This window comes from Schistocerca gregaria, chromosome 4 (assembly GCF_023897955.1).
Source record: "Schistocerca gregaria isolate iqSchGreg1 chromosome 4, iqSchGreg1.2, whole genome shotgun sequence".
Classification (NCBI taxonomy): domain Eukaryota; kingdom Metazoa; phylum Arthropoda; class Insecta; order Orthoptera; family Acrididae; genus Schistocerca; species Schistocerca gregaria.
The window spans coordinates 245,600,923-245,673,011 of record NC_064923.1 but is presented as its reverse complement, the minus strand read 5'-3'; positions in this window follow the sequence as shown (position 1 = coordinate 245,673,011).

The window sequence follows — 72,089 nt, the reverse complement described above, 5'->3', positions numbered from 1 at the left end:
ATTAAAAAAGGCGGGACATGATCCTTAATAGGGTGCTTGACTGTGAGATCTCTATCAACAAGCCCCCACTGTCATTCACTTCCACCGAGTAGTTAATATCTTCTATTCTTTGTTAAGGTTTGCACAGTAAGGATAATAGCATTAGGTGTATTTAGTGGTTTGACTCATACGAAAGCGGTTTTGGTAATACCGGCTCCTCGGTGAGCCGAACTGAGTAGATGTACAGCCACCGTAGGCTATAAGTTACTTCAGCTTAAGGTACACCGATGTTTTAGACCTTCTACAGAAAATGTAATGACGATACACTGGCAAAAATACGATTTCCCAGAGTCATAGAGGAGTCTGAAGATAGTGTACAGTAACAACGAAATCGGTTGCGCATGAATAAAATAAGTTTATGCAACTGTTGTTGGTTACATTACTACATACACGGAAGCACCAAAGAAACTGGTATAGGCATGCGTATTCCAATACAGAGATATGTAATCAGGCAGAATACGGCGCTGCAGTCGGCAACGCCTATATAATACAAGTGGCTGGCGCACTTGTTAGATCTGTTACTGCTGCTACAGGGACAGGTTATGAAGATTTAAGTGAATATGTACGTGGTGCTACAGTAAACGCACGAGCGATGGGACGCAGCATCTCCGAGGTGGCGATGAAGTGAGGGTTTTCCCGTGCGACCATTTCACAAGTGTACTGTGAATATCAGGAATCCGGTGAAACATCAAAGCCCCGACAACGCTGCAGCTGGAAGAAGATCCTTCAAGAACGGGACCAGCGGCAACTGAAGAGAGTCATTCAAAGTGAAAGAGGTGCAATACGTCCGAAAATTGCTGCAGGTTGCAATACTTGGCTATCAACAAGTTTGAGCGTGCTAAGTATTCAACGAAACATCGTCGATATGAGCTATCACAGCCGAAGGTCCACTTGTGTACCCTTGATGACTGCACGACTCAAAGCTTTACGTCTCGCCTGGGCCCGTCAGCACCGACATTGGGCTATTGATGACTGGAAACAAGTTGCCTGGTCGGACGAGTCTCGTTTCAGATTGTATCGAGCATATGGACGCGTACGGGCACGGAGACAATCTTATGAATCCATGGATCCTGCATGTCAGCAGGGACTCTGTAACCATGAGGAGCGTGCGTTGTTGAAGTGATATGGGACCCCTGATACGTCTAGATGCGACTCTGACAGGTGACACGTACGGAAGCATCCTGTCGGATCGCCTGAATCCATTCATGTCCATTGTGCGTTCCGACGGACATGCACAATTCCAGCAGGGCAATGCGAGACCTCACATGTCCATAACTGCTACAGAGTGGCTCCAGGAACACTCTTCTGAGTTTAAACACTTCATCTGGCCGCCAAACTTCCCAGACATGAACATTATTGAGCATATCTGGGATGCATTGCAACGTCCTGTTTAGAAGAGATCTCTAGCCCTCTCGTACTCTTACGGATGTATTGACAGCTCTGCAGGATTCACGGCATCAGTTCCCTCCAGCACTACTTCAGACATTAGTTGAGTCCATGCCACGTCGTGTTGCGGCACTTCTGCGTGCCCTGCTCTGTATTAGGCTGGTGTACCAGTGTCTTTGGCTCTTCAGTGTACAAGATGAGAAAAGAAGAGGACTTCAAAACATCTTATAGCATACAATGACTGCTGTTCTCCAAGTATCAATTCAGACGGTAGGCCTACGGAGATCTTAACCTTCTAGGCGTCATTCCAACATTCCTGCCATGAAGAAATGATCTGATTCCTCTGTTTTTGTGCTGTGTCGAACACCCCTTCAGGCAGGACACAGCTGTTTCATCCCTTATTTCTACATGAAATGTCCTAAGAACTACAGAAATATTCCTCGCTGGACTCCATTTATTGTTTGTGAAGGTGTTACCAGTGTGATTCGATAGTGAATGATAATATTTACAAACAGATCGGATGAGCACCATTGCACTGATGGAGCTCCGCACCACAACGCAATTTCGGGGCGCCTATGCAGTCCAACGCATTGAGCCGTGCTGCCCCACGCACAGTAGGCGCAACGCCGCATTGAGCGACAAGTGGGCCGTGGTGGCCGGCCATTGAGCACGTATGGGTGGCGGCGGGGGGCCGCCGGGCTATCAGTCCTCGCTACGCGACGTACCCAGCCAGGCGCAAGCGATAGCCACCACGTACGTCACCTCACACTATCGATACATCCGTTCCTGATTCCGAACTACACTTCTAAATCATGTAAAAGCACACGTGGTACTTAATTTTATTTCTGGTCTCTATTATACCAAATGTGCACCTGCGAGGCCTCAACGTGTTTGTTCTGGTAGTTTACAAGCTCAGAATTACACTGTAGGTGTAATACGTCAAAGCTCCGATCAATACATTTTAGCCTCAATAGTGTCCGCGTACTTAGGCTGATTCTGTCCGTGACCCTGGCAATATATAGCAGAAAGGCCGTAACAGACATTTCTTCTTCTGACCTGTCACTTCTCGAGTGTTAGGATGCAACCATCCCTTTTTTTATGCCCGGCGTTTTGAAACAAATTAGTTGTCGCATACTTATCGATTTATATTCGCATCGTTGCTATTGAGATGTCTCAGGAAGTTGCTGAACTATTCCTCACCACGGCTCCAAACGTCGGTGAGGTATCCGGACCATTCCTAAGGTGTACAAGGTGCCAGATCCAGCTCCTGTCTTTCGAAATGCTCCATGAAGAAATTGGCATTAAGGTTAGAGGAAAGTACATAGCAATTATTCAAGGAAAATGAAATTGATCGTAACATTATAAAAACGAAAAAAGAACTAAATAACGATGAGATGAGAGACACTGCTTTAAGATATTGACGTAGTGCTGAAGCACATAGGCCGACTCAAGGCATTTGGAGTGGACGACTGTCCCGTAAAATTATTAAGATCCTTGTGAGAAAAGCCATAACAGAACTACCGAATCTGATATGCAGGATCTATACTCCAGACGTCAAGAAAAACGCTCTAATGGCAATTCCTAAAGTGTCAGTGGTTCACACATGTTAATATTACAGAACTCTTGGTCTAATAAATCATGATTTATGGGGAAGTACAGGAACACGCGAGGCAGTATCGATCCTGTATTAAAAGAAAGATAAACTTAATATTCATATCGTTTGTCGATTTCGGAAAAACATTTTACAATGTTGGTTGAAAGACACACTGAAAATCTCAAGGCAGCAGGGGTAAAATACACGGACCGCATGCTTATTAAGAACTTGTACAGAAACGAGACTGTAGTCTAAATACATGCAAGGGTAACAGTAGTGGAGAGGGGAGTGAGTATTGTAGTACATCCCCGATGTTAATTAACTGTGTATTGTAAAGGATATCGAGGAGATATTTTGAAGGAAATAAAAGTTCAGAGGAAAGAGGCTTGCCGAAGATATTGTATGTTTGCAAACCGGGGCAACAGACTTTGAAAAGCAGTTGAACCGAATGGATATGAGATTATGAGAAGAACATCAACAAAATTAGATCAAGGGTAGTGGAAAATTAAACTATTTGATGCAGTGGGATTTAGATTAGGAAATAAGTAAAGGCAATGTATTAGTTTCGCTAGTTGAGCAGCAAAATAACTGATGATGCCAAAATTGAAGATGACATAAAATGCAAAATTTATACAGCAAGGAAAACGTTTCTATTTTAACATCTGTACGTAGTATGATAATCGATGTACTTATATCTACAGGGTGTTTGGGGCACAAGTGTAGATACTTCTGTTGGTTACTCACGATGGTGCACTGAACAACATTACATTGGTATTTGCGTTACTTCCTCGCAGATTAAATCTGTGTGCCGGACCGAGACTCGAACTCGGGACCTTTGCCTTTCGCGGGCAAGTGCTCTACCATCTGAGCTACCCCAGCACGACTCACGCCCCCGTCCTCACAGCTTTACTTCCGCCAATACCTCGTCTCCTACTTTCCAAACTTTACAGAAGCTCTCCTGCGAACCCGAGGTCGAGTCTCGGTCGCCACACAGTTTTAATCTGCCAGGAAGTTTCATGTCAGCGCACACTCCGCTGCAGAGAGAAAATCTCATTCTGGAAGTATCTACGTTATCTGCACGCTAATAATGACAGCTATTACAAGTCATACTTTTTTAAGTTGGGTAGTACCTCCGAGTACATCGTAAGAGCAAGCCATTAATGCGTATTTTCTCCTGATCGGCAGGTCAGGTCTCGAAGTATGCATGTGTGGCTGAAAATGATTAGTCTGTACTGCCAGGCGTCTCGCACATCGTAGCCCAGATATGGTCACTCATAAAACAACAGGCATAAGCCTGTAACGTATTTCTGGGAAGACTTTTCGATGCAGACATAAAACAACAAACACACTCTTGTATGAACATAGTGAGGCACCACATATCAAAATATCTACACTTATACCGTTACATCCTTTATTTCATCCTGCTGTGGAATGGACCCAAATGAAAAAAATGCGTGTGTTGGTAATATGATAGATACGGAAATATCTAAGGAACAGAAAAAATCTGGTCTGTTTGTTCCAACAGAATATGGAAGTTTTTTAATATTCATATGGTGACTGAATAGTACTGATGTAAGCTTTTCTGGCATGCTATGTGAGACAGGGTTGTAGCCTCTCCCCGATGTTATTCAATATGTATATTGAGCAAGCAGTAAAGGAAACAAAAGAAAAATTCGGAGTAGGTATTAAAATCCATGGAGAAGAAATAAAAACTTTGAGGTTCGCCGATGACATTGTAATTCTGTCAGAGATAGCAAATGACTTGGAAGAGCAGTTGAACGGAATGGATAGCGTCTTGAAAGGAGGATATAAGATGAACATCAACAAAAGGAAAACTAGGATAATGGAATGTAGTCGAATTAAGTCGGGAGATGCTGAGGGAATTAGATTAGGAAATGAGACACTTAAAGTAGTAGCAAAAGAACTGATAATGGTAGAAGTAGGGAGGATATAAAATGTAGACTGGCAATGGGAAGGACAGTGTTTCTGAAGAAGAGAAATTTGTTAACATCGAGTATAGATTTAAGTGTAAGGAAGTCATTTCATGGACGATAAATAGTTTGGACAAGAAGAAAATAGAAGCTTTCGAAATGTGGTGCTATAGAAGAATGCTGAAGATTAGATGGGTAGATCACATTACTAATGAGGAGGTATTGAATAGGTTTGGGGAGAAGAGAAGTTTGAGGCACAACTTGATTAGAAGAAAGGATCGATTGGTAGGACATGTTCTGAGGCATCAAGGGATCACCAATTTAGCATTGGAGTGCAGCGTGGAAGGTAAATATCGTAGAGGGAGACCAAGAGATGAATACACCCAGCAGATTCAGAAGGATGTAGGTTGCAGTATTTACTGGGAGATGAAGAAGCTTGCACAGGATAGAGTAACATGGAAAACTGCATCAAACCAGTTTCAGGACTGAAGACCACAACAACAACAACATGAGAATTACATTCAAACCACAGTAACATGGATTAATTTGAAGCACATTCCCAAAGTCGCCTTGATATGAGTACTTCTTTTCATCCCCTTTCACGATAAGATTTCAGGGATTGTTAATATCATATGTTTTTGTTTCCTCTGCTGTCTAGTTGAGGTTGTACAGATATTTGGAAACTAGAGGAAAGAGGTTCTGTTTTATGTCATCAGAGACCCGCAACACCTTTCCCTATCTCTTTCAACGCCTGGAATGTGTGTCTGTGTGATATGGATGGGTGGGTGAGTGTTTTTGAAATGTAGCCTGCAGTTCAGGAAAGTTTCCTTGGTAAAGAGCGTAGAAGTACAATCTTAAATATGCCTGTTTCATAGATGGCCTCTTACACAGCATGCTACAAATCCGGTCTCATCTCAGTTCTTCGTGTCTACTCTATTGGATAGCCGAACGGTACCATACACCTTCTTGTAAAAACAACGCTTCGTGTCCAGTGGTTACTTAGAAGTTTTTTACTCTTCCTGGATTGAGTAAAATGATTGCTCTGGAAAGTAAGCAAGTCAGGTAGCATTTTACAGGATCGGATAACGTCATTTGTGAGTTAATCAATGCTTGCCTGTCTATCTAGTAATTATTAATTATTCTAGTGAGGCTCGCGCTTTCAATTTAGATAAGTTCCCATATTATTACGTGTGGCCTTGCAGATATGCTTTGTTCTTAGTTCGTTACCGACCAAGTGGGCTTAGTAGCTTATTGATTGCTAAGTAAAATATCTAATGTTTCGATACGACTGATCAATGCCAGTGTTTTCGCGGAATGTTAATTTGTCATGGAGTGCTATAAGAAATGAATTTGTTGTGGTGGAGTGGATTTTTCTTTTTTGTGTACATCGTGAGAGATGATTACCATACTGCCCCCTTTCAGTTCAAATTTCCACTTATTATTCTTTCATCTAATCGCCTTCAGCGAATTTCTCTCGTTATATTTGAGTGGAGTCCTCTTTGTTTCTTGATTCCATATTATACGTCCTGTAGCCGGAGTTCATCATTTATGTGCCGTTGTCCACAATGTATTTTCGAATCTGGGTTTTACAGTTAAAGACCCTCCTATTACTGACCGGCACAACTCACTGAGTGTAACGCATACTTACATGCATGCACACAATTGTAGGAAACCGATTGTACTCACATTAATGTGTTTTGCTTTGCAGCATGGCTGTATCCTGCCCTTGTGTATCCGCAGGCTCTCTATTTAAATGCATGGTACTAATTTAACCAAGAATAACGAAACCTTACATGCATGATAATAATTCCATGTCTCACATTTTATACAAAAAATGACGTTTTGTTAGGTCTCCTCCATTTGTGCAATTGATTATTCGGGATGAATCGACCCTCCTCCTTTTATTAACTTCCAGGACGTCAAGTCCCACAATTCTTGCTGATTATTTAATTTATTACATAAGTACGTCCTTGTGTAAGTTATCTTAAAAATGGTTCAAATGGCTCTAAGCACTATGGGACTTAACATCTGAGGTCATCAGTCCCCTAGACTTAGAACTACTTAAACCTAACTAAGGACATCACACTGTTGTAACCGCAGAAAAGCCAAGTCTAAATGCAGTTGTTCTCAGACGATACACCAGAAATCATACGGGGAGATAGAGTTAACAGGGGACGCCAGGCGTGTCAGAGGGGTCACAAAAGATAACGACGCAGCCAAATAGCCGAGGCGGCGGTCCAAGCGGCCAGGCAGCTGCGCGTGATAAGCAAGGAAGCAGACTCAGCTATTAAGATAAACAGGGCGCTCTGGGCAGGTCCCTTAATAAACAATAACTTGCAGTATCAACACTCTTGGCTAGAGGGAGAAGTCTGGGAGCGGAGAGAGAAAGAAAGAGGGCCCTAGGTGGGGACCGCACTACGTCATGAGGAGCCAATGAAGGGCTCAGGACGCAGTGCGTGACCATATAGGGAGAGGCCCCTCTACCCCTCCACCCAGCTTCTGAAGAAAAGTACTGAAGTTAATACTAAAACAATCCCTAATAAGGAAAAGTTGCACTCGACGCTACGTCATGCCAAGCGCTGGCGGGGTCGAAGGGGAAGAGCTAACAAAACTCGGAGGCACGCCGCTCCGGGGATCTCTCTCTCTCTCGGGTTTAGGCAGCGACAGTAGTCAGCGTGAGTAGCAGCCGACTTGGGCTGAGGGCGGGCTGCAGGCAGACAGTTGGAGATAGTCGCCGATGAGCGTTTAGGCAGCGACCGCGGGACTCTGACGTAGGGTGCTAGTGTGGGCAGCAAAGTGCTGGAAAGTTCTATCAGGCAGCCAGAACGGTGGAAGTCAGTCACCGTCTCTGTAATGGGCTTGGCTATTCTGTAGGTACAATCACTACGCAGTTAGGGTGATCTGTATTCTTTATGAATAAATTAGAACTTTTATAACGTCCATACGAGTTTACTTCTACCAACATCCTAGCCTTGTACCTTCACACCAGGGAATTTAACATCTTAGCCAGATCAAAAGTCTCCCTCTCAGTTAGGTCAACCGGCTAATTCCCGTTTACGAACCGTGTCGCTCAATCCCTCGCAAAACCCACGCTTGGGACGCGACAACACGCATTCATACCCGAGGCAGGATTCGAACCTGGGACCATAGCAGCAGCACGGTTCTGGATTGAAGAGCCTAGAACCGCTTGTCCACAGCGGTCGGCTAAGCTGTTTTAGTGAATTTATGTTTGTTGGTGCTGTGATGCACCTTTTCGATGTGGAGAGGGAATTCTCTGTGATAAATTTTCGATAGCTGCAGTCGATTCTTAATTGAATCACCTCTTTCAAGCTCTCTATTCTTATTAATAATACCGTATGTGTTAAGTGGTGGTGGTGGTTAATGTTTAACGTCCCGTCGACAACGAGGTCATTAGAGACGGAGAACAAGCTCGGGTTAGGGAAGGATTGGGAAGGAAATCGGCCGTGCCCTTTCAGAGGAACCATCCCGGCATTTGCCTGAAACGATTTAGGGAAATCACGGAAAACCTAAATCAGGATGGCTGGAGACGGGATTGAACCGTCGTCCTCCCGAATGCGAGTCCAGTGTGTATGTGTTAAGTGATTGAGAAATTATATTCCCCAAGAACGTCTCTGACAGTATGAGTATCCGACTAGAATAATGCCTCTTAGTATGAGAAATGAATTCGTAAAGAAGTTGTTGCTACTGAATGGCCGACCTAGGTGGCCACGCGGTTCTAGGCGCTGCAGTCCGGAACCGCGCGACTGCTACGGTCGCAGGTTCGAAACCTGCCTCGTTCATGGATGTGTGTGATGTCCTTAGGTTAGTTAGGTTTAAGTAGTTCTAAGTTCTATGGGACTGATGACCTGATATGTTAAGTCCCATAGTGCTCAGCGCCATTTGAAGCTACTGTATGGTCGTGCAGAATCCCAATCATTCTGCCAATTGCAGACTTAATGTCTTTATTACCAAATTAACTGTGGCTGTATATTTCATTTAAAGTTGAGGAGTAAACCATTTTATCGTGGTTTTCTGAGTAAGCTCGTTAATCAAACAAAATCCGTTACATACGGAGAAAGGAGTAGTTCCCTCCGTATGGTTGTTATACGTTATGAAGCGCAGCAGCCCATCGCTTGAGAACTCCAGATTACGATGAAACAAGTACTATGAAACAGGTTACTTTTTCTCATTAATGATATCGGCTCATTAATGATATCGTCTCTGGGAACTAATGGACCTCTTTTAGTCTGTCACTGAATTTTCGTCCGCATCTCGTGGTCGTGCGGTGGCGTTTATAACATTTCAGCTTCCTCAACCAAATTATAACGTCCCAGGACTTTCTGCACCAAATTATAACATTTCAGCTCCTCAACACCAAATTAAAACGTTGCATTAGGAGGTGTCTGCTTCGTGCAAAAGGTCTTGAGTTCATATTGACGACAACAAGTAATTCTTCATTACAGACGTTTATTTACAAACAGAACTGACAGACTTCACAGACTCAACAACTGACTCTCCGAGCTAACCGCACTGCATATCCGAACTTCCGAACTGGCAACTGACAACTCCTAGGTGTATTAATATCTTTCCAAACAATGAGAGTCTTTGACAATGTTTTCTTTACAATACGATAGCAATTCACGACTTAAAACTAAATTAGACATTACAGAATTTTAGTACAGATTAAAGTAAGTAAAAGGATCAGTACATATAAATTCTTACAAGCATAATTTCCAAATAGATTTTATAACATTTTTCTACCAGCTTCTGGATAACCTTCACCAGATTTGTACCGATGTTTCCAGTAATATCTTGACATTTGATTCTGGATATTTCTTGAGTGATTTAGAACAACTATTTATATGCAAAATGATTTAAATCGTGTTTCAAAACGTAAATAAATCTTTTTAGCAATATTTCTTGATACAAATCGTCTTTCGAAAGTAGGTTATGAAACAGTTTTCACAAGTTTTCGTATTTTTGCGATCATAATATAGAATTTCTCCATAGAAAGTTCCAGAAGTGTGCATTAAACGTTCATTTTCAGACTTTCTCTTTAGCTGGTGAGTTTTTAAAAGTATCTTGTCCATATTATACGAAATAATTTAGCTCAAAACTGATAATTTATACAATTAATCAGAGCTACAGCAAATAGTGAGTCTTTCTTTTACAAAATGAAATATAATTACAAAATTGAATGAAAATAGGTTACTAACACTAATATATATTTACATTAATTCTATTTTTGTTCTTTCTGTGCAAAATGTCCTAATATTGACACAGTACAATATTTAAACATCACCAAAGTTTCCCTTTACATTTTGCATATCTGTATCGACATACCGTAAAAGTCTACAGTATCGAATACTTCAATATGTCCCAATATGTCCTGTAATGTTACACGTTCTCGCTTCCCACGCCCGGGTTCCCGGGTTCGATTCCCGGCGGGGTCAGGGGTTTTCCCTGCCTCGTGATGGCTGTGTGTTGTGTGATGTCCTTAGGTTACTTAGGTTTAAGTAGTTCTAAGTTCTAGGGGACTGATGACCATATATGTTAAGTCCAATAGTGCTCAGAACCATTTGAACTGAATTTTCTCTTACAGGAAGTTTTTTACGAGAACGCCAATAAACAAATACAAAAGGTGAACCGAGCCCGGCTCATGTTCATGCCGTTTATTACTTGTCATCTTGTCTTCACGGTATCGCTGCCTGGTTTCTTATTCTATTTACTGGCGTCACTAAGTTGCAGGCTTGCCTGCCCGTGAGTGGCAGCAACAGCTCTTATCGATAGGAGCACTGCCATATTATCTTTGGAGCGACCGCTAGTATTTGCGGGTCATCGTGTGTCGGGAGTTGAGTCGGGATGGGGTTCCGGACAGACGTGACTCGCCCGATCGTTGCCGACGCACATGACTTCAGTGGGGACGACCTTGGTTGGTCCTCGGTCGGTCGTCTCATCGGACAACGTGTATTTGGTCGCCGACCGCTTCTAGGTTCTCTGGGTGCGTCAACTTATGATTCGTCCTTTTTGTTCCTCACTGACTGGTTTTGGTATCGTTCGAGTTGTTTCCGCGGAACCGTGTGTAGCTTGTGATTTTGACTGGCCAGTTATTGTAACGCTGTGTGCATGCTGGATACAGTCGGACGGTTGGGACAGAGCAGCGAGGAAGTTTCCGCAGCGTCAGGTCAGGCCGGGACCACTGGCGGCGTGCACGCACAGCGGGATTGCGAGGCGCTAGCTGAGAGAGGTACAAAGTTCGTTGTCCGCCAAACCTGTACACTGAAGTTGAGTGATCAGTTAACTTGTTATGAAACCTCAACTGCTGTGACATATCTTCATTCATTGTTGGTTGTTGCTTCCTGGGCCATCTGGCTGGTGTTGGAGTCGGCGAAATTTTGCAGCCATCATCCTGTGTGGTCTTTAACTATTAATTTGGTTGTTACTCATCAGTGAAGTGCACCATCGGTATCTTCTGCCTTGTGGCCGTTAATGCCCCAGTTACCTGCCCTGGTCGTTAACGTAGTTTTCTGGCAGTGTGTTTTTCCTCGCCATGTTGATGCTGTCCGGCATGGCATGAAGGTCAACAGTCTTTTAGTTGTTTGTTCATATTTTTTTCTTAAGAGTGGTTATTGTGCCTTGGCTGTTCTTAGACCCCAATTTGGAAGACGTAGTGCTGCTCGTATCTTCGTTCTCAGCTCATATTTTCCGTTGTCGTTATGTTGGTCAGGCGAAAAGGAATTGATTAGGTTGTTGGTCAATCCTTCAGCCGTCTCTGGGGTCGGGTTGCCATCCTATTACTTAAGCTTACCCTTGGCTGCCTGTGTCACCTCACCTTACGTTAGAGTTGCCTCCTCAGGCCGACCCTCGGAACACTTCTGAGCACCATCGTTCTGGTGATTTTAGATTGTGTTTTTTATTTTAGTCTGATATACCGTGCCAGGCCTTCAGCCGTGTATTAATTTAGTTTGTTTTAATTTGGAGATTGTTTTGTTTAATAATTAAAATTTCGAAAGTTTGTTCTATCTGAAATTCTTGTTATCCAGATCGTAACTCCTGAGTTGTTCAGTATCCAGTGTGTGGCCTTCAGCCGAGTATTTACGAGAAATATTTTTTTTTTTTAAAATAAGGCCTTCAGCTGCATGTATTGTTTAAAGCAGTTTTTTTATAACTTGTGTTCTGGCCTTCAGCCGTTCTTGTTTTTGTTGTGGCTTTGGGCCTTCAGCCCAGGAGGTATCGCAAGTTTTCTTAACTGGGCCTCCAGCCGTATTGTTTTAATTTGATCCTTTTAAGGCAATGTGTAATTAAGTGGTTCTTACGAAAATAAAAGTTTGTGTGTTTTGTGCAACTAACAGTAACTGATTACGCCCCCCCCCCTCCCACAACCATAACCTGACCTGCTCTATACTTCGAAACCATGTTTCAAATGGAATACACACTTACACAAATAATGGCAGTAAAAGACGAAAATATAATTTTTATGGCACCAAGGTATATTCTTCCTCAAGTGCACAACGTTTTGTATATACTCGCAAAACGTTGTTCTCGTCACTCAGTTACGTTTCATCGGATGAGCTTGCTGCCGATGGGGATTGTCTGCCAATCACTGCAAAAATTCTGGTAATTTAGATCCCCTCTTCCGTTTTGAATTTATTTCCTACTAGTGACACTGCACTGTGTACTACTACGTCGACCACGATCATGCTAACAGAATCTTTACAGTACACTGTTCTATAAAGATAGCAATTTTAACTGCATTAGTTACTAGTTTTTGCTACTTCCATCTTCAGATTTTGGCAAAACGTAGAGTGAATCGGAAAATTAAAAACAAAATGCACTACGTATGCAATAGAAGAGACCGAATGTATGTGTGCAACACTTTCTTTTGACATACGTCACAATGCTAATTTTTAATATTCACTGTTTTGTATTGTAATGGTGTTACAAAAATCACACACTTGTTCTTAACCATCTGCTAAGGAAAATCATGTGACCTCTTCACCAACGCCACCTATCTGTGGTAGCTACATTGGTCAACAGAAGTAAAGGATCACTTTTTCGAAACCTAGTATTTGTCTTCGGTAGCAACGCCGAAGTCGCAAATTTTTCTCAAAGGTGCCTACAACCTCGCTCTGTAAAGGAGCAAAAGTTTTTTTAAAAAAATGGTTCAAATGGCTCTGAGCACTATGGGACTCAACATCTTAGGTCATAAGTCCCCTAGAACTTAGAACTACTTAAACCTAACTAACCTGAGGACATCACACACACCCATTCCCGAGGCAGGATTCGAAGCTGCTACCGTAGCAGCCCCGCGATCCCGGACTGCAGCGCCAGAACCGCACGGCCACCGTGGCCGGCAAAAGTTTTTCCCAAAGGACTCCTATTCCTTCAGCTGCCATTTCAACAGCTGCTAAAATATCCGCCCCTGTAACAGTGTCCTTCAACGAAATCACATCCAAGTGCTCTTCCGTCACATGTAGGTCGTCGTCCACGCCACGCAAAAATATTGTTAACTGAGCCTTGTTGTTAATATCCATGGACTCATCAAGTGCAATGGAGTACGCTAGGAAGTTTTCAATTTTGGCTGCTAGTTGTTCATGCAAATTCTCAGCAATGTCGTTGATTCTCCGATGTATTGTCATTCTGGAAAGTGGTATTCTGCTGTACGCGGGAGCTAATGTCGGATTCATCGTCTCTACTACGTCCAACATAATGTTTTTTATTAATGGCACGTCCATAAATGGCCTCCCAGCTCTTGATAAACGTAGAGCAACTTTGTAACTAGCTCTGAGAGTCCTTTCGCAATACCCCTCATCTTCTACACCCTAAAGTAGAGAAAAAAATATATGTTAGAAGTAATTTATGCGAAAACGTATACTAAGAAATCTAAACAAGTGTTATTTCCTTTCGCATGACCTTTAACCAAAATGTACATGCTAAAGTACTTGCAACACACCTCGTTTGTAGATACAGAATTCTCTTCTGCAAGAGTTTGCAACTTCCGTAATTCTTCCTCTCTGGCATCCCCTGTTATATCACTATACTTTTCTAAATGCAATTTGTTGTAGTGCCTTTCAATAGACGATTTTCTGACACACGTAGTTAGTGTACCGCAGATTAGGCATTTGGCTTTATCGTCATAACGCACAAAAAAGTAGGAGAGTTCCCATTCCGGTTTAAATAGACTTTCGGCGATTTTTCCCTTTTTTTGAGCAGATGGTTCCATTATTCCGATAATTGTCTTGCGCTTACGTATTCTAATGTTGACTAAGCCGTCTGGCAGCGCATTCGGCAGCGCACAGCGTCGACCTCACCTAACAAGCCGAGTTGAGGCGAAGTATGCCGAGTTGAACCGATGCACTGTGCAGGGACTCGCTGCACCTCGCTTTGCACGCGTGCGGTTTTCCGTGTTTGTGTGGCCCTCCTCTAAACCTTTGACACTGCTGATACCTCTCGGGTGACAGTCCTTCTCTATGGACATCGTGGGTAGCAATCTCATTGATATGATGTTACCCATTTGGAGTGTAGCGTGACATCAAGATTTACTTTGACATGCACGGTGGAATCACTACGAACCGTTCACATCCTTTGGACGAAATTTGAACATGATCCGAAACAGCAAAGAGTACTAACGTTTTTTCAACCCTCCTGTTTGCCGCCCTTCTGTGGTGTGTGCACGAGGTGGAGGGGTGGGGAGGAGGTGTCGTGCCCTCCTGTGACGTGGATATGGGAGCGGCGAAGAGTGGGAGAGGGTCTGGCGTTGAAATACGTGTGAATGAAGCGACAGAGAGCCCCTATAAGAGTTTTCAGTTCGACAACGGCATTGGTGCCACCTGTGGACCCTTGCTAATCAATTTAACCGTCCAGTGACATCTGTCTCCCGATCTCTGCTCGCCAGCAGTGTAGACAACCCTCTGGTCGCCCCGCATTGGCTGCTCCTTTCACTCTGACAGAACACGGTCAAGATAACTTTCATTGCATTTCAACGGACGAGACTAAAACTTACAAATGGAGCACAGCAATCAGTCGTCCTTTTCTTTCCGGTTTTATTAGGCAAATCTAGATTTCGGCTTCTGCCTAGCCATTGCCAATACACTATTTCGTGGAATCAATGCATGTCCTAGTACGTCAGTCTCTTAGTGTTCGGCCTTTTGTCTTGAACGAACTGTGACAAAAGCCCGAGCAACAAGAGACTGAGGTAGTAGGACATGCATTGATTCGAAGAAATAGTGCATTAGTAATGGCTAGGCACTAGCCGAAATCTCGTTTTCCCTAGTAAAACCTGAAAGAAAAGGACGACTGGGAACGTGCTCTATCATTTGAAGGTCATATCACAGCCGTTGAGTGCACTCACATTCCTAATGTAAGGTAGCTTGCTGAACACTACAGCTGGTAAAAGCAACTGAAAGAATTAAATTTAACCGTTGTATTCCTTTGGGATTGATTCGGTTGACTCCAAAGTATTCTCGTGTGTATACCAGGCCAAACTCGCATATAGCGAAGTATGTTAGGATGAGTAATGTTTGTTTTGTGTAATTGCAGGCAACATGAAGATGTTCTGAGAAAGAAGGTAGTCCTAGCACAAAAACTGTGTAATAATACATTAAGGTAGTTTTCACAAGTCATTAAAATAAGTGGCAGCTTTGGTGCTCGACAGGGCCAGTATGTTTGGATTTCATTGTATTTGGCGTAGGACTTGGCCAACCACGACGTGCAAGGCGACACAGGAGCTGGATGTGCAGGAAAAGTGCGGCTGGGGACCGCGCCTGTCGCACCTTTGTTTGGTCCGTCTCGAAAGTTAAGTACGACATTTCATTTACTATCGCAGTGTGGCATTTTTCTTTTGGCACAACTCACGTGATTTCGGCAGAATCGTGGTGTCAGCGCTGTTTACTCTTCGCTGTTTTCTCATGTCATGGAGGACATTCACAGGTTCAGAGGCTATCTATGCAAAAAGAGGCAGTCTATTGAAAATGAATGGGAATGACAGAAGAGACGGATCCGAATTCTCAGTATTTATTATGCAGTTGCATAATCGAGGGGTAGTAGGAATTTGTTACAAAAGGAAATTACAGTACCACGGAGAAAGGATTTAATGATTTAGTTGACAGTGAAAGAGCAAAAAATTACGATGATCGGTAGTCGGAATTCACTGTTCTGTAGGTCTTAAGCTAAATCTGCTGGCATGGTACGACCGAAAATTTTCTGAAGTCACACTACTGTCAGCTGCAACAGTTTTCGAAGCAACTGAACGATGGGTATGGTGCATTTATACATTACTACAAAGTAAGTTTGTTAAGTCAAATAACATGCCTGGAAAGGTTTTCGATTACAAACCCGCTATTGTAGAATTTCTGGAGGACAAAGGAAAGTATGAACTAAAATTAGAACATCTGGAATGGACTGCAGACCTCTCGTTTTAAGTGTACTCGTACTTCATTGCACACTGCTCACAGTAAAACATTGCAAAGTGAGAAATAACTTATTCCTTTTGATGGGCACGCGTTTAAATAGAAACCTGTATTGTGAAATGGACAAATTCTGAAAAACATAGTCCACTTCCACAGGCTCACTGTCATTGAAGAATACGTGAGGCTTTAAGAATTCAGTGCGGTGCTGAAAGTCTTACAAGGATAGTTTTCTAAACGTTTTAAGGACACGGTGAGTATTACATTTGTTTTCAGCGCTGTTCTCGAGACCGTTTGCTGTTTGAATTGAATCCGCGCCTTTGCATGTGCAGATATAACTGATTAATCTCCAACGTAGTTCCTGTTCTAAAGACAGTTACCCAGGACATCTAAATTGTTGAACTCAGGTAGAGTTTCCAGTTCGCCATAATGAGGTTACAGATGTGATACAATATTTCGATTAACATGCGTGTGTGAAAGATCTTATTTCGATTATGAAACTAAACAAGTGACGATTACGAGGCCGCCTGAGAGCGTAAAGCTTTGAAACTGGCTTCCCCTGTCAATATACAGACAGTTAGCACAAGTTAAAAATTATATTAGGTCTTTAGAGCTCCAAAAATAACTGAATAATACTGAAAATTTATTTCGTTTGCGATATAAGTTGATGAGAAATATGAAATATAAAACCAAGTCGTATGCAGTACGACTGTATCGCCATCTAAATACACTCCTGGAAATTGAAATAAGAACACCGTGAATTCATTGTCCCAGGAAGGGGAAACTTTATTGACACACTCCTGGGGTCAGATACATCACATGATCACACTGACAGAACCACAGGCACATAGACACAGGCAACAGAGCATGCACAATGTCGGCACTAGTACAGTTTATATCCACCTTTCGCAGCAATGCAGGCTGCTATTCTCCCATGGAGACGATCGTAGAGATGCTGGATGTAGTCCTGTGGAACGGCTTGCCATGCCATTTCCACCTGGCGCCTCAGTTGGACCAGCGTTCGTGCTGGACGTGCACACCGCGTGAGACGACGCTTCATCCAGTCCCAAACATGCTCAATGGGGGACAGATCCGGAGATCTTGCTGGCCAGGGTAGTTGACTTACACCTTCTAGAGCACGTTGGGTGGCACGGGATACATGCGGACGTGCATTGTCCTGTTGGAACAGCAAGTTCCCTTGCCGGTCTAGGAATGGTAGAACGATGAGTTCGATGACGGTTTGGATGTACCGTGCACTATTCAGTGTCCCCTCGACGATCACCAGAGGTGTACGGCCAGTGTAGGAGATCGCTCCCCACACCATGATGCCGGTTGTTGGCCCTGTGTGCCTCGGTCGTATGCAGTCCTGATTGTGGTGCTCACCTGCACGGCGCCAAACACGCATACGACCATCATTGGCACCAAGGCAGAAGCGACTCTCATCGCTGAAGATGACACGTCTCCATTCGTCCCTCCATTCACGCCTTTCGCGACACCACTGGAGGCGGGCTGCACGATGTTGGGGCGTGAGCGGAAGACGGCCTAACGGTGTGCGGGACCGTAGCCCAGCTTCATGGAGACGGTTGCGAATGGTCCTCGCTGATACCCCAGGAGCAACAGTGTCCCTAATTTGCTGGGAAGTGGCGGTGAGGTCCCCTACGGCACTGCGTAGGATCCTACGGTCTTGGCGTGCATCCGTGCGTCGCTGCGGTCCGGTCCCAGGTCGACGGGCACGTGCACCATCCGCCGACCACTGGCGACAACATCGATGTACTGTGGAGACCTCACGCCCCACGTGTTGAGCAATTCGGCGGTACGTCCACCCGTTCCTCCCGCATGCCCACTATACGCCCTCGCTCAAAGTCCGTCAACTGCACATACGGTTCACGTCCACGCTGTCGCGGCGTGCTACCAGTGTTAAAGACTGCGATGGAGCTCCGTATGCCACGGCAAACTGGCTGACACAGATGGCGGCGGTGCACAAATGCTGCGCAGCTAGCGCCATTCGACGGCCAACACCGCGGTTCCTGGTGTGTCCGCTGTGCCGTGCGTGTGATCATTGCTTGTATAGCCCTCTCGCAGTGTCCGGAGCAAGTATGGTGGGTCTGACACACCAGTGTCAATGTGTTCTTTTTTCCATTTCCAGGAGTGTATATCGCCATCTAAATACGATTCTCAGATTCCCTCTCTTCTCCGCCCTCCACCCCCACCCGCACCCCACTCCCTCGAGCTCGGAAAGTGTGGCGTGAGAGTAGGGGACATGTGCGACACCGCTGAGCGCTGTTGCATCCGAGCCAGGGAGACAGAATTCTTGGCCACATTGGTATAGGAAATGAAGAGCCACAATTCAGACTGTTACCAAAGTTAAGGACAATTTTGTACCGCAACTGTTAATAAATATTATTAGATTTTTCATATTTTGATGGCACATTTATTTTCTACTGTCGCTCTGTCAGGCAAGTGTTAACCAGATTTTGAGTAACATTCATGAACTAAAATAGAAGTACGCTTTCTGCTACTATGGATGTGTAGGCTGAATTGATGATAACGTTCAGTTAAAACAATGAAACATATAGATCACGGACAACAACTTCTAAGCAAAAAAAGGAAAGAAAGAGCTAAAAGTCCATTCAGCCACAGAACTACACTCCTGGAAATGGAAAAAAGAACACATTGACACCGGTGTGCCAGACACACCATACTTGCTCAGGACACTGCGAGAGGGCTGTACAAGCAATGATCACACGCACGGCACAGCGGACACACCAGGAACCGCGGTGTTGGCCGTCGAATGGCGCTAGCTGCGCAGCATTTGTGCACCGCCGCCGTCAGTGCCAGTCAGTTTGCCGTGGCATACGGAGCTCCATCGCAGTCTTTAACACTGGTAGCATGCCGCGACAGCGTGGACGTGAACCATATGTGCAGTTGACGGACTTTGAGCGAGGGCGTATAGTGGGCATGCTGGAGGAACGGGTGGACGTACCGCCGAATTGCTCAACACGTGGGGCGTGAGGTCTCCACAGTACATCGATGTTGTCGCCAGTGGTCGGCGGAAGGTGCACGTGCCCGTCTACCTGGGTCCGGACCGCAGCGACGCACGGATGCACGCCAAGACCGTAGGATCCTACGCAGTGTCGTAGGGGACCGCACCGCCACTTCCCAGCAAATTAGGGACACTGTTATTCCTGGGGTATCGGCGAGGACCATTCGCAACCGTCTCCATGAAGCTGGGCTACGGTCCCGCACACCGTTAGGCCGTCTTCCGCTCACGCCCCAACATCGTGCAGCCCGCCTCCAGTGGTGTCGCGAAAGGCGTGAATGGAGGGACGAATGGAGACGTGTCATCTTCAGCGATGAGAGTCGCTTCTGCCTTGGTGCCAATGATGGTCGTATGCGTGTTTGGCGCCGTGCAGGTGAGCGCCACAATCAGGACTGCATACGACCGAGGCACACAGGGCCAACACCCGGCATCATGGTGTGGGGAGCGATCTCCTACACTGGCCGTACACCTCTGGTGATCGTCGAGGGGACACTGAATAGTGCATGGTACATCCAAACCGTTATCGAACCCATCGTTCTACCATTCCTAGACCGGCAAGGGAACTTGCTGTTCCAACAGGACAATGCACGTCCGCATGTATCCCGTGCCACCCAACGTGTTTTAGAAGGTGTAAGTCAACTACCCTGGCCAGCAAGATCTCCGGATCTGTCCCCCATTGAGCATGTTTGGGACTGGATGAAGCGTCGTCTCAAGCGATCTGCACGTGCAGCACGAACGCTGGTCTAACTGAGGCGCCAGGTGGAAATGGCATGGCAAGCCGTTCCACAGGACTACATCCAGCATCTCTACGATCGTCTCCATGGGAGAATAGGAGCCTGCATTGTTGCGAAAGGTGGATATACACTGTACTAGTGCCGACATTGTGCATGCTCTGTTGCCTGTGTCTATGTGCCTGTGGTTCTGTCAGTGTGATCATGTGATGTATCTGACCCCAGGAATGTGTCAATAAAGTTTCCCCTTCCTGGGACAATGAATTCACGGTGTTCTTATTTCAATTTCCAGGAGTGTATTTGCAGAGGTAGAACATTAGAATTATCACATCTTCGCTATCTACGATGTAACAAAACATCACTGGGAAGTATGTTGAATGTCAATAGTCGTTGAATACTTCCTAATATCGCTTCGGTCTTCCTTTTTCCCGATGTAGTGCGGCAGCTCGACGTGGCAGGAACTCAACAAGTTATTGGAGGTCCCATATAAAAATATTGTGCCATTCGCCTCTATAGCCGTCCATAGTTGCGGAAGTGTTAACAGTACTGAATCTTGTGCAGGAACTGACCTCTAGATTATGTCCTATAAATGCTCGACAGAACTCACGTCGAGCGATCTGGGTGACGAAATCATTCGCTAGAATTGTCCAGAATGTTTGTCAAACCTATCGTAAACAATTATGGCCGGTGACATGTCGTATTGTCATCCACAAAATGTCCGCCCCTGGTAGCTGAGTGGTCAGCGCGACAGAATGTCATACCTAACGGCCCGGTGTCGATTCCCTGCTGGGCGGAGATTTTCTCCGCTCAGGGACTGGGTGTTGTGTTGTCCTTATCATCATCATTTCATTCCCATCGACGCGCAAGTCGCCGACGTGACGTCACCTCGAAAGACTTGCACCAGGCGAACGATCTACCAGACGGGAGGCTCTAGCCACACGACATTTCCATTTCCATCCACAAAATTCCATCGTTGTTAGGGAACATAAAGTCCATGAATGGCTGCAGATGGTCTCCAAGTAGCCGAACATAACCATTTACAGTCTATGATCTGTTCAGTCTAACCAGGGGATCAAGTCCATTCGCGGTAAATACAATTGGTACTATTATGGAACCACAACCAGCTGCACAGTGCCTTATTGACAATTTGGGTCCATGACTTCGTGGGGTCTGCACCATACACGAGCCCTACCATCAGCTTTTACCAACATAAATTGGGACTCATCTGACCAGCCTACGGTTTTACAGGCATCCAACGGGAATGGTCACCAGCTCAGGAGAGACGCTGCAGGCGATGTGGTGCTGTTAGCAAAGGCACTCTCGTCAGCAGTCTGCTGTCATAGGCCATTAACGCCAGCTTTCGCCGCACTGTCCTAATGGATACGTTCGTCTGACATCCCACATTGATTTTTGCTGTTATTACACGCAGTGTTGCTTGACTGATAGCGCTGACAACTCTACGCAAAGGCCGGTGCTATCGGTGGTTGAATAAAGGCCGTCGGACACTGCGTTGCGCGTGTTGAGAGGCAATGCCTGAAATGTCGTATTCTCGGAACACTCTTGATACAGTGCATCTCGGAATACTGAATTCGCTAACGATTTCCGAAATGAAATGTCCCAAGCGTATAGCTTCGGCGTTCAAAGTTTGTTAATTCCTGTCTTGCGGCAGTAATCACCTCGGAAATCTTTTAACATGAATCATCTAACAAGGGAACCTCCCAGTCACACCCCCGTGGGGTGGGTGGACTGCTGTGCCCTGTTGTGGTGTTGTGAACCACTGAGGGCTACGTCGTTTCTAGGTCCACAGTTCAAACACAATACACGCACACAACACACACTATCCCATGACTGCTGCCAGGTCGTTGTTTGATTACATGGTGTCACATGTTTGATCGTTACTAGCAGTGCCCGTGGTATCGTATGCTCTGCGTTGCGCCTTTGGCTGCGGGGATACCCAAGCCACTCCACAGCTACACTCTCTCGACATGCGTGCTGTGCTGTGGGGCCCTAGCCAGCCGGGCAGAAGGCGCGCCGGCCGCGGGCAGTTATGCAGAGGTCGGTTAATTAATGCGTGCAGACTGCGAGCCTTTCCGGCCCACTGGGCGGCTGCTGCCGCTGCGTCAACAGATCGGGGCGCCGCCCGCGGCGCCGGCCGCCAAGATCCGATTCCCAAACGCCTCATTGGCCGCCATTTTTCACGGCTCTAAATTAGCTGGCGCACTGTTTCATGCAGGCCAGGGGCGGAGGGCAAAAACAAAAAGCCAGCGCACAAAAAAAGAGGAGAAAGAGGTCGTCGATGGCCGCGATTTGCGGGTTTCTGAACGCGTACGTTACTGGCCGCAGGTGCATCGTTAAGCGGATATACTGCGGCCGAGGGTGGCCGGCTGAAATTAAATCATTCCCGCCTGCGTATACAAATGTGCTCCTGTTCTGATTACACGGTGCCATTTAGGAGATATTAATCTTCTCGCCAAGAGCTTACTAATGCATCTTCTCTCTAGGTCCACTTAAATTATTCGGCAGTAGTTTCATTACTCGTGTAATGGAAACATATGCAACGAACGTACCTCAGCTGTAGAAAACATCAACAAATCTTGATTATTGAGCCACGTAATATCGATTGCTATCCGCGATACTTGCGAATTTCCTGTCTGAGCTAGTCGGACTCTCCAACACAGTCTTGATGAATTTACTGAAATTTACCTAGAGCTTTTAATAAGTTTTTGCAGCGAATGGCTTAAGACGACAACTTCTCTTGCCGAAAAATCGATCTAAACGGATAATTTCATGAAACCCAACACCTGGAAAGAATATCGCCTCGACTGCCGCTTCGAAAATGTTACAGTTTTACTTCAAATTCAGGTTAAAATTCAAACATAACGGCAAATATTGTTTTGATCCTCAACGTTTTTCCGTTGTATGTTACTGAAATTTGAAGTAAGAATCTGACATTTTCGAAGCTGTAGTCGAGATGATATTCTTTCCAGGTGTTAGGTTTCATGAAATTATTCGTTTTGATCGATTTTTCGGCAAGAGAAATTGAAGAACACCTACGCTGTTTCATCTGTGTGACTACCTTATTAAATCTACCACCGACGACCAGCTTCTCAAGTACATCTATTTCTTCTCATGCGAAACAACAGAATAAACGCCGATCCGATGTGTGCAAATCTTAAGGCTGAAAGTAACTTTCATATGATCTGTCACAAGTAACATAGCTTGATGAAATTTGGATAATAGATACAAAGAACTGCCGCGATACAGTGCAGAAGATAACTGAAACAAATACACTATGAGACGAACTGAAAAGACACTTATCTTCAAATACAATAATTACAATGAAGTCACTGAAATTTACGATGATCTCCTGAACAACAGAAAAGGCAGCACATAGTTTTTACGAGGGTGAGTCAAATGAAAACCTTAAATATTTTTTTATAATCTTATTTTTAATGCAAAAGTGGTACAAAGCTGTATCACTTTTCAACATAATCTCCCCCACGCTCAGTGCAAGTTCTGCAGCGCTTACAAAGTGCATAAATTCCTTTAGAAAAAAGTTCTTTTGTTAGTCAGCGCAACCACTCATGCACCGCATGGCGTACCTCTTCATGAGAATGGAACTTTGAGTGGTCCAAACATATGGAAATCCATTTGTTGCAAGGCCTGGTGAGTATGGTGATGAGGAACACACTCAAAATGCAGGTCTGTGATTGTTGCAACTTTTGTACGGGCAGTGTGGGGCCTTGCGTTGTCATGTTGCAAAAGGACACCTACCGACAGTAATCCGCGTCGCTTTGATTTGATTGCAGGCCGCTGACGATTTTTTAGGACGTCTGTGTATGATGCAGTGGTGACAATGGTCCGTCTAGGCAAGTCATGCTTCAAAATGACGCCTTTTTCGTCCCAAAAGAGATATAGCATAACCTTCCCTGCTGATGGTTCTGCTCGAAACTTTTTTGGTTTTGGTAATGAGGAATGGCGGCATTCCTTGTTCGCTCTCTTCGTTTCCGGTTGGTGGACGTCAACCCAGGTTTCGTTCCCTGTAACGATTCTTGCAATGAAGCAATTACCTTTTCGTTCAAAGAACCGAAGTAGTTATTCACAAGCATCAACACGTTGTTCTCTCATTTCAGGAGTCAGCTGCTGTGGCACCCATCTTGCACACACTTTGTGAAACTGGAGCACATCATGCCCATCGTGGTGTGCTGACCCATGACTAATCTGTAAACATGCTGCAGTGTCATTCAGTGTGACTCGGCGGTTTGCCTTCACTATGGCTTCAACTGCTGCAATGTTCTGTGGAGTCACAACTCGTGCCTGACCTGGACGAGGAGCATCGTCCATTGAAGTCACACCATTTGCGAACTCCCTACTCCATTCGTAGTCTTGCTGCTGTGACAAACATGCATCGCCACACTGAACCTTCATACGTCGATGAATTTCAATAGGTTTCACACCTTCACTACGCAAAAACCGAATAACATAACGCTGTTCTTCCCTGGTGCAAGTCGCAAGTGCGGCGGCCATCTTTATACTCATACTGCGACGGCATGTGTGCATCTGCACTATACTGCCACCTACAGGCCATTCTGCACGCTGTTTGTAGCACGCTGACCAACTTACAGGATAACGGCGTAGGATTTCGATTTGTTATTACAAATTTAATGTTTCCATTTGAATCACCCTCGTAATAGGGTATGTGATCACCATGGACGGCAATATATGCTCCGCTACGTGTCTCCATGCTAGCCACAAGATTGGTAAGAAATTCTTGTGGTTACAGTACTCCACTAGCGCAGCTGACAACTTCTGCTGGATGTTCGTTGGTGCTCGTGAACGTGGTGCAGTACGTCTCTCCAAGGCATTCCTCAAGTGCACGATGTGGAACGGGGAGACCTCCTCCACCTTCACAGATCGATGCAGTCACACATTTTCGTCCATAAAAAATCAAGTGCGGGCTGAATGAATCACTGAAAAAAAAACGCATGGGATAGGTGTACAGTGTCATAGTTACGTTTACCGTTGCATATACGGGGATTACGATCCCACCTCTTGCTTCATCTGGGTACTTCCACCACTTTCAACATGTTCGTTTTTGTACGTGTATCATCCCGATTGGAAATTTGAGAAATTTCAGCTGTTAACTTTTGTAATAAAATAAAACTCCTACAGCAGTCCTTATGAAGTTATTTATTATGTGGCTACCAGGTTCGGTGCTTCAGTAAACATCTTCAGGCCTTAACTGACAGTGATGGGGTTAATTAATTCCAACCATACAGGGTAAAAAGTATTTAAACCGACAAACTCTGGGAGGTTATAGGGGATCAAAACAAATATTTTTTCCTAATGTCATTTTTTCGTATGAGGATTATTTAAACCGGTGGAGGCTGTATTACGATCTTCAGTTGTTAGAGGGCGTATTACGCTCTTCAGTTGTAGAAAACTGGTGTCCACCTGTGTATTAGTGCATTGTGTCTGTTTACTAATGGAGCGATTCACCTGGAGTGAGTACACTGATATGGTTGATGCGTACTACGTAGCGCACCACAACGGACGAGCTGCACAACGGGTTTATCAACAACAATGTGCTAATCGCCGTATCCTGCATCATGCGACATTTGCTGCTGTGTACCAACGTCTTCGTGAGACCGGGTCATTTAGCATATTACCTGGACAGGGACGCCGTCGCACGGTAAGAACGCTGAAATATGAGGAAGCTGTCTTGCAGCATGTGGAGCGGGATCCTTCAATCAGCACTCGTGCAACTGCACGTAACTTGGGGACGAATTAGACGAATGTAAGAACAGTCCTTCGAGAGCAAATGTTACGTCCATTTCACTTACAGTGTGTCCACAACCTGGAACCAATTGATCATCCACCCAGAGCACAATTTTCGCAGCGGTACCTGGAACAGTGTGAAATGCATGCTACATGTCCATCCTCTGTGTTGTTTACCGATGAAGCAACGTTCGGGCGTGATGGAGTCTTCAACATGCACAATTCGCATGTTTGGACTGAGGATAACCCACATGCCACAGTTACTACCGCCCATGAAGTGCGGTTCTTCGTTAATGTGTTGGACGGTGTTGTTGGGGACTGTTTAATTGGGCCGTATCTGCTACTTAGGCCATTAAATGGCAGACACTATCACAATTTTCTCGCCAGCGCATTGCCGGAATTGCTGGAAGACGTCCCGCTCCCTACAAGACAACGTACGTCGTTCCAACATGACGGGGCGCCGGCACATTTCAGTCGTTGTGTGCGTCGATTCCTGGACCGACGGTTTGCAGAAACGTGGATTGGCAGAGGTGCTCCTGTACCGTGGCCTGTTCCATCCACAGATATGCCTCCTCTGGACTTCTTTGTGTGGGGAGAGATGTGCAACCTTGTTTACGCAACTCATGTTGCGTCAGAAGTGGATCTGGTTGCCCGGACAGTAGCAGCAGCAGGAACAATTCAGGATACTCCTGGGGTTTTTGCCCGTGCCAGACAGAATATGATCCGATGGTGTAACTTTTGTTTACGTGTCAATGGAGGAATTTTTGAAAATATACTGTACTTGAAATTGGGTTGTGTTAATGTGTTGTTTCTTGGTCATAAAAAATGGAAAAGTGTTTGTTGGTTTAATTAATTTGCAGCTAGAGAAATCTTCCTCTACCGCTTTAAATACTCCTCGTAGGAAAAATGACATTAGGGAAAAATACTTGTTTTGATGTCCCCTACAACCTCCCAGCGTTTGTCAGTTTAAATACCTTTCACCATGTATAAACGACTCATCAGTGACCACCATCTACGAACTGCTATTCGCAGGCTACTTGTAACAACAATGTTGTGTCTCCAACCATAGATTACCAACCTACTTAATAGTCGATGGTTGGAGACACAACAGGTAGTTTGCGAAAACCAGTTCATAGATCCAGAATGAGATTTTCACTCTGCAGGGGAGTGTGCGCTGACATGAAACTTCCGCTGCAGAGTGAAAATCTCATTCTGGAAACACCCCCCAGGCTGTAGCTAAGCCCTGTCTCCGCTATATCATTTCTTTCAGGAGTGCTAGTTCTGCAAGGTTCGCAGGAGAGCTTCTTTAAGTTTGGAAGGTAGGAGACGGATACTGGCAGAAGTAAAGCTGTGAGTACCGGGCGTGAGCACTGCTTCGGTAGCTCAGTTGGTAGAGCACTTGCCCGCAAAAGGCAAAGGTCCCGAGTTCGAGTCTCGGTCAGGCACACTTTTAATCTGCCAGAAAGTTTCAGTTCATAGATGTTAGCCACTGATGAATCGTCTATACGATTGGAATTCACCCTCTCAGCGTCAGTTAAGGACTGAAGATGGTGTACTGAGGCACCGAAACTGGTAGCCGTATAATAAATAATATCTTAAGGACGGCTGTACAAGTTCCATTTTATTACATGTTCGTTTTGGTGGTCCAGTTTCTATGGTGTGAGGAGGCATAATATTGCATTGGCTTGCTGACTTCGAAATCTTTCAACACGGTACGCTCATTGATCAACCTTATTGTGATACTTTTCACCATGTGCGTCATTTCAAGGGTGACTTCACCCTCGGCCCCATTTTTAAGTATGATAATGCGTTAGCGTATTGAACAGCGCAGATAGAAGACTCTTGGAACCGGAGAATGTTCGGTGAGTGGTCTGGACTACAGTTTTCACAGGTTTATGGAAGGAAGGAAATAACGAAGAAGACCCGACTGCATCTGCAAAAGATGTTGCGGAACAAGTGTACAGATAATTAAATCCTCAGAAAACAGTACTCATCAATTTCTACACAGGTCAAAATAAAGTGTGAGTGCAATCAATAATACGTGTGGATAACCAAAACCTTATTTCTGTTACTGCAACTAAATTTCTTGGTATTCTTGCTCAAGATTATATTAAATTGAGACTCGTCACCAAATTCACACTGAATATATTAGTTAACCATTAACAAATATAGATAAGCACGCAATTGAACCTGTTTAAATCAAACATACACCATGTGATCAGCGAACGGGTAATGCCAGGCGACGCTCCGCCAAGCTCTTCTTCTCAGCATGCACTGCGTGGGGGGAAAAGCCAAACACCACTCCTCGTGCAGGAACCCAAACCTTTCCGTCGTCTCCGGCTGCGACAGTCCAATAACACCATGCACATTAAGCATGCGCACCAAGTAAAGGCCAATCTCCCGACCCTGTTGTAACAACAACCGACAGACCACACACATTTGCTGCCTCGACGCTGCAGACTTAAACAGGCGAACCGTCCATGAACAACTGACTCGCGGCTGGTTAAAGCGTAATCGGTAGCAAAAATGACACTACATGAAAGGGGTACAGGCGCCAGCCACGCGACGTATCATAATTACATCTGAATCTAATGGTGACTTAGGACGTACACATCTTAACCTAAAGTTTTCAGCATGTACAATCTTATATGAAATTGGTTGAGTATACGTTTCTACTCGGGCAATGAAAGAATTCATTAGCGACAGCATGCCTCGCGGAATTTTGGTATTCGACACAAAGTCGTAGTTTGCACAGAAAAACGTCCTAAATCGTCAGTTATGTAAAGATATTTCGATACGTTCCAGCCTTCTAAATTTCACGAATACTCAGAATTGATATATTTTATACATCTCAGTTCAAAACAAGCGATCCTGGCAAGAACTAAGCACTGAATCTCCCCGACCCTAGATCACAATCCCGATTCGAGTACTAAATCGCACGAAGTCACTCTCTTCTGCTCGGCAGAATCACAATGTGATCCAAATAATTCCCCGTTTCCTGCCTTGCACCAATTCCATTCTAAGAATACTTTACACAAAGTTATTAAATAATACACTGCAGGAAATCATACCAAAAGAAATAATTTCCTTCTTTAAATACCTGAATTACTGAAATACATTTTCAATTCGAAAGTACCATGAACTTGCTTCTTTACAATGCACAACTTGCCTCAGAAGCAACACATGCCGAGATTCCCACACTCCCAAGCACTCCATTATATAACAGTTACAAGGATTTACAAGTCACGTAGTCCCTCATTCACTCAAGCAATAAAAAATATTAGACTGACCCTATTTAATACAAAACATGTCAGTAAAAGATAAAGGTGTTGCCCTAAAATTAAGTTTTTTTCTAAATAAGTGTTTAGCTATTTTGTAAAAAAGCTAGATACGTCATCGACGTCCCTCCCAGATTATTACCTAACAGATATAAACTAGTCAGGAACTTACTTATCCAGAAAAGCTCTAAATTACGTGTTTTGTAGAATTTTATATATTTCAAAAACTACTACAGATAAGAAGCTGAAATTCACGTCGTAGTTAGCAATTACCATTACAAACTGCCGTATACGGTTTTATCGTTTTTAGTGTATAACAAAGTTCGAATTTCACTTACATTGACGAAAAAGCAAAGCCGCTCAATTGGAGCCGTTAGCAGACTGCGAGAGCAGCTGTCACAGAGAAGCAGTGACGATGCCAGATATAAAGCTGATTTGAATTTATAAGGGGGATGTACAGTACACTGGCACGTCACACCGCTAACCACTAGAGTATGATCTGCGGACTGTATACTAATCGTGAATGCTTCTATTGAGACTGCTTGCCAGATTAAACTCTGTCTGTCATGAATTTCACCCGCGTGGAACTTTCAATTCAGCGCACATTCCGCTACGAAGGGGAAATTCCGTCTAGAATGCTTCTGTTAACTACAATCTCTTTTTATCGTAATGCTGATACGTATTCTACATCACACAGTTTTGTATCGTCAGACAGTCAAATAAATACAAATCGTCGTTCGCCATCGCACAGTGTCCCGTGTGGACGACATAGTAGTATACGTCAGTGGCGTAGAGAAGCACCAGAGAGAGTTGAAGACAAATAAGTCGCCAGGTCCGGATATAATCCTAAGTTGGTTTTACAGAGAGTACTCTTCTGCATTAGTACCTTACTTAGCTTGCGTTTATCACGAATCTCTTGTCCAGTGCAAGGTCCCAAGTGACTGGTTCAAATGGTTCAAATGCCTCTGAGCACTATGGGACTTAATATCTGAGGTCATCAGTCCCCTAGAACTTAGAACTATTTAAACCTAACTAACCTAAGGACTTCACACACACACCCATGCCTGAGGCAGGATTCGAACCTGCGACCGTAGCGGTCGCGCGGCTCCAGACTGAAGGGCCTAGAACCGCTCGGCTACACCGGCCGGCCTGAAGTGACTGGAAAAAAGCACAAGTGACTCCTGTATATAAGAAGGGTAAAAGGACGGATTCCTAAAACTGCAGACCGATATCCTTAACATCGGTTTGCTGCAGTATTCTAGAACATATTCTGAGTTCGAATATAATAAATTTCCTAGAGATCGAATATGACCACGAATCAACACGCTTTTAGAAAGCATCGCTCGTGTGAAACTCAACTTGCCCTTTTCTCACATGATGTAGTGCGCTATGGAATAACGGCAAGAGGCACAATCCATATTTCTAGATTTCCGGAAAGCATTTAACACGATAACTCATTGCAGACTTAACGAAGGTACGAACATAGGGAATAGGTTCCCAGTTATCTGAATGTCTCGAACACTTCTTACTTAACACAATAAAGTACGTTGTCACCGACATCAGGGGTCACCAGAGACGAGGGTGCCGTAAAGGAGTGTCCCAGGGATTTGTGATAGGACTGCTTTTATTTTCTGTCTATATAAATGATCTGGCAGACAGGGTGTGTAGTAGTCGGCGGATTTTTGCTGATGACACTCTGTTCTACGGGAAGTGTCAAAGGTGAGTGACAAGACTACTTGGATAAAATTGCTACATGGTGTCATGAATGGCAGCCAGCTCTAAATGTAGAAATCTGTAATCTGACGCGGATGAGTAGGAAAAACAAACCCGTAATGTTTGTGTACAGCATAGAACCTGCGCTGACTAAAGTAGTCACTTAGTTTAGATAGCAGGGCGTAATGTTCAAAGAGATATGAAGCGGAACGATCATGAGAGGACTGTGGTGGGGAAGGCGAATTGTCGTCTTCGGATTCCTGAAATATTTCTGGGACATTGTGGTTCATCGGTAAAGGAGACCGCATATAGGACGCTAGCACGACCTATCCTTGATTACTGTTCGAGTGTTTGGGATCCGCAACAGGTCGGATTGAACGAAGACATCGAAGCAAATCCAGAGGCGAGCTGTTAGGGTTGTTTTAGATAGGTTAGAACAACACACGAGAGTTACGGAAATGCTTCGGGAACTCAAATGGAAACTCCTGGAGGAAAAGGGAGGTTCTTCACGCGAAACACTGTTGAGAAAATTTAGGAAACTGGCTTTTGAATCTGACTGCAGAAATATCCCGCTGCCGTCAAAATATATTTCGCGTAAAGACCACGAAGATAAGATACGAGAAATTAGGGCTGATACGAAGGCGTGTAGGTAGTCGTTTTTCTCTCGCTCCATCTGCTAGCGGAACAGGGTACCCTCCACCATATTACGGCGGCTTGCTGAGTACTATGTACGTTAGATAAGAAAGCTAATCAAATACACGTTACACTCCCAAAATGCCTATACAAGAGCGTCGATCATAAGGTTCTCGCTGAGAAGTATGTGTGTTTGTTTTTAATATACGAAATTTCGACTGTGTGGATACTTTCCGGACATTGTAACTGTTGAAAAATAGCTAGTGGGAAGGCACGGGTAGTAAGTCACGTATACGACTCTTAAAAATTTGTGAAAAGTATTTCGTACTGCAGTCATTCCTTAATCAATAATGTATCCTTTAGTCTGAATAAGCAGCCAAGAGGCATCTGTTTAGGTACACATGCTTAATAAACGTACTGGTGAAAGGCCACAGCCACACCTCCTACTCTAGAGTCGACCACACACATTCCATCCGGTAACATATGTCAATGGAATAATGTGATAATAAGATATGTCACTGACTTATGAAGAATACGTTGTCAGCAGATAAATATGTTATAGTGTTTCACTCCGAACACTAGAAACAGCTACCCCGCTAATAGTACCACAAGCGATATGTTTCCTTGATTATCTTAACGTTCATTCGATAAAAAATTAAAGAGCAGAATTACGGAGATTTCATAACTTTGCTCGTCCAACTTGGTGGAACCTAATATTCGGCGGGGACATGGTCCCGGCTTGCCGCAGAGCGACCCAGCCAGGGCGACTAATTAATTCCAAAAGTCACATTAAACTCGAAATTCGCGGGTGGCTTCTCGAGCACAAAATATAAACTTCAGAGTTTCGAAACAAATTTTGTTACGGCGTAAGGAAGTACGTAGCCCTTATCTATAATTAAGGAAATGTTATGTCGGGACGGATATTAAGCAAGTTAGTGTTGCAGTAATCAATTTGCTCCATCGTTTCTGCCAGACATTTCGGAGGCTAAGACATCCAGCGGGCATCTGATTAGTGAAGATCTTGTTGGCGTTACTTAAAGTCTGTTTTCCTTTTTACTATAGTTTAATAATGAAGTTTCACTTCACTACCTATGTTAACCTGTCATCACCCATGCCCATTTATGTTTATTGTAATTTCAAGTGTATTCCCGGTTAGCCAACGATCAGATGATGTACCCCATCCCTACCTGGGTTGCCCCCTAAGTTGCCAAGTATGACGTAGAAGTCGTCATCTCTATGTCGACGGAATTTAAATTCTGATTTTGATTCAGTTTCCTCCTGTGGCAAGACAACTGTCAGACGCCAAGATATACGTCGTGGAATCTTCCAAAGTGAAAACTGCGTTTATGGCAAAGCCAAAAATTTCTCTTAAATGCGCCATTCACCAGCAGAAGGAATTACTGGTGTTATTAACTAATTACAGCGTATTTTAAGGTAGAACTAGTATAGCACTAGAAGCAGCAATAAGCCTTTCTGAACGAGTTATCCCCTGTGCTTACTAAAATGCTACTTTTTGTTCTTTTACACAGGAATGGGGCACAGTGTTAACTGAGAATTTTTCATTTATTATGTTCACTATGGAGAAAATCCAGTTTCTACCTCATTCAGGCAATGAAAGAATTGTTGGCGATAAATGAAAATTTGTACTAAATCTGGTTTCCTGATTACTAGAAAAATGCGTGCCACTTTGGCACAGTAGTTAGGCATCACGGCATGGGCTACCAAGCACGCCTCCCGCTTCAATCCAAAATCTCATTTGTGGCACACATGTCCTAAAGAACAGACACCAGTATAGATATGCGTATATGCGCCGTGGACTAATACGATCTTCAGAGCAGAGCAGTCTTCGCCCGCTCTCGTGCGGGATTTCGCGTGATGCGACGAGTGAAAAGGCGAATAACGGCTCAGGGACGCTACTTTGATACCGAGTGGGGTATCGCAGTGGTTATCAGACTGGACTCGCGTTCGAGAAGGCGACGGTTCAAACCCGCGTCCGGCCATCCTGATTTAGGTTTTCCGTGGTTTCCCTAAATCGGTCCAGGCAAATCCCGGGATGGTTCCTTTCAAAGGACACGGCCGAATTCCTTCCCCGTCCTTCTATAACCCGATGAGACCGATGCCCTCGCTCTCTGGTCTCCTTCACCAAAACAACCAACCAACCAACCCGGGTCCGGCTATCCTGATTTAGGTTTACGGTGATTTCCATAAATTCCTTAAGGCAAATGCTGGGATGGTTCCTTCGGAACGGCGCGGTGGCTTTCCCTCTCCGTTCTTCCCTGGTCCGCCCCTGTGCTCCATCTCTAATGAGTTTGCTGTCGACGGGACGTTAAACACTAATCTCCTCCTCCTCCGTCCGCTACTTTGGTAATGTGTGGCTTGCTGTACGAATTAAGTATATGCGAACAATCTAACAATTAAACTGTATATTTCCATTATCAGTTTAAGGAGGAAAAATTAAACTGGCTGCTACTGAGTGATTTTAATGCAAATGTGAATGACTTAGTTCAGAATGCGTTCAATGTTGTGCTTTGCGATGAGAATTCCTTTTTAATATGGACTTGGATTAAATTTGAGAAAAAGAATTGCATCGTGTGGAGACCTGTAATATGAATGGTTTTTGCTACAGCTTTTTTAGTCCCGAAAGATTATACGATACGCCAGCGCAGGTTTGTGTCTACGAAGAATTCGCCAGAAGTTGAGTGAAAATTCTAATGTAGACCATACTGCTGCACGTAATGCATTGAGTGCCGGTAGTTATAAAAAGAGCGTAGTATTTCGGAACGGTGGGAGAGAGTGATTTCGCAATGGCCATTAAAATATCGCACAACCACACGACGGAGAGGCACCGAAAATCGGCACCCGGGAGTGGCCAATTCCACAGTATAGCAGCCGGTGAACAGCTTAGCTGTGACTGCGTATGCTGCAGGCAGAAACCCATATTCTGGTGTTTCTGTGCGTGGTGGGAGGATCCTCAGAGTCAAAAGATCACTTCTGCAGAGGTACACTAAAAATAATTATGTTTATTCAGGTTGGTGCTTGCTGGTGTAAAAGACTTGTCAGGACGAAAGCGACCCAATATTCTGAAGTAGTAAAGTAAGGAGTAATGGTACATTTTAGAGTGGATGGCAGCGAAAAAAGAGCTCCACAACAAAGACAAGGACGCTCGACCACCATCTTCTCCACAGGCAACTTACTATCCCGACCTGTGGAAAACCTCAAAAATCCTACTTTTCCTCAAACCGTTCAAACACCTGCCCCCTGCCCCCCACTGATATCTCCTCGAACCATCCCTTCTGCCTCACCTCAACGTTTAGTAAAGTCTTTGCAGCCATCCTCCAGTGACGTGTTCACAAACATCTGCACCAACAACATTTGTTTCCTGTTACCCAGCATGTCTCCCGCACCTCCTTCTCTGCTGATATCAACTCCTGAACCTCCCCAATCTCCTATCGCAAAAGGTCAACAAACATAAATCCGTCATTTCCTTTTACCTAGAGAAAGCATACGTTCGCGTATGGAATTACCGTCTCCTTTTCAGACTCCAGAGTTATCCACTTCGAATCAATTGTGTCCGCCTTATTGCATGGTTTCTCACTAATCGCCCATCCTACGTCATTTTGAACAACTTCAATTCCCATACCTTTGAAACTACTACAGCGGAGAGCGCCGAGGTTCCGTTCTCTCCCCTGTCCTTTACCTCTAATGTATGGCCGATATTCCCAAACTACCACCTCCCATGGACCTTCTTCAGTATGATGTTGACAGTAGTTTCCACACCCTGTGACCTATGCTCCAGGAAACCCAATGATTCCTCCAAATACAGTTCAGTCAGTTAACTTCCTTGTATAACCAATGGCTCCTTAAGTTTAATCCCTCCAAATCACAGGCAATAATCATAGGACGCACTCCCTGTACCTTCCGTTTCCATGTCTTTTCTCTCACCATTTAGAACCGTCGCATTCAGCTAACTAAACTCTCCTCAATCACACTGAACGCCTCCGTACCATCTACAGCATCTGCAAACTCGACTCCGATAATCCTATTTTTTCCCATCTACTTTCCAATCCCCATATGGTGCTGTGCACTTACCAACACCTCCCACCAACTCTACACTTACACACTCTCCACTTGCTCTCGCAACGAAACTTTAACCATCTCCCCCTACAAGATCATGAATTCATCCATATTTACCCATCCTATCACCTATAGGTCCACTTCAACCAATCCACCTTATCAGAGATTCCTCTCCCTCCACTTTCCACATAACCTCACCTCCTTGTTCCCTTTCTGCCTTTCTTTCCCTACTCGCATTTTCCCAACAACTATTAGTGTTACAAATTCACCCCCCTCTTCTTTCCCAACAGGAACTCCTGTCCCATAGCTGCAATGCACCAGTTCTCCATCCTCATACCAGCGCATTCCTACCCTCTTCGCCGGCCAACCTTTCCCTCTCCAAAACTGACTCCCTAAGACAATAATGGATACCAAAGGATGATCTATGATAAAAATTGCACACGAAGACCAATCAAAATTCTGTCATTTGGGTCTATGAGTTACGTTTTACCAGTTAGCCTACAAAATTGTCTTCGTTTGAACGGTGATCGGATGACATTATTGGACAGGATGTGTTCGGCCAGCTGATGAAATTCTTAGCATCTTACGTCTCTTCGTCGATATGCACGTCGATGCAAATGAGACGAAATGATTAGGGCTATACCCAGTCTCCGAGCAAAGAAAATTACCGATCCGGCCGGGAATCGTACCCAAGCTCCCGCGATCTAGAGGCACCGATGCTGCTGCGGCCCCATTTGCTTCACTGCCATTACAACAATCACACACCTTTGGGTGAATTATTGTTAGACACACGCCAGCCCTGGAGTGGTGTATAATGTTTCTGCACTAAAATAGGTGGAAGAAATGTTAGTAGTAATACACACGTCATTAGCGTGCAAAATTTATCAAAATCCAGGTGTAACTAAACTAGCTTGTGATTGAAAATCATTGACTGTAAACCCTAATACGCTTTCTCTTTTAAGAACAAATTTATACTATTAGCTCCTACGGACTAAGACAATCACACGCAAAGCACAATCTCTCACTCCCATCTAGTTTAATGATTTCATCCTGATCTGATATCGGATTTGTAATGGATAAAATACTCGCAAACCTTCTATGCAACTGTTCACTTCGTACTCAGAAATTTGTGGATTACAGTTGCACTAGATGCCACGCGAAATTTTAATACTCGTGACAAGCTCAGAGCTTGCACAGAAGAAAACGATAAATTGTCATTTACCTAAGTTCTTAAACATATTTCGATAAGTTCCAGTCTCCTAAATCCCACGATTACTCAGAATTAATACATTTTATACAGCTCTGTGCAACACATCCTGACAAGAACTAAGCACTGAATCACTTCGAATCCAAATCGAAATCCCACTTCGAGTAGTAAAGTGCCTGAAGTCTATCTCTTTTTATGGCCGAATGCCAATGGGATCCAAACAATCCCGCATTTTGCACCATGTGCCAAACCCATTCAAAATTACTCTACTTAAATTTTTCAATAACGTTTTTCAGAAAACCTAACAAAACGAAATTAATCATGTCTTTAAATGTCTGAGGTACTGAAATACGTTTTACGATACAAGACAACCGTAAATTGGCTTCTTTCCAATGTCCATTATCGGCTACGTAGGTGACTCACAAGCAACACCTGCCTAGATATCCAAACTCCAATACACTCCGTTACACTACAAGCAGAAAGATTCACACATCACACACATTTCATATTTAGTCCGTCGTTATCTCAGCAATAAAATACATAAGTTAGGTACCGTTTAACAGAAATCGTGATGACAGTAGAAGTTAAAATTATGACATTAAATTAAGTTGTTTTTCACAGTAAGTGCTTCACTATGTTCTCAAAAACTAGGTACTTTGTCAAACTTCGTCTCTGACTTTTATCTAATAGATACTAACTTGTCAGAAATTTGTTTACTCGTAAACCTGCGTTATATATAATTATCTGTATTTCAAAAAGTACAGTAAATAAGAAGCTGAAATTTATATCGTCGTTTGCAGTTAACATTGCAAACCGCTGTACGTAGTTTTATCTCATTTAGCAGAAAGAAACTGGGTTAAATTTATAGTAAAGAATGTATAAAGGAAGCTGCCAAACTTACCAACCATCTAACTTGTGCTTCGAAAATGAAAAGTGAAAGTTAGCCCTAAACTACCAAGAAAACTGTGAAAAATTGGCAAACAATTTCAAAAAGTTGTTAAATTGTGAGTAACCAAGAGCGCAATTTCTGGAAAAATATCTCGGATGCACTTACACAAGCTCTGAACCCCCATGCATGGCTGAAATCCAAATTTTCATTAAAAATTTGAAGAATTATAAGGCCTCTGGGAACGATGCAGTGGCTGCTGAAATGTGAAACATTGCAAGTGATGGAACAGTCAGGAAGCTAGATGGAGTCTTTTAAAAAAGATTCCAAGAAATTGATAGAGAGCATTAATCCGTTCAATTCACAAAGAAGGAGAGGGAACTGACCCCAAAAACTATAGTGGAATTACCCTGTTTCCAGTGGCTTACAAAATTCTCTCAAAAGCATTACGTAATAGGCTGCATGAAAAATTATCAACATATCAAAGCAGATTTAATAAAGGAAGATCCTGTATGGTGCGACGTCCACGGGAGATTTCTCCAACTGCGTCAGCACGTTCTGAGGCCGTGCGACAGACTCCACTGGCCTTGGTGCCGTCACAGGAAAGATCACATCCTTATAAACATTAATCAATAAATTCTTGTTCCGCTAATGTTGTATCGTTAGCGTTCAGCGTGCTTACCGGAGTGCTCCATCGCAATCCACTCTCCACCATACCAACAACAGTAGCGGTCTCAAGCAGGACTATAAACTCCTTTCAAGAAATTCGTTAAACGCCCAGAAGGAAGTAATATCCCGGCTAGAAAACTACGGTAACAAATTAATAAACGAAGCAAACTCTTCAATATGTCTCTGTAGCATCTTTGTAATCCCTCATTTCCTCATTTTGCCCTGGATCTGGGAGAATTCCTTCCCTGCAAATGATATGACATATAACTTTCAGTCAACTTTTGGCTAAATCTGTCTCACTTTAATTTCGTTCCCCTTTTCAAATTCCTTCCAAATCTTCGTCTAGTAACATACAGTGTTTATCCCAGGCTGCCATAGAAATCAAAAAAATCATCAATGTCCCAGTAATTTACTACCGAATACTTGCGAAATAACCATAAAAGAAGCAAATCTGCATCTGCAGCTGCATGGATACTCCGCAAATCACACTTAAGTGCCTGGCAGAGGGTTCATCTAACTACCTTCACAATAATCTCTATTATTCCATTCTCAAAAAGCGCCCAGAGAAAAAGGACCACCTATATCTATCCATGCCAACATTGATTTCTCTTCTTTTATTATGATGATCGTTTCTTGCTGTGTAATTCGGTGTCAATAAAAAAATTTCGCATTCAGAGGAGAAAGCTGGTGATTGATATTTCGTGGAAAATATGTCTGCAGCGAGAAACGTCTTTGTTTTAATGATGTCCACCTCAAATCCTATATCACGTCCGTGACACTCTCTCTTATACTTCTCGATAATACAAAACATGATGCCCTTCTTTGAACTTTCTCGATTTAAATACTTATATTGAGCCTCAAGGGTAGAATGTTGTATTGATAACTTGGGCCTTCAAACAAAAATATGTTTTTTGGATTCCTTTGGCAATGGAAAATTCTTGTGGCTACACACGATATACAATCTTGAATAGAACATTACTTCATCAAATTTCTATAACAGTTCATCAATGTTTTAAGGTCCGTCATTGTGTGGTAAAACCATTTCCTTCAGGGCCCTGACGTCTCACCAAATCAGCTCACTGATGTACTTTAATATAATATAAAAGATTATAAAGTTTCGCTATATGGAAATAATGAGATTAATTTTCCGGCGTGTCAGACAAGCACAACAAACTGAGTTATGTCCGTAAATGGGTAAAGAATCTTTTCGTACTAGTTCCACATAAACAAAAGAGTCTTTCTCTTGTTGTAGATTTATGCTTACCAATTACTAAGACTACGTCCGATCGCTGTACCCACCTACAAAATTTTGACCGTGTTCTTCATCACTTTTGTAATCGGATCTTTGTAATAACTCCGAAGTACACAGGTGGGTTTCTTGGATTTTTATGTATTACAGTATTACTTGGAATAATAACTCATACAATGCTTCAGTTAGTAAAATAATATTATATTCGTCCTTCGATGCACATCAAAAATACAGACGTTTTACTTATTCACAGTGGCTACCGCCTATTACGCTCTAAAAGATCGTGTCATTAACAGAGAGCGAGTTCTTCCTCTTACCGAGGATCAGGAAAAATCTCTTATATTTTTTTAACGTCTGAAAATCAAAAATACATTATGGTAGCCGCAGTCTCTACGCTGAGCTACCGCTTCACCTTTTCTCTTTGCCTTTGAAGAAAATGAAAACATAAAAGCAAGAAATGCCAAAGGTACTTCATAGTACCGGTACCACAATGAATGGGCAATTAAATACACTCATTTCTCTGACAATAACACCCATTTAAGCATACTTTAAATTAAAATTCTTCATGACTGCCTTACACATTTTCACAATCGGGATAGATTTTTTGGAAAATTATGTATCTCCTTAGCAGCCAAATAATATTCATAATACCTTACTGCACCAGGCTGATATGAAAAGATGTCTTTATAGTTAATCAAAAAGACTTGTAATTCATCTTATTGGTGTTTGTCTATTTGTGAATCTCTTCCTCCTTTTCCTCTGTTTTATTCTGGAGCACCAGAATTTCCTCTGGATCGATCAAATTTGCTCACCATGTTCATTATACCCCTCATGTCCTTTTCTTCTACAATATCTTCTGGGATTGTTTTCCATCTCCTGCGATGGTTTCTTTTTGTCTAAAATAGTACAATTACTTTCCCACCATCTATTTAAAAGATTACAGAGTCCTCGTTGAAATCTGATTTTCTTTTACACTTGTTAAAAAAGTCTTCATCCAGTAACTTGTCAACACCCCACATGGGTATTGTAAATAAACTGTCATACAATCAGATAGTCTCTATTTTTATAGGCGACATTACTTCATGCTTGGCAGATTTATTTACTTTTCATGTGGTGACAATTATTTGAATAGCATGAATTATTTGAATCACCATGACTAATAAAAACTGAATCAGAGTAAATCAAGTCGTCTAACTGACCATTATCAAAATTGACATTGTCCTCCATGTTTGCACCTGTTCCGTTTAGAGTTCTACAATGCAATACAACTGAGGTATCAGCGTTTGCAAACCAAATAATGTGCCATTCGGTTCGAACACGAATATAAATCGTCATTGACATACAGTACAAAGGTATATGATCATGAATAATATACAATCTCCAAGTCAGATACTTCCAGATCGTTAGCTTACGCTAACACTTCAGACCTCTACCCTTCATCAATCTAACTTCCTACATATGACATCCATCACTGCTGGCTTTTCACCTCCAACTGCCCAACAGTACTTCCATCACTGCTGGAGACTAATTTCCAACTGCCCAACACTACTGGCGATTAACTAACAACAACGAGTCCAACCAGCCATTGAGTCCCTTACAAAGAAAGCTCAGTCAGAGATCCAATGCAGAGCACCACATAGCGGTGCCAATACAGAAGCAGCCCACTTACACAATATGTCCCTGTCAATCTTGCTCAAAAGCACTGTTGATGGGAGCTCGCAGTTGTGATATGTTTACAGTATTGCAGGGCCTGTGTTGTTAAGAAGAAGCACGCAATGTTCCTTCGGACAAGGATGCATGTGTATGATCGAAGGTATACTGCGTTGTTCTTCTAAGAACACAGGCATTGTAATATATCAACGGATTAAAATCTCGTCCCTTGTGCGGGGATTGCAAAATGCGTGTACGAGCACAGGTTGTGATGCAGGAACGACGACATAAGGAAGTTTGGGTCGGCCGTGAGTCGTGCGCTGATAGCCGAAGCGGTTAAGACGACTCTTCTTGCAAAGCGGGAAATCCGAGTTCGAGTCGCTGCCTGGCAGAAATATTCATTGCCGTAATTCCTTTATACAGCTGATAGTTATTCGCAACAGCGATTACATTTCATTTACAGGGTGTTTCAAAAATGACCGGTATATTTGAAACGGCAATAAAAACTAAACGAGCAGCGACAGAAATACACCGTTTGTTGCAATATGCTTGGGACAACAGTACATTTTCAGGCGGACAAACTTTCGAAATTACAGTAGTTACAATTTTCAACAACAGATGGCGCTGCAAGTGATGTGAAAGATATAGAAGACAACGCAGTCTGTGGGTGAGCCATTCTGTACGTCGTCTTTCTGCTGTAAGCGTGTGCTGTTCACAACATGCAAGTGTGCTGTGGACAACATGGTTTATTCCTTAGAACAGAGGATTTTTCTGGTGTTGGAATTCCACCGCCTAGAACACAGTGTTGTTGCAACAAGACGAAGTTTTCAACGGAGGTTTAATGTAACCAAAGGACCGAAAAGCGATACAATAAAGGATTTGTTTTAAAAATTTCAACGGACTGGGAACGTGACGGATGAACGTGCTGGAAAGGTAGGGCGACCGCGTACGGCAACCACAGAGGGCAACGCGCAGCTAGTGCAGCAGGTGATCCAACAGCGGCCTCGGGTTTCCGTTCGCCATGTTGCAGCTGCGGTCCAAATGACGCCAACGTCCACGTATCGTCTCATGCGCCAGAGTTTACACCTCTATCCATACAAAATTCAAACGCTGCAAGCCCTCAGCGCCGCTACCATTGCTGCACAATAGACATCTGCTAACGATATAGTGCACAGGATTGATGACGGCGATATGCATGTGGGCAGCATTTGGTTTACTGACGAAGCTTATTTTTACCTGGACGGCTTCGTCAATAAACAGAACTGGCGCAAATGGGGAACCGAAAAGCCCCATGTTGCAGTCCCATCGTCCCTACATCCTCAAAAAGCACTGGTCTGGGCATCCATTTCTTCCAAAGGAATCATTGGCCAATTTTTCAAATCCGAAACGATTACTGCATCACGCTATCTGGACATTCTTCGTGAATTTTTGGCGGTACAAACTGCCTTAGACGACACTGCGAACACCTCGTGGTTTATGCAAGATGGTGCCCGGCCACATCGCACGGCCGACGTCTTTAATTTCCTGAATGAATATTTCGATGATCGTGTGATTGCTTTGGGCTATGCGAAACATACAGGAGGCGACTTGGATTGGCCTCCCTATTCGTCAGACATGAACCCCTGTGACTTCTTTCTGTGGAGACACTTGAAAGACCAGGTGTACCGCCAGAATCCAGAAACAATTGAACAGCTGAAGCAGTACATCTCATCTGCATGTGAAGCCATTCCGCCAGACACGTTGTCAAAGGTTTCGGGTAATTTCATTCAGAGACTACGCCATATTATTGCTACGCATGGTGGATATGTGGAAAATATCGTACTATAGAGTTTCCCAGACCGCAGCGCCATCTGTTGTTGACAATTGTAACTACTGTAATTCGAAAGTTTGTCTGCCTGAAAATGTACTGTTGTCCCAAGCAGATTGCAACAAACGGTGTATTTGTATCGCTGCTCGTTTAGTTTGTATTGCCGTTTCAAATATACCGGTCATTTTTGAAACACCCTGTATGTGGTACGTTTGTCGTGAGAGGAAGCGTAAGCAATGAATGTCACGTATTCCCACACGAAAGATTCGCATGGTGTTGAATTGGAAGAATTTGGAGGCCATTACATGTAATGCTGATCGTCGGACTCACTTTGACTGATACATCGGTTTATCAATTCCTGTTTCTGAATTCACGAACATCATGGTGGAAGAGGCGTGGGGCAGCATCTACGTAGCGCATGAAGTGCACACTGTCGGTCTTGAGTTGCGGCATGAGCCAACTTGCCAGCACGGTCAGATACACATGTTGTCCTCCGTAATGGCCCATTCGCAGAAGAAAAAAGAGATCTTACACTTTAAGCTGTGAGACCGCACATATGGCCTTTTAACTTTCAGTGAATCTCGAATGTGCAGCCCAATAGTGTGATGATTCTCTGTCCTCTATATTCGCACGTTGTGTCTGTTCGTTGTGTCAGTCAAAAAAATGTTGCTTCATCACTAAAAATGAGTTTATCACAAAACCCTTCCTCTTCTGTAAGCTGTTGCAACTGTGCCTAAAATTCAAAGTATCTGACTTAGTCATCGGAAGTCAGGGCTTGTACCAGTACCAAGCGGTTAGGCTTCAGCGTCAGTCGTTGTTTTAAGATCTCCAAACAGTCGGTGGTGGTACTTTCAGGTCTCTGCTTGTCCGGATCTCGACTTCTGTGGGTCACCTGCGAAACTCACAAGAACAGTCAATACTTTCTTCACTCACTGTAGGAAAACCGGTTGATTTCCCGTTACAGAGGGATCCTGCAGCTTTAAACTGCGCATACAATCACCTAATGGAGTTGACAATTGGTGGATCTGTGTTGAACTTCATTCTGAAACAGAGTTGCACTGTTACGATAGGATGATGTGATCTACACTCCTGGAAATTGAAATAAGAACACCGTGAATTCATTGTCCCAGGAAGGGGAAACTTTATTGACACATTCTTGGGGTCAGATACATCACATGATCACACTGACAGAACCACAGGCACATAGACGCAGGCAACAGAGCATGCACAATGTCGGCACTAGTACAGTGTATATCCACCTTTCGCAGCAATGCAGGCTGCTATTCTCCCATGGAGATGATCGTAGAGATGCTGGATGTAGTCCTGTGGAACGGCTTGCCATGCCATTTCCATCTGGCGCCTCAGTTGGACCAGCGTTCGTGTTGGACGTGCAGACCGCGTGAGACGACGCTTCATCCAGTCCCAAACATGCCCAATGGGGGACAGATCCGGAGATCTTGCTGGCCAGGGTAGTTGACTTACACCTTCTAGAGCACGTTTGGTGGCACGGGTTACATGCGGACATGCATTGTCCTGTTGGAACAGCAAGTTCCCTTGCCGGTCTAGGAATGGTAGAACGATGGGTTCGATGACGGTTTGGATGTACCGTGCACTATTCAGTGACCCCTCGACGATCACCAGAGGTGTACGGCCAGTGTAGGAGATCGCTCCCCACACCATGATGCCGGTTGTTGGCCCTGTGTGCCTCGGTCGTATGCAGTCCTGATTGTGGCTCTCACCTGCACGGCGCCAAACACGCATACGACCATCATTGGCACCAAGGCAGAAGCGACTCTCATCGCTGAAGATGACACGTCTCCATTCGTCCCTCCATTCACGCCTGTCGCGACACCACTGGAGGCGGGCTGCACGATGATGGGGCGTGAGCGGAAGACGGCCTAACGGTGTGCGGGACCGTAGCCCAGCTTCATGGAGACGGTTGCGAATGGTCCTCGCCGATACCCCAGGAGCAACAGTGTCCCTAATTTGCTGGGAAGTGGCGGTGCGGTCCCCTACGGCACTGCGTAGGATCCTACGGTCTTGGCGTGTATCCGTGCGTCGCTGCGGTCCGGTCCCAGGTCGACGGGCACGTGCACCTTCCGCCGACCACTGGCGACAACATCGATGTACTGTGGAGACCTCACGCCCCACGTGTTGAGCAATTCGGCGGTACGTCCACCCGGCCTCCCGCATGCCCACTATACGCCCTGGCTCAAAGTCCGTCAACTGCACATACGGTTCACGTCCACGCTGTCGCGGCATGCTACCAGTGTTAAAGACTACGATGGAGCTCCGTATGCCACAGCAAACTGGCTGACACTGACGGCGGCGGTGCACAAATGCTGCGCAGCTAGCGCCATTCGACGGCCAACACCGCGGTTCCTGGTGTGTCCGCTGTGCCGTGCGTGTGATAATTGTTTGTACAGCCCTCTCGCAGTGTCCGGAGCAAGTATGGTGGGTCTGACACACCGGTGTCAATGTGTTGTTTTTTCCATTTCCAGGAGTGTATTTGAAGCGCAACATATGCTTTCTCCGTAGCCGTCTTACCTAATTGCTCACTGCTGCGCTCTCGTGGTAGAGATCTAAATTCGGGTACAACAATATAAAACTTTTTAAGTTTTTCTACTCTGCCGTAAAAAAATAGCATACCTGCAAAGAATATGTCGATTTAGATTAAATGACAGCATGTACCACCTGAGGGATGTACAGTAGATGTACTGATAATAGTTAAAACGTCGTTCGCCAACAGATACTGTAAATGGCATAGCTGCCAAAGTGCCATCTGTCTCTACCCTTTAGTAGGGAATGGTCACAGCCACACGGTTCAATGAGGAGCAAACGTGTGAAGCAAGCAGACAACCATGCCGCTCGTGCTTCCTACAGCAAACTGAGCGAGTTTGAAATGGGGCAATTTGTGGCTTTTTGGAGAATTTCCACAAAAGTTGGATGGGGTGTGTCAGTTGCGCAACGTGAAATTTCTCAAGTCCGTAGACGAGGTTCTGGGCGCACACGCAGCACAGACGCCTGCCAGCATCGTCGTATTGTAAGGGCGACAGTAGCTGCCACAGCACAGATAAGAGGGCTTGTGAGCCCAGACGTTTCAACACGAACTGTTGCGGTTGTTAGCGGAGGGACTAAGCACAAGCACAATTCTAGCTCTTCTTCCAGTCACTCCACGGCAAAGAAGTGCACGGGTCGACTGGTGCCGTCAGAGGAGCACTTGGAAAATGGAGTGGCGCAGAATGTATGCAGATTCTGCATCCACTTCAGTAGACCTGGTGAGCGCTGTGTCGTAGAGCGCACTCATCCAAGATACCATTGACCCTACCACCGGCCTTATGGTCCGGTGTGCAATATATTACAACTCCCATTCACCTTTTGCGTTTCTGGAGGAGACACTAAACAGCATTCGGTGCGTGCAGAATATTGTTACACCCATTCTTTTGAATTCCAATAATGACTGTGTGGACGATGTGGCCTATTCCACACTTTATTTTAGATCTATGTGACGATGCTGTGCTGATTATATTTATATTTTTTGACGATGCCATTATCGCCTTATCACTTTAGGACATGGTGTAAAATAGATCTGAAAATGGTCTTTACGGACTGACACCGGTCATCGTCTGAAGAATTGACATTGTGATCAAAGACTGGAATAAAAACATTTGACATTATTGGATCACTGCTTGTGCTGATTATATTTATATTTTTTGACGATGCCATTATCGCCTTATCACTTTAGGACATGGTGTAAAATAGATCTGAAGATGGTCTTTACGGACTGACACCGGTCATCGTCTGAAGAATTGACATTGTGATCAAAGACTGGAATAAAAAACATTTGACATTATTGGATCACTGCTTGTTTACGCTGCCACGTCACAGTTGGTGAAACTATTCAAACTATACCAGGACTCGTCCGTGAACATAACCTGGGAGCACTGTCCCAATGACCATGTACTGTGTTCTGGACACCAGGCTTGACGGACTCTCCTGTGACCAGGGGTCGGTGGAATGCACCTTGCAGGTCTCCGGGCGAACAAACCATGTCTGTTCAGTCGTCTGTAGACTGTGTGTCTGGAGACAACTATTTCAGTGGCTGCGGTAAGGTCCCGAGCAATGCTACCTGCAATACTCCGTGGCCGTTTGTGGGCACTGATGGTGAGATGTCGGATGGTTCAAAAATGGCTCTGAGCACTATGGGACCAAAAACCTATGGTCATAAGTCCCCTAGAACTTAGAACTACTTAAACCTAACTAACCTAAGGACATCACACAACACCCAGTCATCATGAGACAGAGAAAATCCCTGACCCCGCCGGGAATCGAACCCGGGAACCTGGGCGCGGGAAGTGAGAACGCTACCGCATCTTCTTGTGGTGCTGTACACTGTTGATGTCCTGTACTGTAGCGCCTGGACACGTTTCCTGTCTCCTGGAATCGTTGCTATATCTTTGAGATCACACTTTGTGGCACATGGTGGGCCTGTGCTACGACTTTCTGTGTTCGGGCAGCCTCCAGTCGCCATATTATTCTACCACTCATAAAATAAATATGTGTTCTTTGAGCCAACACAGTCACCATTAGCAAGTCTGAAAACGTGTGAACACTTATTCGCTTTCAGTCTGGAACCGCGCGACTGCTACGGTCGCAGGTTCGATCCTGCCTCGGGCATGGATGTGTGTGATGTCCTTAGTTAGGTTTAAGTAGTTCTATGTTCTAGGAGACTGATGACCTCAGCAGTTAAATCCCATAGTGCTCAGAGCCATTTTGAACTTATTCGCTGCACCGTACTCTGACGAGCACCAACACACCTCTATGTATGTGGACTGCTGCCAGCGCTACCGTGCGACGACCGCAGGTCAAATGCACCACATCGTCATCCCCCGAGGTAATTTAAGCCTGCAAACCGCCCACCAAGCGTTGTTTCACCATGTATCAGCATTATCCTTAATTTATGAGCATGAGTGTACATGAACAGGTCTGGTCGACGCAGAATAACGTACCCTAAGACAGCCTTTGCCATCTGTACCAGCAGCGCCTGCATTGCCGACCATGAAGGCTGCGCCACTTACTGGTGTGGTTGTCTCAGCAAGGGTCAATACCTGGTACCTCAGAACCGCTTGTGCTATTGGTCTGTAAATGTAATCATTTCCTGAACTCCGCATACACTATTGCAACAATACATCTTGACTGGATGGAGACCCTCTAAAACGGTGTATTAATTTTTGTTTCCAGCAGTGTATTTAATGTCGAGTTTTGTGACAATATGTCGATTAATGTAGCTAAATGAATTAATGAAATAGCTTCAGTCGTTTATAATAACCCTTAAGAGACTTTTGATCGATGTCTAAATGAAATTGTGTAGCGTGGGACGCTCTGATGGCGGCAAACTCCAGTTCTTTTTTTACGGACAAGGATCCAACTCTTAATTGATTTCCATTTGGGGCTGTATTTTCGTAGCACTGTTTGTGTTTACATTGCTCTGCGGGGACTGGCGGGCCCGGTAATTCCGAGACGGGCAGTGTGAAAACGGTTTTTGCCCGCTTAAACTCGGTCCGACTTGCGGGGGAGGGAAAAAGGTTTGGAGACCGCTGGGGTCGCGTCTCTCCCAAAGGAGCGCTCCGCGAAACTCGCGCGATTATTTATTTCGCAGATTTTTGACAGAGCGGGCCGAGATAGGCGGGGCGCGCTCGCCCGCCTGCGCTGCCTTTGATGTGGCGGCCATTCGTCGCCGCTACCCCTCCCCCCCCCCCTCCTTCCCCCACCAAGGCCTCCTACACAGAGCCCGAGTAGTTCCACCCGCGCCTGCAGCGGTCATCACGGAACAAATGACGCCCGCGGAGGAAAATGAACCGGGCGGCCGCACTCCCCATTTCCGTTTACTTTGTAAAATACTGATTCGCCGGAACGATTCACTTCCCTCGAGCCAAGGGAAGGGTGAGAGCGCTGCGGCGTTTCGCATTACATTTTTCGTTCGTACAACTGCGAGATGTGAAGAGAGCGTTTAAGTAGTAACGATCGTGATAGCAAATTTTCTTTAAAGTATAAAATCAGCTGGAATGTTCTATACGACTGTGCTGTAGAACAGTAGAAAGAAAGTCAATGTAATCTTCTACTGAAGAAATGCCCGTATTTCAAAATGTTTGAATAAGTCTGACATTTTCTAGAGAATCGAAATGATATACAAACAGATACGAGAAACGTAAGAATTTCACATAAAAAATTTCAATATACTTAAAGCAGACATTCTGAAACCTGAGAGCACTAAATTTATAATTTCAATTAAGGAAATAGAAGGAACGTATGCATATGTATACACATCGAAAACTGAAATGAAATAGTCTTCATCCAGAATATTTTCTTGTGCCTTGGCCAATCCTCTTCGTTGCAAGAATCAGGGCAGCATAAACAGTGACACCGATGTTGCTCTGTCTGTGCTTCTCGACGTTGACTCAGCTTTGGTCGTTGTAAGTATCCCGATTTTACTACATTTTATTAGATTTGCCAACGCCGGTTCGTAAAGTATTCGGCGATCTCCATGAGGTCCCCAAGCTCTGTCCTGCTGCTAAGCAATCCGCTGGGCTTAACCCTGCTTGTATATAACTTATGTTGCCAAGAGTTTTTGTCCAGGTTTCTTGGTTGACGTATTCATTGCAGATGTTCACTGTAAAAACCCCTAACAAGTCTTCAACTTTGATTATGGAGGAGTGTGTCCATGCAGTTAGTAGAACTCTTTTTTTCGACTTTCTTCCATTCACATTTGCTGCTACCTTCTGACGTACCAAGTGGTTATAATTGAAGTGCTGCTACTCACAGAGGTAAGCTGCAATTATCATACAACACCGTAACCTGTTAGTTATTGTAATGCGTTTCGCTAAAAATTAGAACCAATTTTGAAACTTCCTAGCAGGACCTAGAGGGACCTTTGTCTATCACAGGCAACAAGTGCTCTACCAACTGAACTACGCAAGCACGACTAAAGAACCCTTCAAAAAAAAAAAAAAAAAAAAAAGTCCACAAGAGGAACTTGAACGGATGTCATGTGACGTCCGCAACAACCAAAACACAACAAAGAGAGTGAAATTTTCATTGTACAACCAATTTTGGCTACCAAGTTCTAACCTGGCTCTCTGAGTGCAAGATAGACTTATAGAAATGTTTCCATATGTAATACATTAGGAACAGGACGTAGGCAGAACAGGCGAAACAACTGAGAAAGGCGTAATGTTGATTTTATTATTAAAAACCACTTACGCAGTATGAGGACCGGAGACGTCAGCGAGACGCTACACCCGTAAACCGACGTGATCAGCTGTTGCTAGCAGCGGTACCGGTGGTATCTGAGCAATGTGTTGCTGTATACTGGCCTGCAGATTATGTAGAGACCAAACTGTCCCTCGTAAATGCGTTATTTTAGGTTTTCTCAGAGCCAAAAGCCACATGGATTCAGACCACGTGATCTTGCAGGCCGTACATCTGCAAAACCTTGTGGAGATAACACATTCGTGGAAAGTTGCAGTAAGCACACACGAGATGTTGCCCCTTATTGAATGAGAACTTCGGTTTACACACTGTTGTGCTCTTCCAGAGCGGGAATAAATGCTGTACAAGGAGGTCTCGGCAACGTGCGCATGTCCCGATACACGTGAGAAGCCCTCTTAGTGCATTCTGTTCAAAGAAGAACGGGCCGAGAGAAAAGGTTCCTGCGTATCCAGACCATAGTCACATGCAGCGAGTGCAGGGGGTCATCGTATGCAACACGCGGTTTAGCAGTACCCAAAATTTGGCGGTTATCTGTATTTACTACACCCCGTAGTGTAAAATGTGCCTCGTCACTGCACAGCATATTGTCCGGCCACAGGTCGCCATCTTCGACTCTTGCCAGAAACCGATGAACAAATTCAGAATGTCGTTGCGGATCATGAGATTTCAGTTGGTGCATCGTCTGGATCTTGTATGTAAAACAGACCGCAAAACGTTCTGTACTGTTGCGCATCGGATGAACAATTCTCGTGGCAATGCACGAGAACTATCACTATCTGTGGCACTTCCTGCACCGTCAGTTACAGCAGTAGCAACGACGTGGATGTCATAACGTCATACAAGTAGTGTACGGTGCCAGATTTGCACCTGGTGGCCAAAACTGCAACCCTACTTGTTTTCCGGTGTCAATTGGTCCCGCATTAACGCATTAGCGTATCTACCAAGTTTCGATGGAATATGATAATTACAGCCCGCAATGGACCTCTGCGAGTAGCTACGTGTTAATTGTAAACATCCGGTGTGTCAGGAGGAGCAGTTCCTGCCATGTGGCACTGTTTATCAACGAGAGTTGGTATGAGACATCCAGTAATAGTCTTGCAGTTTCATTTAAGGTGCAAGTGGATTTATACGACACTGGTCAGGCATGTTTCAACAGTGTAAAATCCTTATTTCCTCTCTTAACCCCTTTCCAAGCCAGTTAAGTAACATAATAATCTTCAAGGTTTTAACGAAAGCGCAACAAATCCAGAAGCAATCGTAGCACATGCGTCACAAACAAGCCTGCTACTATTTACCTAATCATTTGATTTCACAAATCGTTGTCTAATAAAGCAAAGCTTTTACTATTGTTTTAGTTTTCGGTCTTAATTGCATCCACATACGATTTGATTATGCCGGCCGGAGTGGCCGTGCGGTTCTAGGCGCTACAGTCTAGAACCGAGTGACTGCTACGGTAGCAGGTGCGAATCCTGCCTCGGGCATGGATGTGTGTGATGTCCTTAGGTTAGTTAGGTTTAATTAGTTCAAAGTTCAGGGCGACTGATAACCTCAGAAGTTAAGTCGCATAGTGCTCAGAGCCATTTGAAACATTTTTGAGTTGATTATGACTAGTTTCTAACGTATTTGTGATTTTTACCCTGAGTCGCTTTCATATTATTAATGAAATAATTACTTATTACAACATTTATTCTTCTCAAGTGATCCTCAACACTTATACTGGAACATTCTCTGTCCTTGATTAGACTAACACGCTCTGTGAGCAACCGTGAATGGTTGAAAACAACTCGAAACGTGTAAAATGTTATAATATGAAATTATTTCATTAAATATACAAGAGCAAAACTCAAATGAACAAATTTGTTGGAGACTGGTCAACAGTCCGAGTACGATACTGAAGAGGCTGAACGCAGAATGAACATGACATTTGAGAGCCGTGTAAGATCTCATTATTCAAATAATTTATATAAATATAGGTTTTTTTTGAAATGTTAAATTTAGACTATTAATCATTTCATTTTTAGTTTTAAGTATCAATTACATTTTGAGTAACTTATATGACAGATCATATTAGGGAATTGAGTGGATTGTTATCCGTAATATGGATTGGAATTTCGATGAATTAATGTGTATGGTGGATTTTGATGTTGTAAATTTGAGGCTTGTATTGGTGCTATGTAAAACAGGAACTACTTGTAACCTCTGTTTAACGTTTGTACTTTAGATGGAATTGACATTAACTGCACTTTTGGTGATCAAAATGAACAATGATTTGTTATGACAGTGTACAGTGGAATAAAATGGATTATTGGTAAAATTACTGTGTTTAATTTCAAACTGCGTGGATCAAAAACGGTCGCCATTCTGTACGGACACATACTCCCTTGGAATAATAAGTGTAATAAGTGATCAGTCTAAGTTTTGTTCAATTGTAAAGAAAGGACAGCCGCCTGAAATATTATAGGCAGTGCGTAAACAACTCTACAACTTCGATAATTCATCACGCTACAGAACTACATTTTCAAGAGAATATGATCTTTTTAGTTATATCCTATCTTGTTAATGAACAAAAATTAATCGGCCTAATGTGAATCTTCAGGTTTTGGCAGCGCAAAGACTATTTCCTTAAGTTTCGGGTGTGCAGCCGCAAGAAATCTTCTTCTTCTTCAAATATTTCGGCTGATCGTTGTACAGCCGAAATATTAGAAGAAGAAGGAGATTCCTTGCGGCTGTACACTCGAAACGTAATGGAACAATCAGCCTAATATTCAGATCCTCTGATGAAACGTAGACCTTTCAGATGTGGGGTGGCTTGCATGTCTCAACGATACAGAGTGCGTCTTTGACTGTCAAAACGGTCTGGATCCTGGATTTGAGACCAGCCGCTAGAATAAGAATCATCAGTAAAGGCAGCTGAAAGCTTCGGATATAAGAAGTAACCATCGTTCTGCTAACAGCCTTGTTAAAGAGCGCGGAGGAGTGGAAAGTGGTTACACGTACTCTCTTAACCCGAAATGTGGAACCTCCCCTAAGTGGCGGAAGAATCAGCACTGATCAACAGCATAAGGCTACAAAACACAATTAAAACCTCTCTATTAAACGACACACAACTTACATCAAGAAGACATAGGACCTGCAATTGTAAAAGTGTTGTGACGATTTCTCCCTTGGCAAAATATTCTGGACTAGCCATTCACTCGGATCTCCGGAGAGTGACAGCCGATTGAGAGAAAGAGATTGAATAACCATAGAAAGGATAGCATTCTACGAGTTGGAGCGTGGAACGTCAAAACCCTGAATACAGTAGGGAAGCTAAATATTTGAAAGAAATGCAAAGGCTCAGTCTGGAGGTAGACGAGTGTGAGTGAAATGAAATCGAAAGAAGACAAGGATTGTTGGTAGGACGAATAAAGGGTAATATAAACAGCAACAGCAGACGGTTTAACGAGAGTAGGGTTCCTCACCAGTAGGAAAGTAGGGAAAAGAGTGAGCTGCAGTAAACAGTTCACTGATAGGACTGTTTTCTACGGAATCGGCAACAAACTAACGCCAAGTTCAATAATTCAGGTACACAAGTCGACGAGACAAGCGAGAAGAGAGGAAGTTATGAATGTTATTGTTATTCTGTGAATGCTATTGTCGTTCTGGTCTTCAGTCCACAGATTGGTTTGATGCAGATGTCCGTGGTACTCTATCCTGTACAAGGTTCTTCATTTCTGAGTAACTACTTCAACCTACATCCTACTGAATCTGTTCATTGTGTTTATGCCTTGGTCTTTCTCTAGGTTTTTTACCCTCCGCGCTTCCCTCCAATACTTAATTGATGATCAGTTGATGACCCTGAACGTGTCCTACCAACCGATCCCTTCTTCTAGTCAAGTTGTGCCCCCAATTCCTCTTTTCCCCAATTCTATTCAGTACCTCCTCATTAGTTACATGATATACCCATCTAATCTTCAGCATTCTTCTGTAACAACACATTTCGAAAATTCTAATTTCTTCTTGTGTAAACTATTTTCACTTCCATACATGGCTACAATCCATATAAATACTTCCAGAAAATATTTCCTCACACTTAAATTTATACTCGTTTTTGTTGTTGTGGTCTTCAGTCCTGAGACAGGTTTGATGCAGCTCTCCATGCTACTCTAACCTGTGCAAGCTTCTTCATCTCCCAGTACCTATTGCAACTTACATCCTTCTGAATCTGCTTAGCGTAGTCATCTCTTGGTCTCCCTCTACGATTTTTACCCTCCACGCTGCCCTCCAATACTAAATTGGTGATCCCTTGATGCCTTAGAACATGTCCTACCAACCGATCCCTTCTTCTGGACAAGTTGTGACACAAAATTCTCTTCTCCCCAATCCTATTCAATACTTCCTCAATAGTTATGTGATCTACCCATCTAATCTATACATGGCTACACTCCATACAAATACTTTCAGAAATGACTTCCTGACACTTAAATCTATACTCAATGTTAACAAATTTATCTTCTTCTGAAACGCTTTCCTTGCCATTGCCAGTCTACATTTTATATCCTCTCTACTTCGACCATCAACAGTTATTTTGCTCCCCAAATAGCAAAACTCCTTTACTACTTTAAGTGTCTCATTTCCTAATCTAATTCTCTCAGCATCACCCGACTTAATTCAACTACATTCCATTATCCTCGTTTTGCTTTTGTTGATGTTCATCTTATATCCTCCTTTCAAGGCACTATCCATTCCGTTCAACTACTCTTCCAAGTCCTTTGCTGTCTCTGACAGAATTACAATGTCATCGGCGAACCTCAAAGTTTTTATTTCTTCTCCATGGATTTTAATACATACTCCGAATTTTTCTTTTGTTTCCTTCACTGCTCAATATACAGATTGAATAACATCAGGGGGAGGCTACAACCCTGTCTCACTCTCTTCCCAAGCACTGCTTCCCTTTCATGTCCCTCGACTCTTATAACTGCCATCTGGTTTCTGTACAAATTGTAAATAGCTTTCGCTCCCTGTATTTTACCCCTGCCACCTTCAGAATTTGAAACAGAGTATTCCAGTCAACATTGTCAAAAGCTTTCTCTAAGTCTACAAATGCTAGATACGTAAGTTTCCCCTTCCTTAATCAAGCTTCTATGATAAGTCGTAGGGTCAGTATTGCCTCACGTGTTCCAACATTTCTACGGAATCCATACTGATCTTCCCCGAGGTCTGCTTCTACTAGTTTTTCCATTCGTCTGTAAAGAATTCGTGTTAGTATTTTGCAGCTGTGACTTATTAAACTGATAGTTCGTTAATTTTCACATCTGCCAACACCATCTTTCTTTGGGATTGGAATTATTATATTCTTCTTGAAGTCTGAGGGTATTTCGCCTGTCTTATACATCTTGCTCACCAGATGGTAGAGTTTTGTCAGGACTGGCTTTCCCAAGGCCGTCAGTAGTTCCAATGGAATGTTGTCTACGCCGGGGGCCTTGTTTCGACTCAGATCTTTCAGTGCTCTGTCAAACTCTTCATGCAGTATCGTATCTCTCATTTCATCTTCATCTACATCCTCTTCCATTTCCATAACATTGCCCTCAAATACATCGCCCTTGTATAGACCTTCTATATACTCCTTCCACCTTTCTGCTTTCCCCTCTTTGCTAAGAACTGGTTTTCCTTCTGAGCTCTTGATATTCATACAAGTGGCTCTGTTTTCTCCAAATGTCTCTTTAATTTTCCTGTAGGCAGTATCTATCTTACCCCTAGTGAGATAATCCTCTACATCCTTACATTTGTCCTCTAGCCATGCCTGCTTAGCCATTTTGCACTTCCTGTGGATCTCATTTTTGAGACACTTGTATTGCTTTTTTCCTGCTTCATTTACTGCATTTTTATATTTCCTCCTTTCATCAATTCAATTCAATATTTCTTCTGTTACCCAAGGATTTCTACTAGCCCTCGTCTTTTTACCTACTTGATCCTCTGCTGCCTTCATTACTTCATGCCTCAATGATACCCATTCTTCTTCTACTGTATTTCTTTCCCCCATTCCTGTAAATTGCTCCCTTATGCTCTCTCTGAAACTCTGTACAACCTCTGGTTCGTTTAGTTTATCCAGGTCCCATCTTCTTAAATTCCTACCTTTTTGCAGTTTCTTCAGTTTTAATCTACAGGTCATAATCTATAGATTGTGGTCAGAGTCCACATCTGCCCCTGGAAATGTCTTACAATTTAAAACCTGGTTCCTAAATCTCTGTCTTACCATTATATAATCTATCTGACAGCTGTCAGTATCTCCAGGCTTCTTCCATGTATACAGCCTTCTTTTATGATTCTTGAACCAAGTGTTAGCTATGATTAAGTTGTGCTCTGTGCAATATTTTACAGGCGGCTTCCTCTTTCATTTCTTAGCCCCAATCCATATCCACCTACTACGTTTCCTTCTCTCCCTTTTCATATACTCGAATTCCAGTCATCCATGACTATTAAATTTTCATCTCCCTTCACTATCTGAATAATTTCTTTTATTTCATCATACATTTCTTCAATTTCTTCGTCATCTGCAGAGCTAGTTGGCATATAAACCTGTACTACTGTAGTAGGTGTGGGCTTCGTGTCTGTCTTGGCCACAATAATGCGTTCACTAAGCTGTTTGTAGTAGCTTACCTGCAATCATATTTTCCTATTCATTATTAAACCTACTCCCTCATTACCCCTATTTGATTTTGTGTTTATAACCCTATAGTCACCTGACCAAAAGTCTTGTTCCTCCTGCCACCGAACTTCACTAATTCCCACTATATCTAACTTTAACCTATCCATTTCAGTTTTTAAATTTTCTAACCTACCTGCCCGATTAAGGGACCTGACATTCCACGCTCCGATCCGTAGAACGCCAGTTTTCTTTCTCCTGATAACGATGTCCTCTTGAGTAGTCCCCACCCAGAGATCCGAATGGGGGACTATTTTACCTCCGGAATATTTTACCCAAGAGGACGTCATCATCATTTAATCATACAGTAAAGCTGCATGCCCTCGGGGAAAATTACGGCTGTAGTTTCCCCTTGCTTTCAGCTGTTCGCAGTACCAGCACAGCAAGGCCGTTTTGGTTATTGTTACAAGGCCAGATCAGTCAATCATCCAGACTGTTGCCCCTGCAACTACTGAAAAGGCTGCTGCCCCTCTTCAGGAACCACACGTTTGTCTGGCCTCTCAACAGATACCCCTCCATTGTTGCACCTACGGTACGGCTATCTGTATCGCTGAGGCACGCAAGCCTCCCCACTAACGGCAAGGTCCATGGTTCATGGGGGGAGGATTTATACTCGATATTAACAAATTTCTCTTCTCCAGAAACGCTTTCCTTGCCATTGCCGCCCACGCTTTATATCCTCTGTACATTGACCATCATCAGTTATTTTGCTCCTCAAATAGGAACACTCATCTATTACTTTAAGTGCCTCATCTTCTAATCCAATTCCCACAGCGTCACCTGATTTCATTCGACTACATTCCATTGTCCCCGTTTTGATATTGTTGATATTCATCTTATGTCCTCCTTTCAAGACACTGTCCATTCCGTTCAGTTGCTCTTCCAAGTCCTTTGCTGTCATCTGTAAACCTCAGTTTTTGTTTCTTCTGAATGGATTTTAATTCCTAATTCGAAGTTTTCTTTTGTTTCCTTTATTGCTTTCTCAGTATACACATAGCATAACATCGGAGATAGGCTACAGCCCTGTCCCAATCCCTTCGTAACCACTGCTTCCCTTTTGTGCCCCTCGACTCTTATAACGGCCATCTGGTTTCTGTAAAAATTGTAAATAGCCTTTCGCTCCCTGTATTTGACCCCTGCCACCTACAGAATTTGAGAGAGAGCATTCCATTCAACATGGACAAAAGCTTTCTCTAAGTCTACAAATTCTAGTAACTTAAGTTTTCCTTTCCTTACTCTCTTCCAAGATAAGTAGTAGGGTCAATACTGCCTCACGCTTTCCAACATTTCTACAAAATCCAAACTGATCTTCCGAGGTCGGCTTGTACCACTTTTTCCATTCGTCTGTAGAGAATTCGTGTTTATATTTTGCAGCCGTGACTTATTAAAGTGATAGTGCGGTAATTTTCACGCCAGTCAATATTTGATTTCCTTGGCATTGGATTTTTATTTTTTATTTTTTTTTATTTTTATTTTTTTTTATTTTTTATTTTTTTTTGGCTGAGGGTATTTCGACTGTAATCTTGCTCACCACATGGCAGAGTCTTGTCATGGCCGGCTTTCCTAAGGCTGTCAGTAGTTCTAATGTTTCAACTTAGGTTTCTCAGTGCTATGTCTAACTCTTCACGCAGTATCACATCTCCCATTTCATCTTCATCTACCTTCTCTTCCATTTCCATAATATTGTCCTCAAGTACATCGCCCTTGTATAGACCCTCTATATACTCCTTCCACACTCCTGCTCTCTCTTCTTTGCTTAGAACTGGGGAACTCTGGGCTCTTGATATCCATATAAGTGGTTCTCTTTTCTCCAAAGGTCTCTTTAATTTTCCTGTAGGCGGTATCTACCTTATACCTAGTGATATATGCCTCTACATCCCTACATTTGTCCTCTAGCCATCCCTGCTTAGCTATTTTGCACTTCCTGTCAATGTCATTTTTGAGACGTTTTGTATTTATTTTTGTCTGCTTCATTTACTTAATTTTTATATTTTCTCCTTAAATCAATTAAATTCAATATCACTTCTGTTACCTAAGGATTTCTACCAGCCCTCGTCTTTTTACCTACTTGATCCTCTGATGCCTTCACTATTTCATCTCTCACAGCTACCCATTCTTCTCCTACTGTATTTCTTTCCCCCTTTCTGGTCAATCGTTCCGTATTGCTGTTTCTGAAACTAAACTCTGATTCTTTCAGTTTATTCATGACCCATCTCCTTCAATTCCCACCATTTTGCAATTTCTTCAGTTTTAATCTACAGTGCATAACCAATAGACTGTTGTCAGATTCCACATCTGCCCCTGGAATCGTCTTACAATTTAAATCTTGTTTCTAAATCTATGTATTACCATTATATAATATATCTGAAACCTTCCACTGTCTCCAGGCCTCTTTCACTTATACAATCTTCTTTCATGATTCTTATACCAAGTGTCAGCTGTGATTGAGTTATGCTCTGCGCAAAATTCTACCAGGCGGCTTCCTTTTTCATTCCTTACCCCATTCCATATTCACCTACTACTTTTCCTTCTGTTCCTTTCCCTGCTATCGAATTCCAGTCCCTCATGACTTTTAATTTTTTGTTTACCTTCACTATCGGAATAATTTCTTTTATCTCATCATACATTTCTTCAATCTCTGCGTCATCTGCGGAGCTAGTTCGCTTATGAACTTGTGCCGCTGTGGTAAGCGTGGGCTTCGTGTCTATCTTTTTGCTACAATAATGCGTTCACTTTGCTGTTCTTTTAAGCTTTCAAGCACTTCGATTTTTTTATTCATTATTAAACCTACTCCTATTTTACCCCTGTTTGATTTTGTATTTATAACCCTGTATTCACCTGACCTACCACTGAGATTCACTAATTCCCTAGTAAAAGTGAAAAGGAATTGTATGATCTAATGATAGAATGGCATAGTGAGCACACATTATGGATTGGGCATAAACCGTAGAAAGACGAAATTTGCGAGGAGTAGCTGAAATAGTATTAGCAATAATCTCAGCATCATAATTGGTAACCACGAAGTAGACCAAATAAAGTAGCGTGGAAGGAAAATTACACATGATAGACAAAGCGAGGAGAATATAAAAAGGAGACTAGCACAGTCAGAGAGAGCATTCCCTGCAAAAAAAATTCTGCTGTCATGGAACATAAAACTTAATTTGAAGAGAAAGTTTCTGAGAAAGTACTTCTGGAGCACATCATTTTGTGGAAGTGATCTTGGACTGTCTGGAAACAAAAAGATGGGAATAGAAGCCGTTTAGATGTGGTGCTATAAAGGCGACAGTTATGGAACTACAGTATATGAAAAAAGACGTAAATTATGTACAAACTACGGACTACTTTATTCAACATGTAAACATCAATACAGATATCCGGATTTAGGTTATGACGTATTCGATATGCCGCCATGATTGGCGACCATGTGGCGCAGAGGAGTAGTGAGGAGTAGTGAAATTCTGCATGACCCACTGAAGTGTCGAAACATCAATGCTGTCGATGACCTCCTCAATTGCTGTTTTCACTCAGCAATGGTTTTTGGGTTATTGTTTTGCACCTAGTCTTTAATACAGCCGAATAAAAAGGAAGCGCATGTCTTCAGATCCGGAATATGGCGGCCATTCGAGGCCCATGTCAATGGCCTCTGGGTATCCCAGAGCCGGAACCAAAGTGCTCCTCCAATACATCACTCTTCTCCTTCGATGGGGTCGAGCTCCGGCTTGTATAAACCACATATTGCCGAAATCAGGGGCACTTTAGAGAATGGGGGTGAAATCATCTTGCAAAACCTTAACGTACCGTTCGGTAGTGATCGTTCCGTCAAGGAATATACCATCGATTATTCCGTGAGTGGACGTTGCACACCATACAGTCACCGCATTGAAGGTGAAATGCGGATTCTCAGTCGCCCAAATGCACCAGTTTTGCTTATTGACGAACGCATCAAAATGGAAGTGGTTTTGTCGCTAAACCAACGTTGCACGGTCATACTAATTCTAATCATGCCCTGCGGCCATTCGTGCAGTTTGAAGGTCGTAGCGCAAACCGGTCAAAAGTGATGACCATTTTATTTCAAAATGGTTCAAAATGGCTCTGAACACTATGGGACTTAACATCTGAGGTCATCAGTCCCCTACAACTTAGAACTACTTGAACCTAACGAACCTAAGGAAATCACACACATCCATGCCAGAGGCAGGATTCGAACCTGCGACCATAGCACTTGCGAGGTTTCCAGACTGGAGCACCTGGTACCGCTCGGCCATCGCAGCCGGCAATTTTATTTCGTGTAGTTCAAGAATTGTCACCCTGTAAATAGATGTGGAAATTAGGTGACCTGAGCAGGGATGAGAAGTTTCTCCACGTAATCATCGTGGAAAAAAACGTAGAAATGACTGATAAGGAGAAGGGACTGGATGTTAGAGCACCTGTTAAGATATCGTTGCTAGCCTCCATGACGCTGAACGGAGCTGTAGAGGCTAAAAGAAGTAGGGGACAACAGATATTAGCAAACATTAAACAAATAATGAAGAACGTTGGGTGCAAACGCTACTCTGAGATGATGGGTTTGGAGAGAAATTCGTCAGTCGCAAGACTAATATCAGCAGAAAAGAATAGTAGAAGAAGGGAAGAAAAAATAGAATAGAATTAGATGGATATGAGGGACCAGAAAAACTTGTGATGTCTCAAGACAGTGAGCAGTCATTTCAGTAGTAACGGAGGCAACGGCCTGGATGCCTGATCTTGTACCATCAACCAACAAGGCCTTGCTGCGTTTCTACTGCTAACGGCTGAGAGCAAGGTGAAACTAAAGCGGTGTTCTTTCTCGAAGGCTTTCAATTCTAATGCAGGATTCAATGATGATGGCATCTTCGATAAAACATTCCGGAGGTAAAATAGTTCCCCATTAGATCTCCAGGCAGGAATACGCAGGAGAATGTTATCATCAAGATAAACAAAACTGGCGTTCTTCGCTTCGGAGCATGAAATGTTAGATCGCTGTATCGGGTAGTTAGGTTAGATATTAATGAAATGGAAATGGAGTTAAGTATAATGAGGATTTGTGCAATGTAATGACAGGAAGGACTTCTGGTCAGCCACCCCGGCCGGCTGAACAGCCTAATGAACACATTGTAGTACCAAGGCAGGCATGAAGGCAACGCCCTCCAAAATGATTAGTACTTCCTCGAATGGTGAAGAGACTGTAAGAATGTATGAGGAGATGAAAGAAATTACTCAAATACTTAAGGGAGATGAAAATTTAATTGTTATGTGGGGTTGGATATAGATAGCACGTATATTGGGGATAGGAATGAAAGGAGAAGCCGCATGTTACAATTTTGCACAGAGCGTAGTTTAATAATCGCTTACATTTAGATAAAGAATCATGTAAGAAGATTATACCGTGGAGGAAACCTGGAGACACCAGGAGGTTTTAAACTGGTCGTATAATCGTAAAACAGAAATTTTGGAGCCAGATTTCAAACTGTAAGATACCTCCAAGGCTAGATGTTTCCTCTGATCGTAATTTATCGTTTATGAACTGTAGATTAGAACTGAAGAGATCGCAGAAAGTTAGATAAACTGAGAGAACTGAAGATTGCTGAGAGTTTAAAGGACACTACTAGGCAACTATTGATAGAAACATGCGAAAACAATACAGTAGAAGGCGTCTGGGTAGCTATGGGAGATGAAATAGTTACGACATCAGAAGACCAAGTAATCAAAAATAGAGGCCCCGTGGAAACCCTTAGGTAAAACACGTGGTATTGAATCTACTGGAAAAAGAAGAAAATATGTAAGTGTGGTAAATGAAGCAGCAGAAGGGAATACATACGTGTGAGAAATGCGATTGACACGACGTTACAAATGGCTAAGCAAGTATGGGAAGGCTGTGGAAGGCAACGTGACTAGGGGAAAGATAGATGACGTATATGGGAAGACGAATGGGACCTTTAGAGAAAAGAGAAGTAGCTATTTGAATATCAATGCCTCAGAAGATAAGCGAAGAGAGAAAGCTGAAAGGTGAAAGGAATATGTATCGCAACTATACATGGAAAATGAAGACAATATTATAGAAAGAAAAGAGGAAATGAATAGAGATGAAATGGGAGAAGTAATATTGCAAGAAGAATTTGAGATATCGTTGAAAGACCTAAGTAAAAATATTGCTGGAGGAGCAGAAGACATTTTTTCAGATCCTTCCCTGGGAGAGCAATCTATGTCAAAACTACAATAATACCATCAGATTTCAAGAAATCCGCAATAATTCAGACTGCAAGAATTCAACCGCTGAAAGTTGCTTATACAGAACTGTGGTTTAATAAGTAAATATTGAAACAAAATATAAAGAGGTATGGAAAAACTGATAGAGTGAAACCGCAGGGAAGACCTATAGGGGTTCCAGTGCAAGACAGAAACTCGTCAGACAATATTGAAGACGTCTTGGAGAAAGGTTAATCTACATTCATAGGCATTTGAAGCTTTAGATAAATATTTCGACAAAGTTGACTGGACTACATTCTCCGAAGTGCCGAACATAGTTGAGATAAAATGTAGGGAGCGAAAAGTTATATGAACCTTATACAGAAACCAGGCTGTTCTTGAGTTGGACAAAATGAAAATGTAGCAATAGCTAAGAAGGGGGTGAGATATGGTGGTAGCCTATCCCCGATGCTACTCAACCTGTATATTGCACTCCGTCTGCAGGCCACGAGTGGCCTACCAGGACCATCCGACCGCCGTGTCACCCTCTGTGGAGGATGCGGATAGGAGGGGCGTGGAGTCAGCACACCGCTCTCCCGGCATCACGAGGCTGAGTGCACCCCGAAAAATGGGAACAGCGCATGGCGACCTGTATGGTCACCCATCCAAGTGCCGACCACGCCCGACAGCTGTTATCTTTGGTGATTCATGGGAACCGGTGTATCCACTGCGGCAAGGCCGTTGCGCAACATGTACATTGACCAAGCAATAAAGAAAAAAAAGGAGAAATTGGGAAAAGAAATTAAGGTTGAGAGAGAAGAAGTAGAATCATTGAGTTTTGATGATTACACCGTCAGAGACAGCAAAGGACTGTGAAGAACAGCCGAAAGTAATGAATAGCGTCTTGAAAAGAGGTTATAAGATGAAAGTAAGGGTAATGAAATATAGCCAAATTAAATCATGTGATACTGAGTGAATTAGATTAGGAAATGAGACTTTGAAGTGGATATGAGTTTTTCTGTTTGGGAAGCAAAATAGCTGACGATGGCTGGAGAAGAGTAGGTATAATTTGCACACACCAGCAATACCAAGGAAAGTGCTTTCGAAAAAGGCTTTTATGGAACTGAAACGTGGATGACAAACAGTTAAGACAAAAATAGAAAGGAAGCTTTCCAATCGTGGTGCTACACAGGAATGCTGAAGGTTACCGGTGTAGGTCGAATAACTAATGGGTAGGTATTGAGCTGAATTTGAAAAGTAATAAATTTATATCAACTCCTGACTAAAAGAAGGTACACATTCAAAGATATAAAGGAATCGCCAATTTGCTAATGAAGGGATATGGGGAGAGGTTGTCGTGATACTTGTAGAGGGAAACCAAGCCTCGATTACAATAAGCAAGTTAAAAAAGATGGAATCTCGGGTAGTTATGCGAAGATTAAGATACCTGATCTGAGTAGACTAACCCAGAGCGCTGCATTAAGTCGTTCTTCGAACTGAAGACAACAACAACAATTAAATATGTTGCATTATGTTGTCATAGTAACTTATATCCCCAATGGGACACTCACAGTTATTTAGAACCATGACAGTCTGTATCATCAACTCTGAGTGCCACGATTGCAATACTAATGTTTTCGAAGCAATAATACTGCAAATACAGCGTTATAACGCATGAAAGGAGAGATAATAACTTATATAAATGCTTGTAAACACTTTAATATATCTATATTTTTCAACAGAAAATATTTGACAACGTGGAACTAAGTAAATTACTGCAAGATTGGGCAGTTAATTAGATCTGCGAATAGTAATAACTTAAACTGTTAATGGACCTCGAAATTTAATTAGTGCGCTAATTATTGTTGTGATGCAACATCGGTGCGTGTCAGGACCAGGTGCTGATTCCAGGTAAGTGAATCGTTAGAAAATCCACTTGTAGTGAATACATCGAAAACTTCAGGTGGCGAATTTGTAATAGAGATCCACTGATGAAATAACGAGCTGAATTAAGTTTTGACTGGGTGCTGGTACTATCATCCACTTGTTTTCTCCCTTCAGCTCGCTCACACCGACAAACAAATGTTACTAACAGCTCCACCGCAGCCATAGAGCGTTGCCAACTACTCAGTGGGCTTTACTGCTGTTCTCCATAAAGCTGCAGTTCTCGAGGCTCCGACGATGGCTCGGTATTACGACTGGATTTCCCATATGGTGGTGTAGCAGTTATGTTCGGAAAACATAAATGGGAATCCTTGGAAGAAAAAGGATGTGGATATTGTGGGGTTACGTGAATGTGTGGTCTGGATAAGTACTGCTTTTTCAGTACCAACTCTTTTATTAGTTCAGTACCTGCATTTCTTTTACATCAACTGCTATCTCCAAAATTTGGAATATGTAGTGCATAAGATTTTGTGAAAATTTTTTGGGTCATCAGCAGAGAAGTGACTTAGTGCTGAAGCATCAATTTTCAAATAGTAATCTACAGGCGAAGATCTTTCATCACTGAAATTCGCCGATAAAGCCTACTTTCCTAGAGGGCAAAATAGATTGTCCACTAGCTTTGTCTATCAATAAAGAAGAAGTAAATACTGTTGTTCTTTATGTCAGAGCAAGGAAGTAATCATTCTAGCAGTATATAGTGTCAAATGGAGGAAAACAGTATAGTGTAAGGTAGGGTAAATCCGAACGGGTGGGAAAACCCGACCGCCCTCTATTTGTGAGAAACGGCAAAGCTGAACAATTTCACATTAATGTTACCATATAGAGCATTCGAAATACCGAAAATGTCACCTTGGCAGCTTTTCCGCAATTGACATTTAGACACTCAAAAGACAACAATTGTGTTTTCGATCATTTCAATTTAATTTTTGTGCAAATTGCGTCACTAGATTCACCTTATTAAATAAAACGATCGCAAAACAAACGGTAAGTGATTTTGTAGTGCTTTTAGTGACCTATTCAGTGTATGTATCGTTGTTGATGGAAATTTCGTGTAAATTGTTTCTATGTTTGTTAAATGAAAAAATGACATTGTGGGGTAAATCCGACCGCTAAATGATACGGTAAATTCGACCGCATATTTTTTGTCGTTTACGTTTATCAAGTTATTTATTTATGGAAACAAAATGACTTTTTCTTTATTTTTAGGAATAGTACAAAATTACAAACGGAAAACGACAAAACGCAATCAATATGATATTCGCCGAGCAGTTGCCACAATGCAAATGGGAAGGTCTTTACAAGCTGTCGCTCGTGATTTTGACATTCCGAGATCGACATTGCTGTTGCACCGCCGTGCAATGAAATCATCGTTTTTCAATTAAAGTTAACATCCATTTAACTTTCAGTACTTTTGGTACTCTAAACAGTATTATTTTTTGAATACATTTTGTTCATTTCTGTAAAAAAGATAATTGCTTATAATTATTTCCCAAAAAACTGTTCATTTAGAACTATTTCTGTGCAAAACGAATAGGGGGTCGGATTTACCGCACCATTTTGCAAATGGCAAAAATGAACGTTACTTAAAATACGGACATCTCAAAAACTATTGATGGTATAACAAAATTTTTTTTTCAAACAGTTGCTCCTTTATATTACCTATAATTTAATGTATACAACGGTAAGATCCGACCTCGGATAAGCGTTTTATAGCCACAAGAAATTACTAGGTCTGATTTACCCCACCTTACCGTACTTAATCATTAAGTTATGACGATGCAGTCGTACCATGAGGCACCAAAACATTTCTTGGCAACTAACTGAAGTAAATCTGTGACCATAAGCACACTGCGGCGTGCAATTCTCTGAATAAACAGTCAACAAGCTGTGGTGCCCAAGGGTCACAGACTGTTCAGCGAACGATCAGCAAACTTTGCTGCGTGTTGGCCACCGCAGCAGACGCCTGGTTCGTTCAGCCACGCTGACTGCTGCTCAACGCCGACGGAGGCTGGAATTTGCAGTTCTGCACCTTACCTGGATCTCCAATGATTGGCGGCAATTGGCCTTTTCAGATAGTTACCTTCTGTGCCCCATCGGACTGATGGCCATGGACGTGCAAGGCTTGAAACATCTGAAAGCAAATAACTTACAATAAATATCGGAGCGTTGCGGTCTGGGAAATATTTTCGTGGCATTCCCTGGGTGACCGCATCACTCTGGAAAGCACAATGGATCAACACAAATATGTATCTATCCTTGGGGGACAATGTTAATCCGTACATTCGTAGGACCTCCCCTTCCAATGCAGTGACCAGGAAACACAGCACTGAGATGGTTGCGGACATCCACACTGAAACGAGGTGGTGCACCGTCATATTGTATACTCATTCTCTGACGAAGAGCCCAGGGCACATTCTCCAGCAACTCGAGTAGAAGTCTTTTGCCTGAGACTAAAGTACAGGTGGCCATTCAGACGAGCGTGTAGAAGATATGGCCGCAAGGCCGGCACATTCACAGCAAAACGTACTTAATGGTGTGACTCCACTACAGTATGAGGGTTTCCCTCATCCCACATATGGCTATTCATCCTGTTCGAAATACCATCACGATCAAATAAGGCGTCGTCAGTAAACCATTGTTGGAGCAACCACTGACACAATGCGTCACTTGGTGCCAAATCAGTCACCTGCATTGCATGGACTCGTTGTGGGCAATATAGCGGTAATTGTCTTTCAGCAGTACTCGCCACATGCTAGCACATGCAGCGCCCATTTCATGTAGTGGGGTCAGTTGCAACACGTTCCAGCACCTCCTCTTCAAAAGCTGGCGTGCGAGTGCTCGTCGAGTTACCAGGTCCCTCGTTTCTTCTTTGCAATGAACAGGTCTCTCGCATTCGTTCGTCGAGTGGAATAAAGACTCGACGTGACGGATGATGCTCTTAGGAAAACGTTCTCTGTACAGCCTATCAGCAGCGAGAGCGTTGCAGCGCACGTCCCCATACACAAGTTGCGTGTTAGTGCGTTCTGCGAAACTGTACCGGTACTGCTCCACTGTAGTGTACTGGAAGTCTCTGAGATGCTCTGAGAAATGAATATGTCTGTCGTTGATTTATAGCACGTTCTGTCATGGGACAATTAAATACGGAACAACAGAACCATCTTACGGTCAAATAAAGTAAACAAAACCTGCATCATTACTTCCTTGAGATCAAGCTCATCATTCTTTCTTCCTTGCAGTAAATAAAGAATGTACATGTAAATAAACAGAATAGCACGTGTAAACTTGACGCATGTTATTTTGTAAATAAGCTGGAAAACAGTAATGCTAGAAAAAGTGGTAGACAAGTTTATTTCCATATCTCCTTATGTTGGCTTCTCCGACTACAGGTTCACTGCCTCAAATTGTTCAGAGGAGCACTCTCTATGCCCTGTCACATTTTTGCACATTCTTACGGAAACAACCTGTCTATACTTATATACATATACCAAAAGTTTTATAAATTAGAAGCTTATTTAGTCATCAACGCACATCATGATAAAGTAACTGATAAGCGAGTCTAGCGGCACGTAGCAGTTAGCAATTTGCAGATGGCTCGCTATTTCGCATCATGGTCTCTTCCCATTGTCTCTCTGTTCGTTTAAAATCTTTCTAATTTTTACGAGTAATGCTCATTCTGTAGCAGCTCCGTCGAGGGAAACACTGTGGCGTTTGTGCCCCATGTCGGCCGGTATTTTTATTAGATTTCGTCATAAAGTGTGGAAAGGCTTCCACTGCTGTAAGCCAACAAGCAGTTAGGTTCGGCGACAGTCCGCATTCCACAAAAGGACAGATGGTCACGACGCATGGTAACTGAGGTGCGAGAAGAAGCCATGTCCTAAAAGAGTGAGACTCGGCTGCGAATACGGTACATAACTTTGTTAGTACTAATTCTTGAAGTGCTTATATACGACTCCAACTAGACTGTCGACTTACCCATACTGACAGCTTCCTAACTATGATTTCCTAAACCAACCTCATCCTTTAATTAGAATTTTATTTAAGATTGCCAGTCACTGGAAGATTAAACCGACCAATCACAGAAGCGTGCTGTGCAGGCAGCTGCGAAACGTTGAAGTTAGGTCTACTGCCGTCGACTAATATTCAAGCTGACAAGTACTCACTGCGAGTGAATATTACATATGGTTCAAAACCGAAATATATGTCAGCCTCGGGAAATGTTTACGAGGAAGTTCGTAACCAGCTTTCATACAGGCCTCTCACCAATCGATGACCTGTATTTGTTACCGAAAAATAAATTTATTTCGAAGAAATCGAACGAACATGACTGGCTAAAATACCTACTTGCTTATTAGCTTTGGCAATGCGCAGTTCTGCACGGAGCGAATAGTGATGTAAAATTAAACGTGACCTACCGACTTAAATAAACCTACTCCACGATCGGTAAGTCTCCTGCATTTTATGAGGTGTTGTGACGTTTGTTTTGTTTGTAATTATTACTGACTATTCTATGAGGTAGTCATTGATTACATTATCATTTGCATGTTTTTTATGTGTTAGCGAATATTTTTGGTGTAAAAATAAATACTGAATTATAATATAAAATGTCGAAACGGTCATAAACGAGTGGATCAGCTAAAAGGGAAAAAGCTGTTTATCAGAAGGAAGTAATTGAAAAGTTACCAAAATTAACAGCACTGATGCGACTTCTGTAAGTAGCAATCAAACAATAAATGTTGCACACTATGAGCCGTGTCGATCACACATTGCGGGAAATTCTAAATTCTCATGCCGTACACCAATTTCAGATTTGTACCAATTTAGGAAAAGAGATTGAATCGGAAAGCGATCGTCCCTATGACGAAAGTGCAACAACTTCGGTTACCTCACCAACACCGACAACTGTTGTCAGTTGAACAAGTTTTCCAACCCAGAATAAATATCACAAGATCCCTCTGCTTATTTTTTGAAAATTATACAGAAAGAATTCGCGAAATTTTGACTCGTAAGATTCTGACTTTCGTGAGACACCCAGAACTTACAAATATGCTAACAAATCAGTAACTGGGTATTTCAACAAAGTGTTATTTACTCGCAGATTGAAGAACAATGAAAGTGTCTAAAACAAATGGTTGTTGTACTCACCTTCCTAAAACTCTGTATTTTTCTTGCTGTTTATTTAACGCTTCTGATGTAAATCTATGCTCTGTGTTTTTCATACTGCTTATTTAAGCCTTCTGATGTAAATTTATGTTCTCCGATAGGATTTAATGATTGGAAGTACATTAATCACATATTTTGAACACATGAAAATAGCCCAGTTCATAGGAAATCTATGATGACCTATCTGGCACGAAGTAAGGCGTTTGGTAGATTATATATAGACTTATTATCTCAACATCAAAAAGAAGTGGATTAGTGGAGAATTGTACTCAAACGGATTGCAGCTGTTGTAAAATTTTTGGCATCGAGAGGGCTTTCATTTCGCGGTACACAATGAAATCCTAGGATCTCCCAACAATGGAAATTATTTGAGATGTGTAGAATTATTGAGTGAATTCTCTCCATTTCTTGCAGATAACTTTCAAACATTTCGGAATCCTGGAAACGGTAACTCTTTTTATTTATCAGCGGAAATTAGTAATAAGTTTAGTGATATAATGGGAAAACAGGTCCTAAAATAATTATAAATGACATTAATTAGCAAAATATTTTTCCTTTAGCATTGACACTACGACAGATTTCTCTCTTGTTAACCGGCTAACTTTTGTAATTCCATACGTAAAGGACTGTGTTCCTGTTGAACGGTTCCTGAAATTTATATCTATGAAAGATCATAAATCTGATTGTTTAGCGGAAACCATCTTGAATTTTTTGGAGAATCATGACATTCCCATAAAAGATTGCAGAGGACAAAAGCTACGACAATGCTTCAAACATGTCGCGGAAGTATACTGGTCTACAAGCAAGAATCAAGGAGAATGTGAATTTGACACCTTTGTACATTATGCGGAACATTCACTAAACTTGGTACGTGTCCAAGCTGCTGCATGTATATCAGAGGCAATGATTTTTTTTTTTTCAAATGGTTCACAAAGTGTACAACTTTTTGTCGAGCTCTGTCTACCGATGGAATATACTGACAGAACATTTAGGTTCAATAAGTTTGTCAAAAGTCTTTTCAAACCAGATGGTCAGCCCGATATGATGCAGTAAGCACATTACATGAAGGTCATAAGCGAATTATAGAAATCTTGATGTCCATCACAGAAGATACAGAACGGGCAAGAGAAGCTAGAGACAAAGCCCATAGTCTGTCCAGAAAAATGGGAAAGTTAGTATTTCTTATACTAACGGAAATTTGGAACTCTGTATTGAAAAGAATAGACAAAACAAGTAATTAATTTGTTAGTTTGACTGGATGATTTTATCATTAAACTCAAGATAAATTTGATGACTTCGAATCGTCCATCAAAGAAACAAACCCGTAATCTGATTACAACGACCTATCTCAAAGAACAAAACGTAGAAGCTCACGTCCGAACTTTTTTATGGCTCTGCACCGCTAGTCCAACAATGGAAAGAGAAATCCAAAGTAGAAACCTTTCATCCCATAGCTGATACCCTCAGCGTTTATCTAAAACAGCCATCAAGGTCTTATGAGAACATCAATAAACGTTTAAATTTACTTTTTCGCTTGAAAACTTTGAATTCCGAAGAGCTAAGACAAAGTTGCGAAGAATTTCTGAAATTTATTATGAAAACGTTAACGAGCAAGAGCTGGAAACGGAAAGTCTGCATTTAACAGAATACTTGAAACTAATATGGTGGTTCAAATGACTCTGAGCACTATGGGGCTTAACATCTATGGTCATCAGTCCCCTAGAACTTAGAACTACTTAAACCTAACTAACCTAACG